Below are 72,089 nucleotides of genomic sequence, written 5' to 3'. Positions count from 1 at the left end.
TCCAGACCTAAACTAAGGTAATGACAATTGTGAAATGGATGTCCTTACCAAGGAATTACAAGGTTATACCACTTTCTCTCAGGATCCGAACGAAACAGCAGGGACATTTTTCACGTCTGGAACAACCACCATGACTGCTGTGTCTTTCCTGCCCAGCTGTCGTCCTGCACATGCGATACATGGGCTACGGGAATCCCCTTTTCCTGTTTGCAATCATTATTGATTCAAGTGTTTACTAGGGAGTCACTACATGCCAAACAATGGTGAATCCATTAGCTGGAACCAAGCATTAACCCTCTGTGTCATGGACCTTAAGCTAGAGGCGTAGACAGGAGACCCTTCAAACAAACACATGAACATGACATTGCAGAGCGATACGGCTCTAAAGACTCTGACTCGGGCAATAGAACGAGGTTGAGCTGGGGACTGGTCTCTTAGACGCGGTGATCAGAGTGAGCCTCCCTAAGAAACTGACATTTGAACTTAGATTTAAATGACATGACTCATCAAGTGCAGAGCTGGGGACTGTATCTGGCAGAGGCAACGGGAAGGGTCAAGAGCCCTCCAACCCCAGCAGCAGGGGGAAACCTGAGGGGCTGGAGGGGTGAAAAGAAAGCTGCTGGGTCTTGAACAGAGTGAGCAGAGGAATGGATGGCAGAGGTGAAGTTGGACTGGGCGGCCCGGGCCAGGTCAGGGGCTGGCAAGCTATGCCCTGGGGAACAATCCTCCTAGCTACCTGTTTTCAGTGAACTAATAACTTATTTTTACAGGTACCCACTTGCAATCTCTATGATGATGGGGACACTGACTGTTTTGTTTTATTGTTTCCAAGTTTCATTGCTCACTTTTAAAATTTATTTTTTAATTGGAGTATAACTGGGGACACTGACTTTGAAAATCAATTAATGCTATCTCACTCACAAACAAGAATTTTATTCTTGTAATGATTAGCTGAGTATTATAAAAATTATATGTGTATATTTTAATACAATAATAACCTTTTGCTATTTAATAAGAATAAATTTATTTTTTAACCTTTTGAAATTTGCCCAAGACTTGTCAAAATCTGTCTTCTCTCTTTTGATGAAAGTACCCAATAGTGTCCTCGATTTTGCATCTTGGTCCACACAGCCTACTATCTGTCTTTACAGGAAGTTTGTTAACTCCAAGGTCATGCCAACTACTGTGAGAATACACATTTCCTTTTAATCATCCCAAGTTTCTTTTTTCTAAATAATGTCTGCTCCTTTCTTCTCTTATAACAAATACATTTATTGAATGCCTATTTGTGATGTTAGTAGGAAATGATACACAGTGGGGAAAAAATAGCTTCTCAGATTATAGATAAAGTTGAAATACTGAGGTTGGTATTAATATTTCTACTTCTGTCTCAGTTTTCTCTTAGTCTCGCCAATCTAGTTTCTAAAACCACAATAGACACACCCCTTAGATATAACTGACATATAATATTGAATGAGTTTAAGGTGTACTGTTATATATATAATGTGAATTGGCCATCACAATAAGTTTGGTTAACATCCATCGCTTCACATAGTTACATTTTTTTATCCTCATATACACACAAAAAAAGTAGTTTAGAATTGTCACACGTTCTTCCATGAGAAACAGATTTACAAAGTCAAGACCAGCATTAAAACAGTTCTTATTTTCCGTGGGCCTTAGAATATCCTCTTAAAAAACTCTCTTTCCCAAAGTCACTTCTGTAGCTCCTCCTTCCCCTTCATTTGTGACACAACCACCTTCATGTATCACCACTTACACCCCAGATTCGAGTTCCCCTCACATCCTGCTGGGCTTTGCTCATAAACACATGTTTTGCTTGTGTGTGTGTGTGTGCATTTTGTGGCGCTGGTTCCGAGCGCCGAAGCCCGGAGCCTCCTCAGAAGCGTCTCTCCTTTCTTCCCTGTTGCTTTGCTCCCATTTTCAACTTCTTTCCCCCCTTCCCTCACTCGCCGCCTGGAGAATCTGTTTAGTTTCTTAGTTATCCATCCTGCATTTCCTTTGCCCAAATGAGCAGATCTGTGCATATTTGAGAGCCTTTTTTTTTCTTACTTGAATACACTACAGGTATTTTTCTGAACTGGGCTCTCGTTACTTCACAGCATTTTCTGGAAATCCCTTCAAATCAAACTGCAGAACTTGCCCTCCCTCTCCTTACAGTTGTACAACACTCCGTGTCTGTGGACGCACACCATTTGTTGACTCCTCTCCTATGGATGGACATTTAGGTTTTCTCCCAAAGTTTGAAATGACAGACAATGCTGTAATGGACAGCCTTGGGCAAATACATGTTCATCTTGTTGGGACTGCACCTTCAGAGCATACTTGCAGAAGAGGAACTGCGGGGTCAAAGGCACACGTGTGTGTAGTTTTGTCAGATTTTGCCCAATTCCCCATCAGAATCCCACAGCAATGTCTGAGAGCTCCTGTCTCCCACAAACTCACCAACAGATTGTACTGTTAAATTGGTGCCGCTGTGAAGGTGATGAATTCTCATTTTTCTCATCATGTGTGAGGAGGAGAGCATGGCAACCCACTCCAGAGTTTTTGCCTAGAGAATCTCACTGACAGCGGAGCCTCGTAGGCTACAGTCCACAGGGTCGCCAAGGGTTGGGCCCGACTGAGGCAACTGAGCCGCACAGTTTTGAGTGACTCATCCTTCACACCTTCCAGAGCAGTCTTTGTGGCCAGGCTTTGTAGCCTGTGGGAGCTCAGTCCCCAGACTAGGGATTGAACTCGGGCCCTGGAGTTGACAGTGTCCAGTCCTAAGCACTAGACCAAAGAACCCTGTCCCTGTTCTTTGAAATTTAAAAATATCAGCTTTTTGCCCCTTTGTGTCTCAATTTCTGGGAGATTTTAATCTACTGGAGACATTGTTGGGGTACATTTTATACATATTGTCTTATGGTTTTAGAGATCTTTTGATTTCATGTATGTTATTGTTGGGTCCCCTCCATGTAACTCCTTTCTATTACTATAGTACATTTATCACTCTTTTCTTGTCTTACTTTTGGATTTGAAGTCACAGTTGGAAGGCTTTCTCTCCAGTATGGCTGAAGTGGAATTTACCCATGTTTTCTTCAAGTACTTTCACAGTTTCACATTTTTCGTCTAGACCCCTGATCTATTTGGAGTGTTTTCTTATGGTGTGAAATATGGACCCAATTTTACAATTTTCCAGATGGCTACTCAGTTTTCCCAATATCATTTATTAAAAAGCCATTCTTTATCTCAGTGCTTTGAGATGCTACCTTCATTATATTCTAAATTTCCATAAAGATCTTGGACTATGCTAGGCTTTCTCTTCTGTTTCACTGGTCTGTGAGTGTTCAGTTGCTCAGTCATGTCTGCCCCCATGGACTGTAACCTCCAGGCTCCTCTGTCCATGGGATTCTGCCGGCAAGAGTACTAGAGTGGGCTTCCATTTCCTCCTTCAGGGGATCTTCCTGAGCCAGGGATCATGCCCATGTCTCTGGTGTCTCCTGCGCTGGCAGGTGGGTCTTCACCACTGTGCTACCTGGGAAGCCCCACTGACTGCTCTATCAGTCTGTCTATGTATCCCTCCCATGCTGATTTACTCATAGAAGCTGTGTAGTATGTGTTAATGGTTGCTAGGACTAGCCCTCATCAGAGCTTTTTACTTTTCAAAGTTTATTTTTTCCTGGCTCTACTTATATACTAGTTTTTCCATATGAACTTTAGTATCAGTTTACCTAGCTCCATAAAATCGTCCATAAATGAGAAACTTAGGTGCAAGTTCAGAAAGAAATAAAGATAGAGGAGGGAAGGGCAGCCTCCTCCCCAGGACTCTTATGTGCCAGACTGGAACATGGCTCATCTGCTCTAACAGACTCGTTACTGGGGACCTGCCATATGCCCAGGCATCACAGCAGCCAACGGGGATAGAATGGTGACCTTAGCAGGAAGAGTGACCTTTGCCACAGCAATGTGGCTAAAAAGTTGGGCATTGTGAAGCACAGTTTGGAAGTGGTCCTTTGTATACATGCTTTTCTTGCTACAAATTCCCAGGAAATAGGGAATTTTGAAATAACGTTATGAAGTCTGAAACAGAGCTTACAGTCTCCCCAGGCTGCAGAGCCATCATCTCCAAGTCATTCTTGACACTACCTCTTTCACTGCTGCTGCTGCTGCTGCTGCTGAGTCACTTCAGTCGTGTCTGACTCTGTGCAACCCCATGGACTGCAGCCTACCAGGCTCCTCCATCCTTGGGATTTTCCAGGCAAGAGTACTGGAGTGGGGTGCCATTGCCTTCTCCACCCTCTTTTCACTGCCAACATCTAATCCATCACTCTCCCTTGTGTATTTCACATCCACAATTGCTCTCAAGTCCAAGCACATCTCTCCAGCTCACTTTCATTCTTCTGATCCAGCCCTTCAGACCAGCATTACCATCATACACACCTGGACTAAGGCAAGTGTGCCCTAAACCCCCCCTCTCTCTCCATCTCTCACTCAGCATCTAGCAGCTGGAACAATCAAGATCTTTATAAACAGGGCTCAGATCATGTCTCTCCCCAGATTTTCCACCCTTCAGTGGCTTGTGACTGTTCCTGGGCAGATGTTCACATTCTTAGTTTTTTGTGTTTTTTTGACTTTTAATTTTATTTTTTAAATATAAATTTATTTATTTTAATTGGATGATGATTACTTTACAATATTGAGGTGGTTTTGCCATACACTGACATGAATCCACCATGGGTGTATATGTGTTCCCCATCCTGAACCCCCTCCCACCTCCCTCCCCATCCCATCCTTATGGGTCATCCCAGTGCACCAGCCCCAAGCACCCTGTATCATGCATCGAACCTGGACTGGTGATCTGTTTCATATATGATAATATACAGGTTTCAATGCCATTCTCCCAAACCATCCCATCCTTTCCCTCGCCCACAGAGTCCAAAAGCCTGTTCTATACATCTGTGTCTCTTTTGCTATCTTGCATATAGGGTTATCACTACCATCTTTCTAAATTCCACATATATGCATTAGTATACTGTATTGGTGTTTTCTTTCTGGCTTACTTCACTCTGTATAATAGGCTCCACTTTCATCTACCTCATTAGAACTGATTCAAATGGATTCTTCTTAATGGCTGAGTAATATTCCATTGTGTATTTGTACCACAGCTCTCTTATCCATTCATCTGCTGATGGACATCTAGGTTGCTTCCATGTCCTGGCTATTATAAACAGTGCTGCGATGAACATTGGGGTAAATGTGTCTCTTTCAGTTTTGGTTTCCTCAGTGTGTATGCCCAGAAATGACAACACAAAAATACAAAGGATCATAAGAGACTACTACCAGCAACTATATGCCAATAAAATGGACAACTTGGAAGAAATGGACAAATTTTTAGAAAAGCACAACTTTCCAAAACTGAACCAGGAGGAAATAGAGAATGTTAACAGACTCATCACAAGCACAGAAATTGAAACTGTAATCAGAAATCTTCCAGCAAACAAAAGACCGGGGCCAGACAGCTTCACAGCTGAATTCTACCAAAAATTTAGAGAAGAGCTAACACCTATCCTACTCAAACTCTTCCAGAAAATTGCAGAGGAAGGTAAACTTCCAAACTCATTCTACGAGGCCACCATCAACCTAATACCAAAACCTGACAAAGATGCCACAAAATAAGAAAACTATAGGCCAATATCATTGATAAACATAGATGCAAATGTCCTTAACAAAATTCTAGCAATCAGAATCCAACAACATATTAAAAAATCATACACCATGACCAAGTGGGCTTTATCCCAGGGATGCAAGGATTCTTCAATATCCACAAATCAATCAACATAATTCACCGCATTAACAAACTGAAAAATAAAAACCATATGATTATCTCAATAGATGCAGAGAAAGCCTTTGACAAAATTCAACATCCATTTATGATAAAAACCCTCCAGAAAGCAGGAATAGAAGGAACATACCTCAACATAATAAAAGCTATATATGACAAACCCACAGCAAACATTTTCCTCAGTGGTGAAAAATTGAAAGCATTTCCCCTAAAGTCAGGAACAAGACAAGGGTGCCCACTCTCACCACTACTATTCAACATAGTTTTGGAAGTTTTGGCCACAGCGATCAGAGCAGAAAAAGAAATAAAAGGTATCCAGATTGGAAAAGAAGAAGTAAAACTCTCACTGTTTGCAGATGACATGATCCTATACATAGAAAACCCTAAAGACTCCATCAGAAAATTACTAGAGCTAATCAATGAATATAGCAAAGTTGCAGGATATAAAATCAACACACAGAAATCCCTTGCATTCCTATACACTAACAATGAGAAAACAGAAAGAGAAATTAAGGAAACAATTCCGTTCACCATGGCAAGGAAAGGAATAAAATACTTAGGAATATATTGACCTAAATATATATAGAAAATTATAAAACACTGGTGAAAGAAATCAAAGAGGAAACAAATAGATGGAGAAATTTATGTGTTCATGGATCAGAAGAATCAATACAGTGAAAATGAGTATACTACCCAAAGCAATCTATAGATTCAATGCAATCCCTATCAAGCTACTAACAGTATTTTTCATAGAAGATCAAATTTCCAACATCCGCTGGATCATGGAAAAAGCAAGAGAGTCCCAGAAAAACATCTATTTCTGCTTTATTGACTATGCCAAAGCCTTTGACTGTGTGGATCACAATAAACTGAAAGAGATGGAAATACCAGACCACCTGACCTGCCTCTTAAGAAACCTGTATGCAGGTCAGGAAGGAACAGTTAGAACTGGACATGGAACAATAGACTGGTTCCAAATAGGAAAAGGAGTACATCAAGGCTGTATATTGTCACCCTGCTTATTTAACTTCTATGCAGAGTACATCATGAGAAACACTGGACTGGAACAAGCACAAGCTGGAATCAAGATTGCTGGAAGAAATATCAATAACCTCAGATATGCAGATGACACCACCCTTATGGCAGAAAGTGAAGAGGAACTAAAAAGCCTCTTGATGAAAGGGAAAGATGAGAGTGAAAAAGTTGGCTTAAAGCTCAACATTCAGAAAACAAAGATCATGGCATCTGGTCCCATCACTTCATGGGAAATAGATGGGGAAACAGTGGAAACAATGTCAGACTTTATTTTTTGGGGCTCCAAAATCACTGCAGATGGTGACTGCAGCCATGAAATTAAAAGACGCTTACTCCTTGGAAGGAAAGTTATGACCAACCTAGACAGCATATTCAAAAGCAGAGACATTACTTTGCCGACTAAGGTCCGTCTAGTCAAGGCTATGGTTTTTCCTGTGGTCATGTATGGATGTGAGAGTTGGACTGTGAAGAAAGCTGAGCGCTGAAGAATTGATGCTTTTGAACTGTGGTGTTGGAGAAGACTCTTGAGAGTCCCTTGAACTGCAAGGAGATCCAATCTGTCCATCCTAAAGGAAATCAGTCCTGAATATTCATTGGAAGGACTGATGCTGAAGGTGAAACTCCAGTCCTTTGGCCACCTCATGCGAAGAGTTGACTCATTGGAAAAGACTCTGATGCTGGGAGGGAGAAGGGGACGACCGAGGATGAGATGGCTGGATGGCATCACGGACTCGATGGACGTGATTTTGAGTGAATTCTGGGAGTTGGTGTTGAACAGGGAGGCCTGGCGTGCTGCGATTCATGGGGTCGCAAAGAGTCGGACACGACTGGGCGACTGAACTTAACTGATCACCTCCCTGGGTCTCTCCAGCTTTGAGAAAGTCCCCTGCTTCTCCCATGGGCTCTTCCCGTGTCAGTCACCTCCTCCAAACCCTGCCTTCTTGCCAAGTAGCCTCCTCGGGATCCCGCCATCAGGTTCAAACACTCTTCTTGGAGGAGCCTTTCCTGTACCCTCATCCTTCACAGGCCCCTGTTCTGCACTCGCTTTCAGCTGTGCTCTGCTCTCTCACATCACAACTCCACTATTAACTGATGGAAACAAAGCAGGAGACAACAAAGAAACAACTGAATCCCAAACTTGAAACTTTTTAACATTTGAGCACTACAGAGTCTGTGGTATTTTGGGTGAGGGCGTTGATGGGTAGTTGCTGCGGAAAATTGAATAAAGTTTACTTACTTGCAGATAGACTCATTTAGATTTATGAATTTCAAATGTTTACCTTTTTATATAGTCTTCTATAATTGCTGTGGTTTGGATTACAAGTTGCCATTTGAGATTTTTATTTCAAGCACTCAAACGACAAAAGGCGACCATTTCTTACATTATTTCCAACACCGCCAGGTGTTCTTCCATCATCAAATTGTTAAAGAAAACACACAAAACATATGCTTTCCATTGTTCCCTGCATAATCCGTAGCTATTAGAAGTGTGGGTTGCTTACAGTCTCAGCAGAAATGAGTGAGCATGAAATATTCATAAGCTTGGTGTTTGTGATTATTAAGTAATGGCCAATTCTGGTGAGTTTGTCACTTAAAAAAATACAGATATTTACTAAACAATAAATGGGAGAGCTCATATTACAGTAGAAGCTGAGACAGATTCCTCAGGAGGAATAGTGAAGATTTTTTAAAATAAAGGACAGAAAACTGTGGGAAATACAGATGCCTTTGGGATTCAGCACAAACAATGCATGTTATCTTCAAGGTCTTTAAAGGTATCTGTGTCATATTTATTTTAATTTCCAGTAGAGAAGTAACATTTAAGACTTTGGGGCTCTAGAGACTGTCCCATCTGGAGGTGAGTCGTCCTTACTAGTGCCTGTGATACTAGGCAAGTTACTAAAGTTTGCTTAGCTTCACTTTTCTTTTTCTAATCTAAAACGGCAACAGCAATAGACTGAGCCTCCTAGCGTGACTGTCCTCAGTAAGCTTGAGAACGGGTCTCATGTAATAAGCGTTTAAGGCATGTTAGGTATCATTTCAGTCTTATTGATTCTTGTGTCCAATACTTTCTCTTGCAAATCAGCATTCAACCTATGCAAGTGGAGACAAAGAGGAGTCCCTGAGTCAGATCCTGAGAGTGGGTCTAGAAAAAGCAGTGTATAGATCCGGATTCCGAGGAGCTGAATGTCAAAGACGACACCGCACCTTCATATCTTTCAGACTGTGTGTCTCCTTTCCTGATGTATAGATAAGGGTAATGCTTCTATACATTTAATGACATCTAGTAAATCAAAGTATTTTTTATATTGTATGTAATTCAAAAATGGCAGCTTTTGCTTGTTTAATTCACTTAACAAATAATTAGCGAGCCCTTGGACTTCATGGGGCCATGAATTTATTGCAAGAGTAGAGATACATGAAATGCCTATTTCTCTAAGTCCTATCCATTTCTCCTTTCAGTAAGAAGAAAATCAGCATTGGTGTTTAAAAAACAGCTATTACAACTTGATTAATTAATATTACAAATATGTACACAAAGCACACGTTCAAAGGTATGCAGTGAAGTATTGAAAGATTGAGACACTGCTTGAAATAGCAAAAAATAGGATAAATAAACCTAAGACATCATTAACAGTACACAAGATATGTCAATGGGATATATATCTGTTTAAAGGAATATTGGAGAAGGAAATGGCACTCCACTCCAGTATTCTTGCCTGGAGAATCCCATGGACGGAGGAGCCTGGTAGGCTACAGTCCACAGGGTCGCACAGAGTCGGACACAACTGAGCGACTTCACTTAAAGGAATATTATGCACCCCTTAAAAAGAATAAGGCACTCCCTAAGTGAGAGGCCGTGATTTCAGGCTGAGAGCCGATGCTGCAGAATGGGTTGAGGAATGGAGTCAGAGCTACTGTAAGGATGGTTGCAAGGATTAAAACTCAGAGTTGCGTCAGATTTATAAAGTCATCATACATGTGGGGGCACATGCTGTGTCATCACCGCCATCATTGCCATCATCACGGAAGTGCAATACTTCAAAGGTATACTATTAAATTAAAAAATCCAGGTGCATAATTACGTCTACACGCTACTATATGTGGAGAAGGGAATGGCAGCCCACTCTAGTGCTCCTGCCCGGAGAGTCCCAGGGACGGGGGAGCCTGCTGGGCTGCCGTCTATGGGGTTGCAGAGTCAGACACGGCTGAAGCGACTTGGCAACAGCAGTAGCAGCTACTATATGTGCATAAAAATATACATTAGAGAATGGGAAAATATGTTTTAGATAAACACATATTTCTGGAAAAATTTAGAAGAAATTCACCATGTTGTTGTCTCTAGAATACTGGGTGTGATGGGAGGGAAGGGGGGAGAGTGACTCCTAATGTGAAAAATAATCAAGTCCATTTGGAATATTTATCTTATACACATATCACCTCTTCAGAACTAACAATAAAACCAAGCTACATAAAATAAATAAATGTGTCAGTTCAGTTCATTCGCTCAGTCATGTGTGACTCTTTGCTACCCCATGGACTGCAGCACACCAGGCCCGCCTGTGCATCATCAACTCCCAGAGTTTACCCAAACCCATGTCCATGGAGTCAGTGATGCCATCCAATCATCTTATCCTCTGTCATCCCCTTCTCCTCCTGCCTTCAATCTTTCCCAGCATCAGGGTCTTTTCCAATGAGTTGGTTGCTTGCATCATGTGGCCAAAGCATTGGAGCTTCAGCTTCAGCATCAGTCCTTCCAATGAATATTCAGGACTGATTTCCTTTAGGATGGACAGATTGGATCTCCTTGCAGTTCAAGGGACTCTCAAGAGTCTTCTCCAACACCACAGGTCAAAAGCATCAATTCTTCGGCACTCAGCTTTCTTCACAGTCCAACTCACATCCATACATGACTACTGGAAAAACCATAGCCTTGACTAGACAGACCTTTGTTGGCAAAGTAATGTCTCTGCTTTTTAATATTCTGTCTAGGTGGGTCATAACTTTCCTTCCAAGGAGCAAGTGTCTTTTAATTTCATGGCTGTAGTCACCATCTGCAGTGATTTTAGAGCCCCAGAAATAAGTTCTCTCACTCTTTTCATGATTTCTCCATCCACTTGCCATGAAGTGATGGGACCGGATGCTATGATCTTAGTTTTCTGAATGTTGAGCTTTAAGCCAACTTTTTCACTCTCCTCTTTCACCCTCATCAAGAAGCTCTTTAGTTCCTCTTTGCTCTCTGCCATAGGGGTGTTGTCATCTGCATATCTGAGGTTACTGATATGTCTCCCCACAATCTTATGTATGTGTGTATATGTGTGCACATGTCTGTATGTGCATGCATCTGTGTTTGCATGTCTGTGCGTGTATGCATGCTATACAGGTATGTGCATTCATGCATACATGTGCTGTACATCTCTCTGTGTATGCATACTACACATGTATGTGTGTGTGCGTTCATGCATACATGTGCTATGTGTACGTGTGCATGCTATACATGTATGTGCATTCATGCATATGTGTTGTGTCTCTCTGTGTGTATGCATGCTATACATGTATGTGTTGTGTGTGCGTGTTGGTGCATATGTGTGTTGTATGTGTGTGTTCATGTCTGTGTGTACTGTATGTATGCATGTGTGTGCGCACTGTACATGTATGTGTGTTGCATGTGCTCGTGCATATGTGTGCTGTATGTACGTGTGCATGCGCATGTGTGTAATTGTTGTGTGCTGTCATCTCCATCCTCTAGGGTCCATTTTCATCGAAGTATGGCAAGACAAACTTCTGAGCACTGCCCAGTTCTTCAGTCAAACCTTGAATGCTTTTAGCAATTAAGCAGCTGGAATGACCGCGGCACTGCAGGGCCCAGAAGCCTGAGCACAGAGACCACCTCTGCTGTCCCACCCTCCCAGGGCCTTTCCCGGCACATGGGGCTGGGGAGGCCTTGAGCAGCCTAAGTCAGCGCAGCTGGAGTCAGCAAACTTACACATGGGATTTATCAAAAGGGTTGGCCTCTTGGAGGCCTCTGCAGCTGTCAAGCCAAAGGGAAGAGAAAGTTTAAAAGCAAAAGAGTTTGAACCACCCTCCCCACTCTCCTCCAACAGCACAGCAACTGATGTAAACTGTTTTCTCTAAGTAGCCCCAAAGTCACTTAAAGCATTAAATTCAGTCCTGGTGGGCGAAGCCTCAAGGCTTCAAGCTTTCGTGCCTGTGCTGTATGAACGTCCCTGGCGCCACGCAGCTCTCAGGAGGCGCTGCTGAGATTCCTAGGAGGACTGTGGGTGTGCAGGCGCTCCTGGCGCCGGGGATGTCAGGTCTGGGTCAGGAAGCTGGACATGCCTGTCTGTAGCTTTATCAGCAGGAAAGACGGTCTTGAGGGGCCAGGTTTGATGTCTTGCGGCCTCTCTCTACCTTCTCCTGAGAAGGAGGTGGGCCCTCCCTGGATTCTGCTTTTAGGGGCAACATACAGGCCCCTGAGGCAGCGCCGCGGCAGCGGCCCTTCCGGGACACACGTTCGAGGCCGCAAGCCAGCGAGCCGTGCGGGACGAACTTGTGCACTCGCTGCACCATCAGACCTGCACACACCCCATTTCCTCCCTGGGAGGATGCCGGGAGACAGCTCGGCTCTAACCATGCCTCTGCCTCTAACTAGCAATAGGCACACTGCCTGACCTCTGTAGGCCAAACTTTCTACTCTGTATATTGAGGATAAGTAAATTCATTCAAGCAACATCTGAGCTCTACTCTTTGCAGGACTTGTACTTTTGCAGATCATAAAGAAGCCTGAGCACAAAGGATTGTGGTGTGGAAAAGACTCAAGAGTCTCCTGGGCTGCAAGGAGATCCAACCAGTGCATCCTAAAGGAAATCAGTCCTGAATATTCATTGGAAGGACTGATGCTGAAGCTGAAACTCCAATACTTTGGCCACCTGATGGGAAGAGCTGACTCATTGGAAAAGACCCTGATGCTGGGAAAGATGGAAGGTAGGAGGAGAAGGGGATGACAGAGGATGAGATGGTTGGATGGCATCACCGATTCAATGGACATGATTCTGAGCAAACTCCTAGAGATAGAGGAAGACAGAGAAGCCTGGCATGCTGCAGTCTATGAGATCACAAAGGGTTGGACATGACTTGGCAACTGAACAGCAACAACTTTTGCAGAATCTCTAGGCAAGGTTATAGAGGTCCAAGAGAGAAGCTCTGTGAGGAAGGAAAACCAGGAAACGCCTACTAGTATCTTTCCAAGTCCTAATTTAGACTCCTTTGTAATAAAAGATTAACAGGAGAGAAACAATAGACACGGCTTTGATCCCTGATCCACGAAGATCCCACGTGCGGCAGCGAACCAGGCCCGTGTGCCCCAAGCATTGAGCCTGTGCTCCAAACACGGGAGCTGCAAGTCCTGAGCACAGGCGTCTGCAGCCAAGCTCCACAGCAAGAGAAGCCACCGCAATGAGGAGCCCACACCACACAAACCTCGAGAGCAGGCCCTGCTCGCGGCAGCTAGAGAAAAGTTCGGATAGCAACAAAGGCCCAGCACAGCCAAAAACAAGTGAAGTCATAAAAAAGAATCTATACCGAAGATTCACTTTTGGGTGACAAATTCTGCTCCCCTTCGCTCCATTGTAGGGGATCTTAAGGGACTTGTCCTTCTTGGGTAACTGATAATGATGGAACCCCCTCGCCCCCCGCCCCGACTATAGACAATGCTGGAATGCTCTTCTTAGAGTGAAGGCAGTTTGGAAGGATAACTGCCCACCTCCCGAATGTGATACGTGAGAACTGATCAGGAAAGTGCCGGTGAAGCTGTTGGCAGCGCCCGGCACAGACTAGGCCCTGGACGTAGCTCGATATGACTCATCTGAGTCCAGTTTTCCACTTTCCAGGGAAGCCACACGACCTGCTCCAATTCTCCCACTGTCTGCTTTCAGAAACCCTGGTCCCTCTCTTTCACAGCATCATCCCACTGGTGCCTTTTTTCAACTTGTCAGTTATTTGTCTCTGACCCTCCCAGGGAGCGTGAGATCCCTCAGGGCAGGGACGCTGGCTTTCTGCTGTTACTGTTCTCCATTCTCTTCCGAGGGCTTGTCCGGGGCCTGGGAAACACTCATATTTCTAATGAATAAAGAACCATACCAAAGAACACACTCTCTTTCATTTAGAGAATCTGACCAAGCATTTCTCTTCTGTACCTAAGCCGAGAGCTAAATTGGAGTCTAAACATCCAGACATCCAGCTTTACTCCATGGCGGCTCAGCAGGAGCCAATCGCAGGACAGGGATGTCACCGCGGCGGAACTCCTCGGGCAATGCTGACGTTTTCTCTGACCTGGAACTCTTGGCTGATCGTGCTAGGCTTCCTGGTTCAGTCTTCCTCTCTGTGTTGTTAACTATACTGTGAATACATTTAGGTCCGTGACTGGCTTCTGATGGCCTTAATAGGCTTCTAAGGGGTCTTGTAAAGGAAAAACTGTCACTCCGATTCTTTTGGCCCCACACCCCTCACACACTCTTTCATAACATCTACCTGGCAGGTGCACTGGCCCTACAATGCATTCAGCAATAATCGCCCCTGAAATCCCATGTACTGTTTCAGCACCTGGGAGGGACTTAGCTGAATGCCCATGTTAGCCTGAAGCTCAGAATGAAAAAGGAAAAAAAAAGAAACACCTGCTTCTGACATTTTTAACAGCATTTGTGCAAATCTGAGGGCATCCTCACCCTGTGCCGTGGGGGCGGGGCACAGCCCCTCTCGGCTGCCCGTGATCTGCACCTCCTCTCCTCTGTGAGTCAGTACCCTCCCTAAGGTTTACCCACATTCAATTCTTCTTGTCACTCCAAATGTAGTTTCATTTTGGATCTATGAGAGACCAAGGTCAAGTCAGAGAATAAAATCAGATTAACAGAGGGTCAAACATTCAGGACGACCAAGACCAGCATGAATGTGAAATCGTTGACAAAAGGGCAACCTTCAAAGGTCTATCTAAGCAGAAGGGAGAAAAATGCAGATGAGGCTGGGAAAAGGACGGGCTGACCGAACCGGAGACTTCTTAAGGGGCAGGCTGGCACACAGGAGGCATTCACAACAGTCTGGATGGCCAGCCATCCCAGTTTGCCTAGGATATATGATTTTCAGTGTTAAAATCAACAAAGCCCCAAGAAAACTGGGACAAATTTGGATGAGCAGAGCCTGACTTTGGAGAAGTCGGAAAGCCCAGGCTCATTCAACTAGCACCCCGCACTGACTGTAGTCACACCAACCCCGCTGGTTCAAAGCAGAAGCCTGCTCTGCGTCCCTGCGGACAGAGAGCTTGGAGACGGGGAGGGTGGCCGGGGAGGGTGGCCAGGGAGGAAAGATGTGTTCTGCTTTGACACATCCAGCACTTTCTTTCTCTCCTTTTATTCCTTTTCAAGCAAAGAGATATGGACCCAGACATCTGAGAGCTTTTAAAGCATAATTTCAAAGGCAGGGTTGCTTCTCTGAAAAGGCAGCTCAAGCATGTCCCGGAACTGTTCACGCCCAGCAAATGGACAAACCGCAGAAGGTGCCGCTGTATGCCAACTGTGCCATCCTGACTGTGCCATCCTGGGCTCAGAGATGTGAGGAGCAGGGCAGGGAACCAAACACACGGGGCTCAGAATAGAAACCCAGGCAGCTTCGGACACTGGGTTCTGGAGTGTCTTATTCTTGCAGTCAGGAAATATTTGGTCCACCAAAGACAGAGAAAAGCAGAAAAGCAAAGAAAGGAAGTCAGTGTCTAAAAGCTAAGGCTATAGTTGCCGCAGGAATAGTCCAGAAGGAAAAAAAAAAAGGAAAAAGCATCACGGTGTAGAAAAGAAATGGATCAGAGTTCAGAAATCCCTCTAGGGCATCAGCAAAAAGAAGCCAGAGACCCCTAGGCAGGAAGATAACACAGGCAGTAATGGCCCGAAGCTAAGAAAAAAAGCCCTGTGCTCAAGATCACAGTCACTAGGCGGTTAAAAAAAGAAAATCCCAGGATCAAATCCTGCAGATGGGCAGCTCGCTCCACTCCCGGAACTCAAAACAAAGAGGGTGCTGGACGGAGCTGGAGACCGCGGGCGGCTGTCTGGCCCAAGCGAGCAAGGTTTCCGGGGCTGCGCTGTCTCTGGCTCACCTCCAGCCCTTTGCTTATTTGATGTGTAATTGGATTTCAGCAGCAGAACCGGAGGAGCTAACCTGGACCTGCATCCAGGAACATCCCTGCCCACAACAAAGCCTAGCTGCGCTCCCCGGGCGTCAGTGAGCAGGCAGTCAGGGGCCACTTTCATAAAGAAACAAAGGGGGGAAACCTTCACATGCTTTCCTAGGAAATGACATATACAACCGAGAAGCAAGGCATGCATCCAGTTCGTGGCGATCGCAGGCATAGCTGGTGTGCAATTAAAACACCCTTTAAGAGGTCTTCCCTGGTGGCTCACTGGTTAAGAATCCACCTGCCAATGCAGGAGACGTGGGTTCGATTCCTGATCCAGGAAATTCCCACATGCTGTGGAGCAACTAAGCCGGTGGGTCACAGCCATTGAACCTGAGCTCTAGAGCCTGGGAGCTGCAAGTGCTGAATGCACGTGCTCACCTACTGGCGGCCGCGGGCCCCAGAGCTGGGTTCTACAACAAGAGAAGCCCCCAAGATCATCACGACGAGAGGCCCGGGCCCTGCAGCTGGAGAGCAGCTCCTGCTAGCCTCACCTAGAGAAAAGCCCACGCTTCAGTGAAGACACAGCACTGTCAAAGAAATAAATAAATATGATTATTTAAAAACGTGCTTTAAGATGTCTGATGTGACCTGATGAATACACGTATGCATCCTGTCTTGTGTGAGGCCACTTGCTTGTCTCGGAATACTCGGCCACGCCCACCTGCACCCTTCGCCATATACGGGCGTTGAGTACCTTCTGCATCCAGTGTACTGAACGCCTGCTTTAGACACCGTCTAATGCACGTGCGGAATACTTGCAACGTATGCTGGAGTATTAATACTCCAGGCACTAGGAAGAGCAGTGATCAAAGCAACAAAAATTTCTGCCTTCATGAAGCTTAAATTCTAATTGTTGAGATAGTTAAAAAAACACTTAAATATATAACAGACATTTTTATGACTACTTCAAGAAGAAAAGAATCAGTTCAGTTCACTCAGTCGTGTCCGACTCTTTGCAACCCCATGAATCCAAGCATGCCAGGCCTCCCTGTCCATCACCAACTCCCAGAGTTCACTCAGACTCACGTCCATCGAGTCAGTGATGCCATCCAGCCATCTCATCCTCGGTCATCCCCTTCTCCTCCTGCCCTCAATCCCTCCCAGCATCAGAGTCTTTTCCAATGAGTCAACTCTTCGCATGAGGTGGCCAAAGTACTGGAGTTTCAGCTTTAGCATCATTCCTTCCAAGGAAATCCCAGGGCTGATCTCCTTCAGAATGGACTGGGTGGATCTCCTTGCAGTCCAAGGGACTCTCAAGAGTCTTCTCCAACACCACAGTTCAAAAGCATCAATTCTTCGGTGCTCAGCCTTCCTCACAGTCCAACTCTCACATCCATACATGACCACAGGAAAAACCATAACCTTGACAGACGGACCTTTGTTGGCAAAGTAATGTCTCTGCTTTTGAATATGCTATCTAGGTTGGTCATAACTTTTCTTCTAAGGAGTAAGCATCTTTTAATTTCATGGCTGCAGTCACCATCTGCAGTGATTTTGGAGCCCAAAAAATAAAGTCTGACACTGTTTCCACTGTTTCCCCATCTATTTCCCATGAAGTGATGGGACCAGATGCCATGATCTTTGTTTTCTGAATGTTGAGCTTTAAGCCAACTTTTTCGCTCTCCTCTTTCACTTTCATCAAGAGGCTCTTTAGTTCCTCTTCCCTTTCTGCCATAAGGGTGGTGTCATCTGCATATCTGAGGTTATCGATATTTCTCCTGGCAATCTTGATTCCAGCTTGTGTTTCTTCCAGTCCAGCGTTTCTCATGATGTACTCTGCATAGAAGTTAAATAAGCAGGGTGACAATATACAGCCTTGACGTACTCCTTTTCCTATTTGGAACCAGTCTATTGTTCCATGTCCAGTTCTAACTGTTGCTTCCTGACCTGCATACAGGTTTCTCAAGAGGCAGGTCAGGTGGTCTGGTATTCCCATCTCTTGAAGAATTTTCCACAGTTTATTGTGATCCACACAGTCAAAGGCTTTGGCATAGTCAATAAAGCAGAAATAGATGTTTTTCTGGAACTCTCTTGCCTTTTCCATGATCCAGTGGATGTTGGCAATTTGATCTCTGGTTCCTCTGCCTTTTCTAAATCCAGCTTGAACATCTGGAATAAAGCAAAGTAAATGACTAGCTTGTGGAAGTCCATTTTAGACAGGTTGGCTCAGCACGGCCCCTCTGGGAGGGGCTGAGCCACGATCCACACACATGACACACCAAGACCTTCTCAAGCGGAGGACACGGTGAGGTCACAGCCCACAGCTCCTCATGTTGGAGGAAGGACAGGGAGGCCATGGAGGCCATGTAGAGGACAGAAGCTTGGACCAGAGGGCTGTTCTTGAGAAGTGCTTAGATGAGTAAGATACACTTGCTTCCCCGGTGACTCAGTGGTGAAGAATCCACATACCAATGCAGGAGACAAAGGAGATACAGTTTGACCCCCGGGTCGGGAAGATCCCCGGAGGGGAGGAGGAGGAAATGGCAACGCACCCCAGTGTTCTTGCCTGGGAAATCCATGGACAGAGGCGCTTGGTGGGCTACTCATGGGATCACAAAGTCAGACACGACTGAGTGCGTGCACACACACACACACACACACACACACACACATTTTGAAGGTAACGTTGTCCGGGCGAGAATTTCTAACACAGAAAACACATACACCAGCTTTCTCTTCTCATGCAGACATTTGTGACAGATTCTCCAAGTTGGGTCTGTAGGCAATTAACAAAAAGTGAACTTGATGCTTAAAGGAGAAAGCAGAGAACTGCCCCATGGCCTTACGCCTCTACTATTTAGTGTATCCCTGTATTCCTCCTTCCATTCAGTCAATTTACAAGCATTTGAAAGTGAAAGTGAAAGCTTTAGTTGCTCAGTCATGCCCGGCTCTTTGCGAACACAAGGACTGTGTAGCCCACCAGGCTCCTCTGTCCAGGGGACTCTGCACACAAGAATATGGACTGGGTTGCCATTCCCTTCCCAGGGGATCTTCCCGACCCAGGGTTCGACCCTGGGTCTCCTGCATTGCAGGCTGGTTCTTAAACCATCTGAGCCAATTTATTTATCATCTGATACCTCTCCAGCATTGGACTGGACGTCTGGGGAGAAAAATGAAGATGGTACACTCTCTCTATTCAAGGGCAAAATCTTGCTGATGAAGACAGATGATCATAAAGCAGTATGGCAAGTGTCTTCATTATAGTTGATGCTGAATGCTCCACGGGATTTGAGGAGCAAAGGCTGGCCTGGGAACTGTTCCCCAGGAAGTGAGACATGGAATCAAATGATATCAGTTAAAGCATGAGGAGTGCCTACCAAAAAAGTCAGGGAGGGAAGCAAAGCTGGGGAGGGAGTGCTAGGCAGCAGGGAGCCTGGTTAGAGGCACAGGTGGTGGGGTCAGGAGACTCAGAAGGCACGTGAACAGCTGGGAGCTGCGGGAGTGGTGTTCCATGCTCCACTGACACCTGCAACCCCTGCTAAAGATGCAGGTTTCAGACCCTCCCTGGGAGATGCTGGTTCAGCAGGTGCCTGGTGGGAAGTGGGTGCATGGACCTACCAGAGGAATTGTGATTCCTAGTAACTTTGAGGCCTGCAATGCAGAAGACCCCAGTTTAATTCCCAGGTCATAAAGATCTCCTGGAGAAGGGATAGGCTACTCACTCCAGTATTCTTCGTTTCCCAGGTGGTTCAGCTGGTAAAGAATCCGCCTGCAATGCGGGAGATCTGGGTTCGATCCCTGGGTCAGGAAGATTCCTGGAGGAGAGCAACCCACTCCAGTATTCCTGCCTGGAGAATCCCATGGGCAGAGGAGCCCATGGCCTGCAGTCCATGCGGTCACGAAGTCAGACACGACTGAGGCGCTGGGCACAGCGCATTGCAGAGGACAGACAGTCAGTGGAGGGGAGATGGGGCGGAGAGCTGGACAGGGCCAGAAGGCTCACCCGAGAAGCGCACGCGTGGACAATGTGTGTGTCCTTAGTATGGAAGCAATTAGGGTCCGGGACAGTTTCTGAGGCGGACGCCTCAGCCTGTTACACAGAGTGAAGTAAGTCAGGGAGAGAAATACCATAAACTAACGCATATACACGGACTCTAGAAACATGGTACCGATGGGCTTACTGGCAGGGCAGGAAGAGGCAGAGATACAGAGTGGACTTGCGGGCGCAGCAGGGGAAGGAGAGGGTGGGACGAGTTGAGAGAGCAGCGCTGAAATGCAGCGCTGCTGTTCCTGTCTAGCTGCTCCGTCGTGCCCGACTCTCCGCACCCCCATGGACTGTGGCCCGCCAGGCTCCTCCGTCCATGGATTTCCCAGGCAAGAATACTGAAGGGCGCTGCCATCTCCTTCTCCAGGGGATCTTCCCGAACCAGGGATCGAACCTGCGTCTCCTGCCTTGGGAGGAGAGTCTTTAGCACCGAGCCCCAGGGAAGCCCAGTGTACACATCAGCGCGTGGGAAACAGGAGCCGGACGGAGCTGCCGCAGGGCGCACGGGCTCAGCCTGCTCGGTAAGAACCCGGATGTGGGTTGGGGGCCGGGGAGGCTCCGGGGCCGGGGAGGCTCCGGGGCCGGGGAGGCTCCGGAGGCGGGGGCCCTGCGTACTTTCGCGGAGTCTCCTCACTGTACATACAGGCAGCAAGGAAAGGAAAGAAAGAGGAGGGAGAAATGGCGAGTAGAGGGAGCAGAGAGATTAGGGGACCGATGAAAAGATGATTGCACTTTATTTTGGAAAGTAAGACAATAACTCCCCTCGCACACACGGTACCATTTTCTATTATTTCATAGAAAAAAGAAAATTTGAAATTTAAAAAATGCTAAAGTCATGATCTCACACACAAAAAAGAAGAATATTGCATTAGTTTTTGGTTGTTGCCATAAAAATGTCCATGACTTTGGTGGCTTAATGTAACTCAGCTTTATTATCAAATAATTCTGCAGATCAGAGATCAGACATGGGTCTCACTGGGATGAAGATGATGTTGGCAGGGCCGCCTTCCTTTCCGCAAGCTCTACCGTGAGGCCTGCTTCCTCACCTTCCCAGCTTCCAGAGGCTCCTTACACCCACCGGCTCGTGGGCCCTCCTCACCCTCAAGCGGGAGAGATGGATCGAGTCTTTTCTACATCACATCTCTGACTGCTTCGGTCAATTGCCTCCCTTTGGCCAAAAGTGAGAGAGATTTTTCACTTCTAACAATTCAGCTGATTACACTGGACTCGCCTGGATAATCCAGGCCAATTTCCTGGTCTTGGTGTCGGTTTTTAAAATATATCTATTAATTAGAGGATAACCGGTTTGCACGCCGTGAATCAGCTGTAAGGATACACATGCCCGCTCCCTCTCGGGCCTCCCTCCCACCCCCGCCCATCCCCGGCTGGAGGCTGCCACAGAGTACGGAGCTGAGCTCGCGGAGGGAAACAGCAGCTGCGTACACACCGGGCGTCCCGGTCAGTGCCGCTCTCGGTCCGTCCCAGCCCCTCCTTCCCCGGCTGTGTCTGCAGGTCCGTCTCTACGTCAGTGTTTCTATTCCTGCCCTGCGAATAAGTCCGCCAGTGCCATTTTTCTAGATCCCATGTTTATCCGTTAATGGACATGCTTGTTTTCCTCCTTCTGAGTGACCTCACTCTGGGTGACAGACTCTAGGTCCATCCACCTCACCACAGCTGACTCAGCTTTGTTTTTATGGCTGAGTGTCTTTAATTCCATTCCATCTGCAAAGTCCTTTTTGCCATCTAAGTATCACAGTCACTGAGCTCTGGGGATTATGAAGTGGGCGCCTACAGGAGGGCATTATTCTGCAGACGACAGATATGTTAAATTGGAAAAAATCCAGCTTTTGAGAGCCTCCTTCCACTGTTCCTAGTATCCTGAGCTCATTCTGGACCATCAGGGGCCCTTTAGGAAGGAACTCTCATTGGTCTATAGGGGCAATCACCATCCATTGAAGGATTTTATGCTTGGGAGTCAGAGTCACAGCTGTTTCACTGGGAAGAGGATTCCACAAGCATCAAGTTAACGCCGATGCTATGCAGTCAGTAACCAAAAAGGGACAACCCATATCTTTTTTAAAAAAAATTCCCAATTAAAATGGACATATTCTGTGGCAGCCTGGATGAGAGGGAAAAGAATGGATACATGAATATGTATGGCTGAGGCACTCTGCTGTCCTCTTGAAACTATCACATTGCTAATTGACTATATTCTGATACAAAATAAAATGTGTAAAAATTGGACATATTCCTTCAGTGTTATTTTATACTCAGTATAAGCTGAAGTCCTTAAGAAAGAAGGCTTTGTACAGTTATGCCCCAGACTTAGTGGCTGAAACTTCGCCTTAGGCAGTATACGGACTTCATTAGTAATGCACGGGGACGCTGTGAGGAGGCATCCTGTCTGTAGCTCTGCCCTTTCTCTCGAGCATCCCTTTGTGAGTTTGCGTCGACACAGACAAATAAACCCAGTTAGCACAAAAGCTGGTCTGTGCAAGTATATTAGTCACTTCTCCCAAAGAATTTCTTTTAAGTAGCATCTCACTGCATAATAAATGAATCTAAAGGGAGCGAAGGAAGTTCATTTAGAGGCGAGAAGGAGTGCACAGCAACACACGACAACATTTAATAGCTGAGAGAAATGACTGAGCTCAGCGCAAAGTCGGCTGCCGCTCAATCACCCCAGGATCTGCAAGTTTCGTTCTGCTCCTTTGCGACGGGTGAAGCTTAATAAAGTGTATTTACACTCACGGTTTCCTCAGACTCTGGTTCTGAGTCACTTTCCTCCAACTCTGTATTTTCTCTTAGTTGTGACAAGGCCGCCGCGCAAGCCCAAAGTGATGGACAGCAGCTGGTCACCCGGGCTGCTGACCAACAGCGAGCTGTTTGGATTGAGTCCAGAGGAGAAGAGCAGGAAGGTAGACGGTCTGGGTTCTCTGGTTCCCGGGGGCTTTCTCGAGTTCATCTTTTCGATGAATTACACTAGTCTTCCTTGTCTCTACATACAGTGATCTACGGAAAAACTTTTCTCCTCTTGGGACATTTAACTTTTTAAAGCAAAATATACAAAGAGTATAAAGAAGAAACAGATCCCTCATAGCACGACTACTGAGAATTGACTGCTTTAATATGTTGTCCTCTCTGTGTTCAAGACCTTTCTGAGAAGTGACAGGGCTCCAGTTCCACGAGGCCCCATAAGCACGCTCCATGGGTCTCTCTCACTGAACGCAGCTGAAAACCTGGAGGACACACGCAGTGGCCACTTAAGGACCTGAAGAGTGTGCGGTGCTGGTGGACGGTGCACGCAGCCGTGAGTGGACTGAAAGCACCAGTGTCGCGTGCAGATCATCAGCAGGTTCATACACACAGAAGACCATATAAACACATATGCACGCATTTGCCCTCGGGTGTGTCTGGGACTTGTAATACCAGACCCCAAAGCCTGGAAGCGAGTTTTGGCCTCCGCCTCCAAAAGAGGACTTCAAGGCAAAGGTCCGGCTTGAGGGCAGGAACAGCGTCTCAACATTCAGAAGCAGACTGCCCTCCCTGACACGGTGGTCTTTTCTTCCCTTTGTATGAAAAGTGTTTTAAATTGAAGTGTAGTTGGTACACAATGTTGCGCTGCTTTCCAGTGTAAAGCAGTGATTCAATTATATACATACACATATATACGTGTGTGCGTGTATCTACACACACACACCCACACACACACACAGCCACACACACACACACACACACACACGTATTCCTTTCCTTTATGGCTGAGCGTAGGATACTGACTCTAACTCCTGGTGCTGCACAGTAGGGCCATGCCATTTATTCCATATATAGTGCTTTGTATCTACTAATCCCAAACTCCTAACTTAACCCTTTCCCCTTTGGCAACCGAAGTTTGTTTGCTAAGTCAGTGAGTCTGTTTCTGTTTTGTAAATAAGTTCACTTGTTTTCCCTACTTTCTGATTGGAACTGTGCCATTAGACTCTCCTAAACCTCCAGCTTGCCAATTGCAGCTCTTGGATTACTGAAACTCTCAGCCCCCATAATCACAGGAGCCAATTCCTTATAATATACATACATGCTACTGGTTCTGTTCTCCAGAGAACACTGACTAAACACTATGTAATTCTATTTAAAAGGCAAAAATACAAAGCCATAGTGACAAAGAACAGATCCGTAGCTAAAAGGGCTTAGGGATAGAATGAGGCAGGTTCTTGTATTACATCTCTTTGGAGTCTCCTGGGCTACAAGGAGATCCAACCAGTCCATCCTAAAGGAGATCAGTCCTCAATACTCACTGGAAGGACTGATGCTGAAGCCGAAACTCCAATACTTTGGCCACCTGATGCAAAGAATGGACTCGTTGGAAAAGAGCCCAATGCTGGAAAGATTGAGGGCGGGAGGAGAAGGGGACGGCAGAGGGTGAGATGGCTGGATGGCCGCACTGACTTGATGGACATGAGTCTGAGTAAACTCCACAATGGTGTGATCACTCACCTAGAGCCAGACATCCTGGAATGTGAAGTCAAGTGGGCCTCAGGAAGCATGGCTTTGAACAAAGCTAGTAGGGTGATAGAATTCCAGTTGAGTTACTTCAAATCCTGAAAGATGATGCTGTGAAATTGCTGCACTCAATATGACTGCAAATTTGGAAAACTCAGCAGAGGCCACAGGACTGGAAAGGTCTGTTTTCATTCCAATTCCAAAGAAAGGCAATGCCAAAGAATGCTCAAACTACCGCACAATTGCACTCATCTCACACACTAGCAAAGTAAAGCTCAAAATTCTCCAAGCCAGGCTTCAACAGTATGGGAACCATGAAATTTAAGATGTTCAAGCTGGATTTAGAAAAGGCAGAGGAACCAGAGATCAAATTGCCAACATCCGCTGGATCATGGAAAAAGTGAGAGAGTCCCAGAAAAACATCTACTTCTGCTTAATTGACTATGCCAAAGCCTTTGACTGTGTGGATCACAACAAACTGGAAAATTCTGAAAGAGATGGGAATACCAGACCACCTGACCTCCATCCTGAGAAATCTGTTGCAGGTCAAGAAGCAATAGTTAGAACTGGACATGGAACAACAGACTGGTTCTAAATCAGGAAAGGAGTATGTCAAGGCTGTATATTGTCACCCTGCTTATTTAACTTCTATGTAGAGTACATCATGAGAAATGTTGGGCTGGATGAAGCACAAGCTGGAATCAAGATTGCCAGGAGAAATATCAATAATCTCAGATATGCAGATGACACCACCCTTATGGCAGAAAGTGAAGAAAAACTAAAGAGCTTCTTGATGAAAGTGAAAGAGGAGAGTGAAAAAGTTGCTTAAAGCTCAACATTCAGAAAACGAAGATCATGGCATCCAGTTCATGACAAACAGATAGGGAAACAATGGAAGCAGTGAGAGACTTTATTTTGGGGGGCTCCAAAATTACTGCAGATGGTGACTGCAGCCATGAAATTAAAAGACGCTTGCTCCTTAGAAGAAACGTTATGACCAACCTAGATAGCATATTCAAAAGCAGCGACATTACTTTGCCAACAAAGGTCCGTCTAGTCAAAGCTATGGTTTTTCCTGTGGTCATGTATGGATGTGAGAGTTGGACCATCAATAAAGCTGAGTGCCAAAGAGCTGATGCTTTTGAACTGTGGTGTTGGAGAAGGCTCTTGAGAGCCCCTTGGACTGCAAGGGGATCCAACCAGTCCATCCTAAAGGAGATCAGTCCTGAATATTCATTGGAAGGACTGATGCTGAAGGTGAAACTCCAATATTTTGGCCACCTGATGCGAAGAGCTGACTCATTTGAAATGACCGTGATGCTGGGAAAGAGTGAAGGCAGGAAGAGAGGGGGCGACAGAGGATGAGATGGCTGGATGCTATCATGACTGTGGACAGGAGTTTGAGCAAGGTTCAGGAGTTGGAGATGCACAGGGAGGTCTTGTGTGTTGCCGTCCATGGGGTCACGTAGAGTGGGACCCGACTGAGACAGTGACCTGACTGACAGATCCACATATATATCGACACTCACAGAACTGTGCACTAGAGAAAAACAGCTTCACAGTATTTCAAAAGCAAGCTGTCTCGGGCTTCCCTGGAGCCACACTGGATAAGACAGCTCCCGCCAGTGCGGGGAACACAGGCTGGACGCCTGGCCTGGCAAGAGCCGCAGGCCTCAGGGCCGCTAAGGCCGTGTGCACAGCTGCCGCGCCTGCCCGCCCTGGGGCGTGTGCTCCCCAGCGAGAGAAGCCGCCGCGGCGCAGCCAGCACATCACAGCGCGGAGGAGCCCCGCTCCCCGCAGCAAGAGGAAGCCCGCATGCAGCCACGAAGACCCAGCCCCGCCAAGCAAGTACGTGGAGGCGAACTCCCACGCGCCGCGCTGCGTCAACTCAAGCACGCTCCAGAATGACGTGATGCATGCTGACTACGTGCCAATAAAACTGAGGCAAAACTTCCCAAAAAAGTGTCAGGGTCCATTTTTGCTAAAACAATGTTGTAAAAGCTCATTGAATAAAGAGAAAAACATTAAGCTTTACATTGGCTCCGAGTCCAACCACAGAAAACAGCACAAGCAGCTCTGTCTAAGGGACTTCCCAGGCGGCGCTGGTGGGAGGGAACCCGCCTGCCAGTGCAGGGGACACAGAGACACGGGTCCATCCCTGGGTCCGGGAGACCCCCGGAGGAGGGCATGGCAGCCCACCCCAGTATCCTAGCCTGGAGAACCCCACGGACAGAGGAGCCTGGCGGGCTGCAGTCCACGGGGCCGCAGAGTCAGATAAGACTGTGACGACTATGCATGCGCACACACAACCTTGCCTAAACGTCATCCCAGGGGTCTTCCCGCAAATCTGCAAGGATAAATGCGCGAGTGGACAGATACGGAGAGAGAGAAGAGAGAAAAAGACACATACTCTGGGGAAATGTTATTTTACAGGGGACTTTAACCAATACAATATTGTAAAGTAATTTGCCTCCAATTAAAATAAATAAATTTAAGTTAAAAAAATTAAATATTTTGTTAAATTTAACATAAACTGAAAAGATAAATAAAAATTATTAAAAGGCAAATAAGTGATTCTGCTCCAAAAAAGCATCTTCCCAATATCCCTAAAATTTAGAGAGAATATAAGTAATATTAAAAGTCAGGAGGCATTTTTTTAACCTACAGTTTTCCTTTTGATTTACTCAGTTGAATGAATAAGAAACTGTCACTCTTTCTTCAGTGCTTTCTGCTACCTTGTTATTCATTACTGTAGCTTTGCTTTTCCAGGTTCACTATCTATACACCCTAAACATTCCTTCTGTAGTTGCTTATCAGTGATGTGGTACTTATATCTGAGTAAACACACGCGTTTATATATATGTGTAATCACACGCACGTATAGAAATGTTCATGTTGAGTATGTGCGCGCGAATGTGTGCACACTCAGCACTCGCCACCAATCAGTCCTTTGCCTGCCTTCTGTTTGAAGTTTGCTATTTACATTGTCTGGACGATCAAGACGAGTTTTCCCCCCGCCCCCGCAAGGAGGAATTCATAGGCATTTCTGACTGAGAAGGCCGGCCGCTGTCTTTACGCTCAGATCACTTCTTAATTGTGTATTCTTACTTGAAATCTTCCTTCAAAGCTCGTTCACATCTCAGTTTTCTTCCCAACAATCTACATCGCCGGCTCCACTATACTTTGCCCGCTTGCTAATGCCACAGTCTTCCCTCCAGTCCAAGACCGACGGATTCTGAAGCAAACATTCTCTAACGGGAGAGCTTCCTCATGATCCTTTTAGACCAGTATCCTGTTATGATGGCGCACGACATCATTCGCCGGACAGACGTCACTGTGCGTGTACTACACGTCACACCATAACCATCAGGCTCATAAAGACGAAAATGGTCTTGGCCATGTCCGTGAGACATCGCCTCCCAAAGAGGACGAGGCCAAAAGGAAAGTATATGGTAAAGAGCACTTCCTTCTTTCATGGCCGAGTAATACTGCGTTGCATACGTGCGCTACACTTTCTCTATCCGTCCCTCTGTCAACGGGCGTTTGCGTTGCTTTCAGGTCCCACTATTGGAAATGGTGCCGCAAAGCACACGGGGAAGAAATTAGGAGATTGGGATTAACACACACACATTACTATGCATAAAACGTAACTAACGAGGACCTACTGTGTCGTATGAGGAACTCTCTTCAGCATTCTGTAGTAACATCTATAGGAAAAGAATCTGAGAAAGAATGGAGACCTATATATATGTATATACAGACAGATACACACACATATGTGTGTTAGTCGCTCAGTCGTGCCTGACTCTTTGCGACCCCATGGACTGCAATCCACCAGGTTCCTCTGTCCATGAGATTTTCCAGGCAAGGATACTGGAGTGGGTTGCCATTTCCTTCTCCAGGGGATCTTCCCGACCCAGGGATCGAACCCGGGTCTCCTGCACTGTAGGCAAATTCTTTACCGACTGAGCTACAAGGGAAGCCCCAATATATGTATACATAGACAGATACACACACATATAGACATATATAAATATATGATTCACTTTGCTGTATACCTGAAACTAACACCACATTGAACCAACTAAACTCCAATAAAAATTTTTAAAAAAGGAAAGCATTTTAAAGTAATTCCCGCCCCCCCCCAAAAAAGAGCCTGTAACAGAGATTTCTGCTGAAGTTTGGAAGAAAAGTGTTGAGCCTCAAGTCCATTTGTCTTACCTTTTACTATTCAACCTGAAAAAAAGAAAAAAAAAAAAAGACTGGGTAGGCTCAGAAAGTTATAAGGCCAACCAAGCAAACCAAACACCCTGGAAAGGGTTTCCCGACCTCCATGTGTGTGTGAGTTCCTCAGTCGTGTCCAACTCTTTGCAACCTCACGGACACCAGCCAGCCAGGCTCTTCCATCCATGGGATTTCCCAGGCAAGAACACTGGAGTGGGTTGCCATTTCCCTCTTCAAGGGATCTTCCCGACCTGGGGACTGAACCCTGGTCTCCCGCTTTGCAGGCAGACTCTTCACCATGTGAGCCGCCAGGGAAGCCCTGTGCCGCTGAGCTCTCGGGACGGTGACTGGGTTCTTCATAAGGAGGCTGCTCCGAGCATTGCAAGCTGTGCGGCCGCCTCCTTGGCTGCAGCTCACTGGATCCCAGTGACGCCCTTTCCTCTCGCTGCAACGATCAGAAATGCCTCCAGCACTGGGCGCTGTCACCTACGGACGCAAAATCTCCACCAGTCCAGAACCACTGCCCTAAATCAGCCCTCCTTTTGAATCGCTTGTTTTATTTTGTTCTGTTAATTGCCTTACAAAGTGGAGACATCTGGTGGTGAGTTCTTTTTATCTTTCTGAGTCACTTACTCATATCTCATTATTCCTTGGAAATGTTATGAGGGAAAGATTAATGCATTTATTATCTTTAAGCATCCACTCTGCTGTCACTCTGAGAAATGACATTGTTCTAAGCTGAGAGTAAAGGGGTCCAAATTTTCTGGTTATCAGTTATGCTGTTCAGCATATCGCCAGCACTAATGTCATATCGAGAGCTATATGTATGTTTCGGATATCCTTATCCAGTTTCTCTGGTTAAATGCAATACAGTTGATGTTTTGATGGATATGCCTCAGGGAGTTTATCTGTCCAAAATGTGGTGCAAGTATGTGGCTGTCCTGGCACACAGTGGGTTAATGCCCAACAAACAAACCAAATCCATGCATCTGCATTCTTGACACTGACAAAATAATTATGATAAAATATAGCCTCCAGGGTTTCATCCTGAAACATGTGGATTGAAACGAGAAAGACAAAACAAAATTGCTAACTGTTTAAATGAACAACATTTTGACAAATTGAAGCATTCAAAAATCGCATGTTTTAAAGGATGTATTATTTTAACTTCTTTTTTTTTCTTACAGAAGTATTCAAATTCTTTGTGATCATTTACAACTAGGCATATAAATCTGTAAGTGTATCAGCCTAGAAGTCACAAAAAAGTGAGACAGTGAAATAATCTACATTTCTAAACTGCAGTTTCAGGAGAAACTACAGAAGAATTTCAGAGTGAATTTACTTTAAAGGCCATCAAGAGCACTGTTCCATGCACTTTACAAATACTGGTTCATTCAGTGCTCATGTGAGCTCTCTGAAGTCACCTTTGCTTCTGTCCCATGTCCTAAATGAGGGCAGAGGGGACAGAGAGATGAACATCATCTTCAGGGTCACACGGCCAGTGACCAGCTTACCCAGGGCCAGGCAGTCAGGCAGGGCCCAGGCGGGTCTCTGCTACTAATCACTAAGTCTTCCAGGCTATCTCTCAGCAAAAAAAGAGTTAAAATCCACACATCACTAATAAATTAACTGGAAATTATCATCTATACCTCTATCTATATCATCTGTACCTCCGTCTATCTCGGGAAAGCTGTGAAAGGTCATTCTGCTTCAAGGGGGTGATCATGAGTTCTCTGCAAGCACCCATAAGCTTATGGCTTTCTCTGGGGATACACGCCCAGGAGTGAGATTTCTGGGTCACGTGGAAGTTCTATTTTTAGCCGTTTAGGGAAGCTCCATGCTGTTCTCCATAGTGGCTGCACTAAAATCTACATTCCCGCCAACAGCATGATACACGCACCCCAGTGTTTGCTGCAGCCCTGTGCACAGCAGCCAGCATTAGGAGGCAGCCTCACATCCATCAGTAGAGGGACGGACAGAGAAGATGTGGAATAGGTGGGCAATGGAACATCACTTGGCCGTCAAAAGGAGCAGAACGTCGCCGCTCGCAGAGACATGGGTGCACCCAGAGACTCATGCAGAGTGAAGTGGGTTAGGGCAAGAAAAGCAGAGACTGTATATAATGCACATCCGTGGGATCCAGGGGGAAACGGCATAGACGAGCCGAGCCGCAAAGCAGAAATAGAGACACAGACAGAGGGAACAAGTCCATGGATGCCGAGGAGGGCGGACTAGTAGGCATGTATACAGCACACGCGGAGAAGGCATGGCGCCCACTCCAGTGCTCTCGCCTGCAAAATCCCATGGACGGAGGAGCCTGGAAGGCTGCAGTGCATGGGGTCGCTGAGGGTCGGACACAACTGAGCAACTTCACTTTCACTTTTCACTTTTCACTTTCCTGCATTGGAGAAGGAAATGGCAACCCACTCCAGTGTTCTTGCCTGGAGAATCCCAGGGACGGCGGAGCCTGGTGGGCTGCCGTCTATGGGGTTGCACAGAGCTGGACACGACTGAAGCGACTTAGCAGCAGCATACACCACATATCCACTGCCATGAATCACACCGGAGCTAGCGAGAACCGACCGCGTAGCACAGGCGACTCTACTCGACACTGGGTAATGACCTAGGGGGGAGTGAGGAGTAGGAGCCAGAAAAGAGAGGAGATAGATAGCTATCTGATTCACCTTGCTATGCAGCAGAAGCTAACACAACATTGTAAAGCAACTGTATCCCAGTAATAACTAATTAATTAAAAAATAAAGTACATGCCCATGGAAGTCCTTCTGCCAATGAGGTTGATACTGCACCTGAGACTGAGGGAAAGATAAGCATCTCCCAAGCTTTACCAAAAAGTCAGTGAATGTCATGGGTCTTCCACGCTTAGCTCTCTTATAATTTTGTGCAGACAAATCATACACATAAATGTATCGGACCCCTGCAGTATCTTACGGTGACTAAACAGCTATAAATAAAAGACAACAAATGCCAGCAGATTTAATTTCATTGCACAGATGATGTATTAAGACCCAGGCTAGTATGATTGTTTTTAAATTAACTGCTTATTTGAGATCCTTGTAGATTTGCACAGGGTTGTAAGAATAATACACAGATCTCCTGTGCTCTTTCCCCAGTTTTTCCAGGGACTACATCTTACAGAAGTGTATAGATCATCCTCGACTTCAGCTTTGCTAAGTCACTCCAGTCGTGCCTGACCCTGCGACCCCATGGACTGTAACCTGCCAGGCTCCTCCATCCATGGAATTCTCCAGGCAAGAATACTGAGGCAGGTTGCCATTTCCTCCTCCAGGGCATCTTCCCGATTCAGGGACTGAACACGCTTTACAATGGTGCAAACCAGTGCACACCTGTGAGAAGCTGTACTTCAATTTCGGATGCCCATCTCCTGCTGGGCTCCCTGCATGTGGGACCACGCCCTCTTGCGAGCCAGCAGAAGTGGGCTGCAGCTTTCAGGCAGCCAAGGGGTCGCAAGGTCAAACACCTGGATGTTTCCATCCATTCTGGTTTTCACTTTCAGTACAGTATTCAATGAATGACTTGGATAGTCAACATTTTATTATAAAATAGGCCTTATGTTGGATGATTTTGCCCAACTCTAGGCTAATGTAAGTGTTCTGAGCACGTTTAAGGTAGGTGAGACTACGCTATGATTTTGGTAGGTCAGATGTGTTCAATGGTTTTTCCACTTATGGACATGTACTTTCAACTCGTGGCGGGTTTATCGGGACGTAACTCCCATCGTACGCTGAGGACAATCATCACAGCGTCTCAGTCAGGATGCTGGAGTGGGAACAGGTAAGATCTGGAACAGGTTCCCACGCCCAGGATAACTCCTGCTGCTCTCACAGCCACAGCCCCTTCCTTCCCAGACCGTCTATGCCTCCTGGAAGCCACTGGCCTGCCTTCTATTTCTATGACTTTGCTGTTCGTTCCAAGACTAATACGTAATTGAAATCACACAATACATCCCATTAGTACCGGCATTTTGCACTCGTCACCTTTCTCTGAAAGTTCATCTAGGTGGCATGTGTGCCAACAGCCATTCCTTCTTACTGTTGAGTGGCGGTTTTCCATGGATGTTCCACAGTTTACTTAACTGTTCACCCAGTTAAGGACATCTGGGCTTCTGTTTGGGGCTGCTATGAATAAAGATGCTATAAATGTTTACTTGTGGGTTCCTGTGTGAACATAGATTTTTTTTTTTCTTTTTACTGGGATAAATAATCAGAGGTGCAACTGCTGGGCTGTATGGTGGTCAAATATTTAATTATTTAAGAAATCCCCACAGCAACATACGATTCATCCAGTTTCTCGGCATCTTTGCCAGCTTTTGCTCTTGTCACTGTTGTCTTTTTTCTTTCTTTTTTAAATTTTAGCCATCACACTGTGTGCGTAGTGACAGCACACTGTGGTTTTCAACTTGGGTTTCATGGCTAATAATATAGAAATCCTTTACACGTGATTCTCTGCTCTTCATCTATCCTCTTTGGTAAAATGTCTCCCTATGTCTTTTGTCCCTTTTCTAAATAGATTTTTTTAATGTTGAATTTTGAATACTCATTATATTCTTCAACTTCCATCAGTCACAGAGTTTGCAAATGTTTTCTTCCAGTCTGGCGCTTGGCTTTTCATCCTCTAACAGAGACTTTTCAAGAACAAAAGCTTTTTTAAATTTAGGTGAGGTCCAGTGTACTGATTTTCCTTTTATGGACTGTGTCTTCAGTGTGAAGTCTAACATGTTTTTGCCTAGTTCTATATCCTGAAGACTTCTCTTTTTTTCCTGAGAGTTTTATGGTTTCAAGTTTTACGTTTACAACTAGGATCTGTTTTGAGTTAATTTCTGTATAAGGTATGTGGCTTGAGTGGAAGTTTATTTTTGTTTATTTTTTTTTTGCCTGTGGATATTCAATTACTCCAGCATCATGCATTAAAAGGCTATTTTTCTTCACTGAATTGGCTTTGTACTTTTGTTCAGAATCACTTGGGAATATGTAAGTGCTGGAATCTATTCTGTTACATTGATCAGTCTCTCTATTCTGCTCTATGATCTATTTTCTATATTTTTGCCAATCCCGCTACAGCCTCGATTGCTATAGCTATATAATAACTCTTAGAATCAGGTAGGCTGATTCATTTCACCTTCCTTTCCGAAGGGTCTTTTAGCTATTCTAATGCCTTTGCCTTTCCATACAAATTAGAATGATTTTGTCTCCGTTTACAGAAAATCTTGCCGAGACTCTGATAGGAATCCGATTGGGCCTGTGTAAGAGCCTAGAGGGCGCTCACTGCCTCAGCCGGGCCTCCCAGCACGCTTGCGCCGTGGGACGCTTCAGCCTCATCTCCAACTGTTATCATCAGCGTCTTGTCGTTTGCAGTCTACATGTCCTAAACCCGTTGTCTTATGTTTACACTGTTTTTTTTTTCAGCAACCATAACGGCATGCTACTATAAATTTCAGTGCGCACATGCTCGCTGCTAGCATAACAGTGACTTTTTTCATGCATTTATCATGCACCCTCTGCCCTCACCAAACCCACTTATTCTAGAAGGCTCCTCTTTTTTCCTAGATATGTTGTGATTTTTAACATAGACAGTCCTATTATTTGGAAAGTTTGATTAAGCAGATATCACTGGGAGTCAGAGACGTGACATCATCTGTGTTCTGAAGATGGAAAAGTCAAATGATAGAAAGACCTGGATATTTAACAGCAATGCTGACTTCCAGGACATTCTGGTATCTACCTTTTTTCTAGACTTCTTATATTGTGAGACAATAACATGGGTTTAATTTAGAAGCCATTTTATTTCCAAGCAGAATCTTCATACCTTATATATTTACATATACATTAGGTTTGAGAAACATATACATGTTTCACACACATGTACATGTTTGTGAAATTAGACCCATATATGTAGAGGCATGGCCTCTGAACACTGATTAAGTCAAGGTTTCAAACTGTATGGACTGTTGAAGGGAGGAGAAGGAAGGGGAAGTGGAGACAGAGCCCAGTACTGAGCTCTCACCGTGTTCTTAGCGTCATGCCAATGCCTTTAAAAATAAACGTTTAAAATCTTAGAACAGCTTTAGATTTACAGAAACTTTTCAGAGAATACAGAGGGTTCCACGCACCCCACATCCATTTCCCTCTGTTGTTAATATCTCACATTATTATGGTACATTTGTCACAGCTAATGAACCAATGTTGCTACATTTATTACTAAGCGCATTCTATTTATTTGGATTTGGACCTAAGTATCTAATTTAGATCCTCCTCCCTCCATCCTTTCTTTCTTTGTGTCAGGATCCCATCCAGACACCGTGTGGCAATGACTCCCGCGTCCCTTGTTTCTGATGCTCACGAGAGTTTCACAGCGTAGCTTAGTCGGTAAAGCATCTGCCTGCCATGCAGGAGACCAGAGTTCAACTCCTGGGTCGGGAAGTTCCCCTGGCTAAGGGAAGGGCTACGCACTTCAGCATTCTTGTCTGGAGAAGTCCATGGACAGAGGAGCCTGGCGGGCCACAGTTCATGGCATCGCGAGAGTCGGACACGATCTAGCACCATCTTCCTTCCTTTCCTTTCATGAGGCGTTTTGTAGAATATCCTCAGCCTGGGCTTGTGTGCTGTTGCTCATGTGCTTGCACTGGGTTTACAGACACGGAGAGAAGACCACAGAGGGCAAGTGTCCTCCTTATCCTGGCCCATTACGGGGACACGTTACTTAGTTATCTACGTTATCCCTGCTGGCTGATGACCTGTTTGTCAGCTCCTTCAAGGCCCTGCTTTCTGTGCTGCGTCCTCCGCAAAGAAGTCACTGTCGACAGTCCCTGGGGAGAGGGGCAGTGAGCGCGCTCCGCCTCCCTGGTGGGGATCGGGTGGGGGGAAACGGGCAGTGATCGCGCTCTGCCTCCCTGGTGGGGATCAGAGGGGGGCACCTCCATACATTACTTGGAACTCTTTTGTGCACGTGCCAAATGCTTTAACGTCAGTGTCTCTCTCCATCATCACCACGGCTACTGCCCCCATGCAGCGCGGGAGAGGACACAGGCACTGATGGGCTGAGCTGCTCATCCACAGTCAGAGACCAAGCAGGACCCACTTCCCTGCGTGGGACCCCAGGTCGCGTTCTATCACAGCTCTGTGCCTGAGTGACTTGTCCCATGGAGCACTTTGTTTGGTTCGTTACCTCTGTCCACTTGTCTGATTTCTATCAGATGCAGAATGTCCCACTCCTGAAAATAGCAGGGACTGTGGTTACTGTGTATCTCCTTAATCTAAGGCTGGCATTTCTGTCATGTCATTTGAGCTCCTCAGGACTTTGCATATCCCTTTATGATATTAGCTCAGAAGGAAGTGGCAACCCACTCCAGTACTCTTGCCTGGCAAATCCCATGGATGGAGGAGCCTGGCAGGCTACAGTCCATGGGGTCTCAAAGAGTCGGACACGACTGAGCAACTTCACATTTCTCTGGAAGCATCTAGCTATACGGTCTGGTGTTTTAGTGACTGAGGGCAGGATAACGGTTTGGTTGTCGTGCGTTTAAGCTAGGGGGCTAACTATGGCAGTGACGACCACAGCTCTGTTGAGCTGCCTGATGCTGACTTTTCAAACGTCCTGGGTTTAATTGGCAGGAAATATCCATCGTCTATTTCACACACTAGTGCGCCCCCCAGATGAGTGACGCATTTCTTTCAACAAGATGTCCAACCCGTGCCTACAAGTTCCTATTTCTTTTCTTAATTAATTTTTATTGGAGTATAGTTGCTTTATAATGTTGCCTTACTGTCTCCTGTACAGCAAAGTGAGTCAGCTATATGAATACATATATCCATTCATTTTTAGATTTTTTTCCCATTCAGGTCATTACAGAGTAAGTTCCCATTTCTTTTGGCAAGGAGTCAGAACTTTCCCCTTCACTCCCAGGCTTGTCCTACTCACCTGGCATTCTGCCGCACTCTCATAGACATCAATCCTTACACACCATTAGCGTTCACATTGAGGTACACGACCTCTTAAATGGAAAATGGAGAAGCTGTCGATAAATAGTGTAGGAGTCATATCACTATGGCTAAAGGGACAGGAAATGTCGATCTTGGTGTGAAATATGAGTAATCTTCTAAATTTATGATCATATCAAGGGCTCATCTGTTTTAAGACCCTGAGTACAACTCTTATTTGATGATCATTGAAGGCTATTGTATACACAACACTCTGTGTAAAGCATTATTTTACCTTTCAAAGGCTTGAAAGCCTCTTTTTATTTGCGCACACACAATAGCCCTGTAAAAGTGAGCACTGAGGGTTAGCAAGAGCTTCTGAACCCTGAATGAACATCCAGATCACCTTCAGAGTTCAAAATGCTCTGTTGGCCTTACTTACCAAGAGTTTGATTTCACAGAACTTTTGCATATGCAGTTTCTTTCTGGGCATGGTCTCCCCCCTTTTGCCTAATTAATTTGCTCCTCTTCTGCCTCATCCTTGACCCCCCCCAGTTCACCTTTCACTTCCTCCAGGAATCTGCCCTCTTAATAAGCTGGTGGATACTATTATAAACTCTCCACTGAATATTTATTTCTTTTCCTTATAGTGATTACTTCTGTTTGTCTGCCCTAATATCCTCTCAAGGACATTTAAATTCTGCTCCGATTCCTAGCATAGCATCCGGTACATCCAGGTGCTTCATAAATGCGTGTGCAAGAAGCAGGCTGAAGCCAAGACGTGGAGGCACCTAAGTGTCTATGGAAGGAATGGATGAAGAAGACATGGTGCATACAAGGGAATATCACTCCGCCACTGAAGTGAATGGAGTGGTGCCATCTGCAGCAACGTGGGCGGGCCCAGGGGTTGGCAAGTGGAGCGAACTAAGCCAGAGAAGGAGACTTATTGTGTGACATCTGTTCTATGCAGAATAGACAAAGAAAGGACACAAGTGAATTACGAAATAGAAACAGACTCGGAGAGCAGACTTTCGGTCGTTGGGAGGGAGAGAATCGGGGAGAGGAGGAACGAAGGGGTTTGGCATCGAGATGCACCCGCTGCTCTATTTTAAATGAATCACCGAGGACTTAGTGTACAGCGCGGGGAACTCTGCTCGACGTTATGGGGCAGCCTGGACGGGAGGGGAGTTGCAGGGGCTGGGGGAATGAATGCATGTATATGTGTGGCTGAGACCCTTACTGTCCACATGAAGCTATCGCAACACTGTTAAGCAGCAATGCCCCGATACAAAATCTTTTTTTTAATAAAGAAATAGGCTGAATGTATGAATGGGTAAATAACACATCTGAGACTGTTGTGCCCAAGTCGCGAAATCTCCCAATGACCACCAGGGAGCCGATAACCGATGCAAAAGCAAGAGAGTTTTTATTACCAAGCTCCAGCTGGGGCTCCCACCAGTACCGATGCAGCAGCTATAGGGAGGAGCCCCGAGCTCTGGGTTTCATTGTTTATATAGGGTATTCTCGCGTGCAAAATTTGAAAAATGGGAGTTTCCGGGTTGGGAGACGTCTAGCTGGTTACCTTCTGTGGAAGGGTTAGGTGTTGGCTTCTGATTGGTTCCCATTTCTCGGGCTGGCCATGGGTTCTGATTGGTCCCAGGGTGGTGGGGTGAGGTTAAGGGATTTCCAAAAACCTCGTTTCTGGGAATTTTTACAAAATGGAGTCTTCTTTAACAAAATGGAGTAGCTTAGGTCCTTCAAGACAGGGTTCCAGCAGCTATTTTTTTAAAAAAGCTCCACATAGGGGATTCTGAGTTGAGATTCTGTACACTGTGTCTCCACTGAACAGATGAGAGAATAATGTGCTAAAGGAAGACAGGCTTCCCAGGCGGCTCAGCAGTGAAGAATCTGCCTGCCAATGCAGGAGGTGCAAGAGATGTAGCTGTGCTCCCTGGGTCAGGAAGATCCCCTGGAGGAGGGCACGGCAGCCCACTCCAGTACTCTTGCCTGGAGAATCCCCGTGGACAGGGGAGCCTGGCAGGATGCAGTCCATGGGGTCACAGGAGTCAGCCATGACCAAGCACGCAGGCACGGGCAGACAAGTTTGGGTGTAAGTTTCAGTCAGAGGGAGGCAGAGGAGGGGATGGAGCTCAGCGCCAGCTCCCTCTCCTGGGATTTATCGCCGGATTGTCCTTGTTCTCGATTCCGTCTTTTGCAACGTGAGCCAGTCTTCACATCCTGTGCTTCTTTCCTACTGCGCCGAGCCGGGGGGAGACCCTCCTCTGTGTTCTTGGGAATCCTTCACCTGCACCTCACGTGTCACATTACATCAGGTAGATGAGCTTATCTAGAAACAGTCCTGAACAGCCAGGTACCGGAGAACGCAGCCCACGCGCTGCCCATCCTAGGTCCCTACACCCAGAACAGTGCCCTAGGCAATGTTTCCTGGGTGGATGGATAGACAAATGGACGCAGGGATGGACAAATACAGCAAGTTGCAAAACTAAAAAAAAGCACTTTATTATAAGTGTTTTGAACCTCTTTAGTACTCATTTATTTTCTCTGAGAATAGAAATTTAATGGAAAAAACTCAAGCAAAAACATATGAATTCACCCTCTCTGCTCAACAGCACACTCATGTGTCCAGTGGTCTATCAATCTTTAATTTCCATCAGATCAATTAAGAATGTACAACACCTTAGCAAAGGCAGGACGGCCATGTGAAGGCTCTTTGCCAGAGAGGGAGGTCTGGGATGGTTCTTCCCCAGTCAGAATATGCTGTTCCTATTACAACCAGAGCCACTTCGATCTGAGTTTTAGAGGTCACGGCTAGGCATAGAGAACCACTGAAAGGGCCGTGTGGCTTTCACTATCCAAGGCTGCCATGAGGTTGGATTGAGGTCTATTTCAGGTGAGCAGGTGAACACTTTCTTGGAGGGTTTCTCAGAACCCTGCCCAGTGGCCCCACATGCCTCAGCTGTGGTCTGGAATGGGTAACCAGGGGGCTTAGTGCTGAGCTGCCCCAGTCGTGGCTGACTCTTTGTGACCCCAGAGGCTGAAGTCCGCAAGGCTCCTCTGTCCATGGAGTTTTCCAGGCAAGAATACTGGAGTGTCGCCATTTCCTCCTCCAGGGGATCTTCCCCATCCAGGGATTGAACCCTTATCTCTTGCATCTCCTGCATTGGCAGGCAGATTCTTCATCACTGAGACACTCGGGAAACCCAGGAAACAAGGATAGTTTGCATTCAAAGAGCACTGAAGGACGTGATCTCAGTTAATCCTCCCGACAGAACCACAAGGCGGCGTTACACTCTGTGCCACTGCACTGCAGAGAAGCTGTCGTGGTTCTGAGAACTTAAAGCTCCTCCCCATGGTCGTCAGCCGGAAGAGGTGGTGCTGGGCTTAAATGGAGCCACCTGATTCCCAAGCCTGCCTGACCTTAGCCACAAGGTGAAGCTGACTTTCTGAATATTTGACCAATAAATTAGCAACTAAAAATTTAAGGAAAAATAAAAGAGACCCACATTACATCAGACACATAGAGAATATTAAATATTCTTTACATTTGAGTAATCCAGTAAGTACCTGGTGAATGGCACATGAAGTAACAAAAGACAGGGCTAAACCCAAGTCCACTATTTTTTGAGGTCCACAGATTTCTGTTTTCAATGTAGCCTTCATACGAGAATAGCCCTGAGATACTTATTTCTCCCATGCATACCGAATTGACCCCATCAACTGATCTGCTGACGCAATAGTTAAATCAGATCTGCCTCTAACCCAGATCATGAGTGATATTCTGAATGTTTCCTTCCCTCGACAAATCAACTCCTGCTGCAGTTCCCAGGGCTGAAATACTGTGTCAGGCTGACACAGCCATAAAGGCAGCAGCTGCCACATTTATAGACCAGCAAAGAGGGCCAGTGTTCCAATTATCAGTGAGCCAAAGAAGCCATCCCAGTAAAAAAGACATAGTGAAAGGCGGCTGAGGAAGGGAAAGTGAGGGGAGCGTGGCTGAGCTACGGGGTGAACACCCCAGTGCTTCGCCCCCTTTTGGCTGAATGAAGCAGAGTAAGCATCTTCAAGCAGCTGGGCTCTCAGACCAAGTGACTGCCTTTGGGACGCATGTAGTTCACAGAGTCGTGCTTCTGAATCTTTGAGGATAAGCACCATAGACAAGCACTTTCCCTCCTTTCTTTCTCCTTAGAAACTGTGACAAGAATTTAAGAATCTTTATTGGCTAACACTTTGGTCCTTCGACCCAAATCCTTTGACTGAATCTTTCCTTTGTGGCAACTCTGGAAAAGACACCATGGAAGAGAATGTGGCCCTTCCTTGGCCTAAACTTCAAGACTAAGTGTGCACCCTAGAGAGCCCTTCAAAGTGCCTTATTAATCAAGCCCTGCTACACTCACTAAATGCTTTCTGAACCTGTTGACATTGGAGGTAACGTTACTTTCTTGAAGGGCCGAGTTCCATAAATGTAATATTTTTATGTAACAAGGTATTTGGGTTTGCCCATTTTAGCAGAAAATACTTTTCAGGCTTCAAGGGATATTCCCTGAGATTCAGTGAACAATTTATTCCAAGACTCCCCTCTGAATACTCCACCTCCCCCATTCACAGCCTGCTTGAATCTTTAGAAAGTCCCTCTTTTTCACAAAGACATCATAGCTGGTTCTCTCACCAAGTGGGAGTTGGAGGGGCCATCACTTTCATTTAATGTGAAAGAGCCTCATGAACAGTCACAGGATCAGGGATAAAGGTCTTCAGAAAATAGTAAGAGAGTAGAAAAAATGTAAGAGAAAGAATATTGGGAAGATAGGAGGAGAGAAGTAATATCTATCAGCTAGGATCACGCTAAGAAACTAACATAGAAAAAGTTAACAGTAGTTTGCAAAACGTGGACTTAACTCTCACACCAGTTTCTGGGAATCGGCACTGCAGGATTCTTCCCGTGGTGCGTGGTCTCAGGGCCTCAGGCTCCTAATCTTGCTGTTCGTTGACTCTCTTAAGCCATGGGTCTTTCCACGTTTTACCATCTTTCCCATGGTCCTTTCTGCTGCATGTTTGCTTCAGTTACACTTGTCAATCATGCAGCAAGAGGGACTAAAAGGTTCTCTCCCATGTGATTCCCTTTGAGAAGATGTCTTCCAAAATTGTACTGCTGTCTTTTTATATCTCATTCGACAGTCTTATGCCACCAAAAGCACTGGTGACTGCAGCCATGAAATTAAAAGATGCTTGCTCCCTGGAAGAAAAGCTATGACAAACCTAGATGACATATTAAAAAGCAGAGACATTGCTTTGCTGAAAAAGGTCCATACAGTCAAAGCTATGTTTCTTTCAGTAGTCATGTACAGATGTTCAAGTTAAACTATAAAGACTGTTGAGCACCAAAGAACTGATGCTTTTGATTTGTGGTGCTGGAGAAGATTCTGGACAGTCCCTTGGACAAGGAAATCAAACCAGTCTATCCTAAAGGAAATCAACCCAGAATATTCATTGGAAGGACTCATGCTGAAGCTCCAATACTTGGTCAACTGTTGCAAAGAGCTGATTAATTGGAAAAGACCCTGATGCTGGGAAAGACTGAAGGCAAGAAGAGAAGGGGTGACAGAGGATGAGATGGTTGGATGGCATCATTGACTCAAACACATGAGTTTGTGCAAACCCTGGGAGATAGTGAAGAACGGGGAAGCCTGGCGTGATGCAGTTCATGGGCTTGCAAAGAGTCAGACATGACCTAGCAACTGAACAGCGACAGAGGTGCTCCAGGAAGCTCCAGCAGAATCTGGGGTGTGTAAACACTCGAGCAGGGCATGAATCCTGTTGATACCTTGGGGATCTATTCCTGGGGAGAACAGACTATTTTAGAAGCATCTAGCAGAGAGTGAAAGAGAGAGGGAGAGAGGCTGCCTCAGTGAAAGTGCAGGGTGTCGATATTTTACCCAACCTGTGGAGCAGGGAAGGGAACAGCACAGACTAAGCTAACATGAGAAAAGGCTCAGAGAGGAAGAGAGAGAAACTGCCTTTGGGCTACGTCCTGATTCCATCATCTGCTTGATCCCAGGTGTCTTCCTGCCCTAAGTTCCTTGGAATATCCCTGTGGCCACATAGGGAAGCCTCCTTTCAGCTTCAGATAGCTGAAAGCATTTTCATTGCTTGAGTTCGGAAACCTGCAATCTATGCAGCCCTTGCGGTCTTAGAGGTGGTGCCCATTCCCTTTGCGAGGCTAAGGAAAACGACTCTAGCACACGGAGCTCTGCCCCACGGTGCGAGGCAGCTGCAGGGGAGGGGAGTGTGGGCGAAACGGGTGCAGGCGCACGTGCGGCTGAGCCCCTCTGCTGCCTGAAACACTGTCAGTCAGCCGCACTCCTACATACAATAAAAAGTTAAGCCAAATCTCGCCCTCTGAACTCAGAGAATGGGTGGCTCAGCTCACTCTCGTGAGGAGCGAAAGGGGGTGGAATTGTGGAAAGCCTCATCTCACCCTTTGTGCAATCTGCCAGAATGTTCTGGTTTTCATCCTTGGAGAAATATCAGAGACTGGGCCTCAGACAGATTCCATCAAGAAGGGCCTGGCAAGGATAATTCCTCGATTTTCTGTCTGAGCTGGATAAATGGTGACAATCACTTAAGTTTTATCAATTTTTTCAAAAATCGTAATTAGAATTTAAGTTTACAGTAACTCAATAGAGAAGAGAAATTTAAGTATGATAATCTAACTTCGAACATGTCCCTTATTGCATATTCCTTTGCACAGGAACTGTACTAATTATTACTAATTTAATGTCGTTAGACTTAACTTGATGAGGCTGCTTAATGATAAGCATGTGCATATGTGCTAATTCAGTGCTGACTCTTTCTGAGTCAGGCTCCTCTGTCCCTGGGATTCTCCAGGAAAGCAGACTGGAATGGGTTGCCATTTTGTCCTCCAGGGCTCTTCCCAACCCAGGGAGCAAACCCGCGTGTCTTATGTCTCCTGTGTTGGGAGATGGGGTTTTTACCTCTAGTACCACCTGGGAAGCCAGCTGTCAGAATAGTAAGTCATTCTGCTGCTGCTGCTGCCGCTAAGTCACTTCAGTCGTGTCTGACTCTGTGCGACCCCATAGATGGCAGCCCACCAGGCTCCCCTGTCCCTGGGATTCTCCACTCCAGTACTCTGGCCTGGAAAATCCCATGGACGGAGAAGCCTGGTGAGCTGCAGTCCATGGGGTCGCACAGAGTCAGACAGACTGAGTAAGTCATTCAGTAGGTGCCTAATAGTTAATTTTTTTTGTATTATATGATTTTTGAATCAAGACACTTGACATGAAGTACATTATCAATGGAGCATAGCAATTATGTAAAAATTCTAATAAACTAAACCACTAGATAAAGGTAGATTAAAATATTCATTTTACTGTGGCTTAATTTGCATTTACTACCAGATAATGAAAATCCAGTGAAGACCAGGCTTCCTGGCTAGTCCAGGGGTTAGAATCCACCTCGCGAAGCAGGAGACACTCATTCAACCCCCGATCTGGGCGGATCCCACGTGCTGTGCAGCAGCTGGGCCCAGGCCCGTGACTCCTGAGCCCCTGCACCTCACCCCCGGACTCCACAACAAGAGAAGCCCCTTCCAGGAGAAGCCTGCACACCTCACATGGCGGAGCCCTCGCCTGCCTCATCTAGAGAAAAGCCTGCACAGGATCTGAGACCCAGCCCAGCTGAAGAAGGAAGAAATGAATGAAGTTTAAAAATGTCCAGTGAAGACCTAAACATGATGTGTCTACAAGGAAATCCGTGATAACATTTGTCCCTGTTCCTCAACCAGTAAATTTCTGGCTCTAATCCAAAATGCTTATACTTCTAGCACATAGATTATCATTATAAAAGGTAAACCTGAACAAGAGTGTTAATAGACATCTTTATGATGGACATTAAACATTTCTTATTTACTCTTGAGAAGCCATGCAAATATGTACAGAATATATTTTGTATATTCAATATTTATGGCAATTTGCAGAGTCTGATGTTTATTCATGTTATCATTTACAAAACTCATGCGTTCAGCTAATATTTGAGGCCCCTCTGGCCAGGAATACCAAGGAGAATAAGACAAGCCTGTAGCCACCAAAGGCACATTATCCACGGAAAAGTCAAGTATAAAACCTAGTGAGTGCTAAAGTGGTAAAGACACTGTGATAAACTCTGCTCGTGGCTGATGTAGAAGCAGCAGGGCCCATTTATTCTGTTTTGCTCAGAGATAAAGCTGGGGCCAACGCTGGATGACCTGGTCCTTCAGGAGTGATTTCTGGTTTGGTGACAATAGGCCTGACTTGGAAAGCACACGCAGACGACTCTCATTCTGGAGTCTCTGTGCCATCAAGAGAAGAGGGCATTTCCCCAGGAAGAGCAGGATTCAACTGAAGAAAATTATTGTTCAGTGAACCGTTGCTCAAACTGGACCCACAGTCTTGCAGTTGGGATAGACGCTCTTCAGTGTTAGACAGAGAGTTTCTTACACAAAGAGAGAGAGAGAAAAAAAAAAACAACTTTGGCATGGTGAGTATTCTCTGTATGAACCCAGCGGGGGAATCTATTTTAAACTTTCTTTGTACAACTGAAAAAACCCAGTAAGATTTGTCCACTGGAAATATGTGCAAGTTGACAAGGAATAAAGGTTAATCATTATTCAAGTACCCATTGAATGAAACTACAACGTGGGACTTCCCTGGTGGCTCAGTGGGAAAGAATCCCTGCCCATACAGGGGACATGGATTCGATCTTCCCATGGGAAGATCCCACACGCTGCAGAGTAACCAAGCCAACACGCCACAGCTACTGAGCTGTGCTCCAGAGCCCAGGCAGCACAGCTCCCGAGCCCACACGCCACAAGGCTGTGCCCGGCAGCACAGTTCCCGAGCCCACGCGCCGCAAGGCTGTGCCCGGCAGCACAGCTCCTGAGCCCACACGCGCACAGCTCCCGAGCCCACGGGCAGCAAGACTGTGCCCCAGGAGCCCGCGCTCTGCAGCGAGAGAAGCCAGCGCAAGGGGGAGGCCACACAGCACAGCCAAGGAGTCGGCCCTGCTCACAGCAGCTAAAGAAAAGCCTCATGGCAGTGAAGGCTCAGCCCAGTCAAAATAAACTACATAAAATAAACACAGTGTTTTACCAACGAAAATACAAACTGCAATTTTGGCGTCGAGTTTGTACTTAGGCTTCCCTCGTAACCCAGACTCTTCTCTACACCCAGACCCAGCAGCCATTCAGGTTCAGGGCGACAGCACTCTCTCTTCCGAGCCTGTCCTGATTTTCCAAGGAAGATGTCCCCATACCTTACCACTGACATTTTGATAAAGTGATATTCTACTATTAATTTATAATTAATAAATTCTCTCAACAATAAGCATGTTTACTGGGCAACTACCACATTCTAGTTTAAAGGAGATGGTGGTGACCGATACAGGCAGTGTTGTAGCTTTCATGGAGCTGCCCTTTAGGCCTCCAGTACGTGATTTAACAATGAAATAAACCAGGTAACTCAGTGCATTGTGACAAGCGCAGCAAGGCAAGTAAACAGAGTCACGTGACAGCGGATGGGGCTGGAGAACGGGGTCAGGGTTGAGGCGACTCTATCAAAGGGGAGTCGAGAACGGCCTTGCTGCGACGGTAAACGGATCACGGATCGCTCACACGGATCCGAGGTCCCCACTGAAGCGTGAGGGTTTCATATCCCGAATCACCCAGCACAGAACCTGGTCGACAGAAGCGCGTCACCAGTAACTGCTGAGACGGCCCCTGCGGGACGGCCCATTCTCTCGGCGGGTGAGAGCAGAGCTGCGGCCGCTTCGGGCCGGGCATCGCTCCCCTTAGAGGGACCGTACAGTCACTTATGGATTTGTGTTGGGTGGGGGGGGAGGTTTGAGAGACACAGAGTCATGACACGTCTCTGCCCCTCTGAGCTCTCAACAAACCGAAAGGTAAAGAGTCAGACAGATGGAAATCAGGGTTTCAGCCTCTTCCCCAGGCTTTTACAGTAACGGGCTCTATTTCGGAGAGTCAGTCTTCAGCCACACTCAAGCTCTGCAGTGGTCAAGAATTTTCAGATGCTGGGAGAAACTGTAGGAATACCATAGGCCTAGGTGGCTGGGGAGGACCATTAACGTGTTGTGTTTTTTTTTAATCACAGCAATCAAACTCTAGCTCAACCGAGTGTTAAGTCCTCGTCGCAGAGCTTAAAAACTGTATTTCCTCATTCCCACATTTCATTCACAGCCTCATTTCCATTATAAGCTCAAGTGTCTCCACCCAGGGCTGCTGCCTGAACACGCCTGTGCTTTCAGCCTTGCCCAGGTTAATTTGACTTCACATCTTTCTCTTTCTTAACTGCTGAAGAAACTGGAACATCATCAAGGCTTCTGACACATTCCCCTTCTGAAATACTCCCTAATCTCTAATACCTGTCTCCTGCGCCCAGCCTTCCTAATGCACCGCTGCCTGCCCGCCTCCCGCACTGAACGTACTTCCCTGAGACACTTGTCCTTTCAGCGAATGCTCAGCTGGTATCTACTGCTTCTTCATAATGGAAGGGCTATCACTGTCTCCAATATGCTCCTCAGAATCTTGCTAGGGGCTTCCCTGGTGGCTCAGTGATAAAGAGTCTGCCTGCAACGCGGGAGACACGGGTCCAGTCCCTGATCCAGGAAGATCCTTCGTGCCTGGAGTAACGAAGACCCCTGCGCCGCAACTATTGAGCTTGCTCTCTAGAGCCAGGAGCTGCGACCGCCAAGCCCATGCGCTGCAGCTATCGGAGCCCGCAGGCCCAGCGCTCGTGGTCTGCGACAAGAGAAGCCAGCGCATTGAGAAACCCACGCGGCACAACTAGAGAGGAGCCTCCACTCACCACGAGAGGAAACATCCGCACAGCAAACACGGCCCAGCACCGAGCAAATAAATAGATAACATTCTTTAAAAAAATCTATTTAGACTTGGGCCTTCCTGTCATTCAGATCCAGCAACGCTTCTTCAGGGACGCCTTTCCTTGACCATCCAACTGAAGGTAAAACGCCTCAGCAGGCCATCATGCTGCCCGTCTTACTGCCTTCCTTGCACTTTCTGGGCTTCCCTGAGAGCTCAGTTGGTAAAGAATCTGCCTGCAACGCAGGAGACTCCAGTTCAATTCCTGGGTCAGGAAGATCCCTTGGAGAAGGGATAGGCTACCCACTCCAGTATTCCTGGGCTTCACTTGTGGCTCAGCTGATAAAGAATTCGCCTGCAATGCAGGAGACCTGGGTTTGATCCCTGGGTTGGGAAGATATCCTGGAGAAGGGAAAGGCTACCCACTCTAGTATTCTGCCCTGGAGAATTCCATGGACTGTGCAGCCCATGTGGTCACAAAGAGTCAGACACGACTGAGAGACTTGTACTTTGACACTTTCACTTGCATTTACTAGCTTCTGAAAAGTACTCATTAATTCATATGCCAATCTCCCGCAAACTTCATAAGAGCCAAACTTTTTGCCTTGTTCACTGTGTCGTCCCCAGCACGAGAATAATTCCTGTCACATAGTCACTACTTGGTAGAGAACTGTGAATAAATATAGGAAACTCGGACACATCTTTTTATCCCATGCTGATAGGATAGAAGAGAATTATTAGAGTTTGTTGACTGACTGAATGAATGACTTCTTTGTAAGAAGACAAAAATACTGCAGCAAGACTTAGCACTGGCTGGATGGGATGCATAAACGATGGGGATTTCAGGGTCAAATGTTTGCCTTTGGTGATAAAAGAAGCCTAGAAAACAAGTCAGGCAGGCTCACTTCCCCATGAGCCACGCATCTCCACTCAGGCATTTCTGCAAACCCATAGTCTTTTTATATAAAATCCACTATTGAACAACTGTCAATGTCTCAAATCTAAAACCCTGTGACAGAATTTAGAGTGAATTTGTATCTGGCATCAGAAAATAAAATAGAGGAAGCTGTTAAGGAAACTGACATTTCCATCATCGATTTTTTTGTTGTTGCTGCTGTTGTTAGCTGTGCTTAGTGTAAGGTCTTCTGCAGATTCTATTAAATCTAACAGTTTTATCTTTTCTCAGGTATTTATTTGTTCTCCAAATAAGAATGAGGCAGAATACAAAGTAAGGGCTGGTGAAAACACTCTCTGTTTCTGGATCTTCACTCTCTGGACGCAGCTCATCTCTCCTTGCGCCATCTATCAGAGCCTTTTCTGAGATACAGTCATTGCTTCACTGCTAGAGCGGTCCTTCATTTTGGTTGAACAACTGTAACATACTTTTTACAATCCCTCTCCCTTATCTGTGCCTTGCCCAAATAAGAGGTTTCTAAAAGGAAAATCCATGTGGCCACTGGCTACGTCAGAAGGACACAACAGTGATGCTGAACAGCAAAAGATCCTAGAAGGGAAAGCTGTTGGTTGACGAACTATTTAAAAGACGCTGGATATGGTTGTAAATGGAATGAGTCTGAAACAAGATACAGTCAGTAGAAATTATTTCACTGAGGGACCACTAAATTGATTCATTAAAAAACACCTAAATATCTACCTTCTTTCTTTTTTTCATGATTTTTGTCAGTCGGTATGCTGGGAGTTGTGGTCTATCTGAGGAGGGTTTTGAAATGGAATAGGAGAAGGGAGGGGAAAATGGAAAGGGGAAACGCTGGAATGAACTTTACATTTACTGATCTGAGTTCTCCACCCTGAGATCCTACAATCACTGACACCCTAGTGGCCATGAGCACAGCTAGTGTCCAGATCGTGGTTTCTAAATTCCGTTTCTCTATTGAAAGGAACCAGGACTCATCAGAGACACGGCAGATCCCTAGGTCCACGTCAGGAAAATAACAAGATAGCCTGCAGCACTTTGCTGTACCAGAAATCTAAAAAAGTCTCAAAAAATAATGAGGACACATGAAAAAGATGTGTAGGCAGCTTGAAGGGGCTCCCCACTGGCTAAAATGAAGGAAATTTAGAGCCTAAAAATTAGTGAAGATGTAAGAGACAGTTGTTGTTTGGCCATTAAGTTGTGTCTAACGCTTTGCAGCCCCGTAAACTGCAGCACGCCAGCATTCCCTGTCCTTCACTATCCCCCGGAGTCTACTCAGACTCACGTCCAGTGAGTCAGTGATGCCATCCAACCATTATAACTCATTCAATTAAACTGGAATCGGTGAGTCCACACTAACATAAACAAATAGTTGTATGAATCAAACGAAGGGTTCCATACAATAAAGTGCAAATTAATAACTATAAAAGAAATGATGTCATTAGAAAATCTCCATTCCATAGTAATAATCATACTAATAATTCAAGCAAGCCATATTAGCGGTGTTAAAACCAGTGGTAAAAGTGAGAAGAATGGGATTTTAATTAGCCTCAAATTACCTCTCTACAAAACATTATTAATTATAAGGGGGAGGAGGGTTAGTTTTTAGAGACAACAGTGCCAGGCAGGTGTCACCTTAATCAAGTAACCAGACTTCGCACCAGTAATGAAACACATCCGGCTCACAAGCCAGGAGAATAAAACACCACGTCTGTGATAATCTGGTGAGAAAAAGAAGAAATGCATACCCTAGTCAAATCACAAAGAAATACTAGGGAAACCACGTTCCACAAAATAACCGACTGTTAGCACTGAAAATTAACGTCCACAGAAGATCAGGGGCGTGCCTCAGACTAGAGGAGATCAGAGAGCTGACAACGGGTGTCATGCAAACTTGGATTAGCATCTTGTGAGGACATCAACGGGGAGATTAGAAACTGGGAAGACGCCCCTCGGCAAAGGATGCATGGGGCTCTATGCCCTGTTCTCTCAACTTCTCTGTAAATTTGAATTTGCTTCTGTACCTTTCATATGGATCTCTAGTTTCTCCTGATGTTCTGATCCCATATGCAACACACAGGTACTGGATTGATGATGATCAGCCATCAATGTCATAGTTCTAGTCTAAGGGAATGCATCGTACTTGTTACTGTGTCTTGCCCAGCACGCTTCTCACTTCTCATCTTGCATTACTGCATTTTACCCGCCCTGTCCCCTTTCCAGGCCACTCCTCACGTAACAGGCCTTGGCAGGTGTGGCTCCTTGGCTCGGAGTGTCCCCCTCCCTGGCTTCCACACGGTTTGTCCTCGTCGTTCAGTTCCCTGTGTCCTCAGATCACAGGTCACCTCCTCAAGGTCTCCTCTCACCACCCTGTCTGTTGAAGACAACCCCAACCACTTTCTATACTATCACCTCCCCTATGGCTCTCATGGAGATCATAACTAGTCAAGCGCTGGCTTGCTCACTCACTATCCTGTGCCTTCTGTGAGGACAGCACTGCTGTCTTTCTCGGTTACAGCTCTGCCTCCGGAGCTTAGCACAAGCCTCGATGGTCAGGGGAGGCCCGATAAACGCTTGCTGAGCGGATCGAGTCTGCGCCTTCCTGCTTGGGACCCGATGTTGCTTTTGTGCATTCGTTTAATCAACTCTCCACCTCCAGTACCTAACTTCATGCTCGGCGCCGGACAGTTGAAAGAATGAATGAAGAGAAAAATGAAAGAGGTGGGGCTCAGAAGAAGAGGCAGAGTTTAAGGTGGAGACGTCATGGCGCGATTATGATTTTAGTCAATTAAGAACTCAAAATTTGCGTGATCAGTCGTGTCCTACTCTTTGTGACCCGATGGACTGTGGCCCACCAGGCTCCTCTGTCCATGGGATTTCCCAGGCAAGACATACTGGAAGGAGTTGCGATTTCCTCCTCTAGGGGATCTTCCTGACCCAGGGATTGAAGCTTCGTCTCTTGTGTCTCCTGCTTTGCAGGCAGATTCTTTACCCCTTGTGCCACCCGGGAAGCCCATTTTGAGACAAATTTTAGGGTAAATGTTGCCTCATATATTTCCTCAAATTATCCCCTATGAGTGATATATAACACCCTATTGAAAGAGAAAGAATGATGTGAAAATGTTCCCCATTTTTCAGTTACCTTAAAGTTCAGACATACAAAAATATCTTAACTTTAAAGTTCTGAAAACAGCATTCTCTTTTTTCAAATTAGGCCAGGATGTCTAACACATCTGACCGAAAAAGCTGAGAATGTTATTCTTTATTTTGTTCTGTTCTTCTACAATGAAGAGTATGTTCCCAGGGCTTAACAGCACATTTTTTTACCAAAGAAATAGAAGTAATTTTGTAAAGTATAAAAAAAATCTAGATTGATTTCTTATCCAGAATTCAAAATATTCATTCGCTTTAGAAAAAAATGTCAGAAGACATGTCTAGTAGACAAAGCAGTCACTCAACAATTACTCACTGAGAACGTGGCAGTCGAAGACACCACGTAGCTGGCTTCGGGTATGGGAGTGGCAGGGCAACGTGCCTTGAGTTTCTGCCTCCAGGTTCTGAGTGTGTGGATGTGTGTGGGTGTGTGTGGGGGGTGTGTGTGTGTGTGTGTGTGTGTGTGTGGGTGGGTGTGGGTGTGGGTGTGGGTGTGTGTGTGTGTGCTTAGTTTGTTTGAAATGGGTTCCTTATCACTGACATTTCGAAAACATCATAAGACAGCCTGGATTATCACTTGGTTTCCATAGACTATGGTGGGGATGTCATCCTGTGACAAATAAAGTTTTCTGACATTTTCCCAGTGAGTTTTTTCCTAGAAGCTAAGGTTCACAACTGCAGAGTGAAAAGGTCTTAAGTCCAACATCGTGGGGTTAGACTTGGTCGCCTGAGCTGGCGTTGGGAGATCCCGCTGCCCAAGGTGGGCACAGTGAGAAGGAGCATCATAATCACCCCCCAGCCCCGCCTGTGTCTCTACAGCCCTTTCGGTCTTGGTCTCGTCCAGTCCTCATAGCATTTGGGAGACGAGGTAGAACAGAAGGGTGGCACGAAAGGTGCGACTTTCGCTCAAGTTTACCCGCTGTGTGAGAAGGGTTTCCTGGACTCTAACACAGCTGATCAGTCTACAGGCGGGACACAGCTACTGTGGCACTCCCATTGTACAGATTAGGAAACTGAGGCACAAACAAGTCGACATCCAAGCTGGTAAGTGGTGCAACTGGGTTAGCAGGTGTGCAGTGGCTGTTAAAAGGCCTATATGAGGGATTTCCTGGTGGTCTGGTGGCTAAGACAAATGCGGGGGGCCCAGGTTCAATCCCTGGTCAGGAAACTAGATCCCACACGCAGCAACTAAGAGCTGGTGCAGCCAAATAAAAATGAAAAAAAGGTCTTAAATGATTCATATGGGCCTTATATATACATTTATATATGAACATTTAAGACATACATAAATCATTTAAGCATCTTGTTGTTTCATTTTTTAACATTTTTAGTTGGAGGATTACAATGTTGTGTTGGTTTCTGCCATACATCATATTTAAGCAACTTTTTAAACATCACATCCAGAGACCGGTGCCCCAAATCTCTTTCCCCCTTGCTGCAATTTCTAACAATTGTAAAGGTGAAATAATAACTCATTTAACCCTCCAACCTGGTCCTGAATGTAGTAACAACCTGACCCCATTGTTTGTATGGCTCTTTCGTCATCTGCTACAATCTCCTACTTTTCACAAATAACTTACAAAGCTGAAAGAAGAAGCTTGGCTTCTGTTAGTGGAAGGAGGTTGTACGAGCTTAAAACTGAGGCACTGCAGATGGATCGGACACAGAGGAGGGCTTGAGTTTGCAGGGAGCATGCTCCAGCAAGGGTGCTGAGCCTGCATCAGTTCCTGAGATGTGCAACCTGTTCACTCCAGCAACAGGGATATCCTTAGCGTGTGGATCTGGGTTTTTATGTAAAAGCTGGGGCGTGCACTTTCTTTGCAACTAATGCTGCAGTGATCACGGTGTCAGGACACAGTGATTTTCTTTTATCCACACCAGCTGTTCCCTACGAGGGGCCAGCGTGGGGAGTCAGCACTTATCTACTTTTATGGCATCACGGACTCGATGGACGTGAGCCTGAGTGAACCCCGGGAGTTGGTGATGGGCAGGGAGGCCCGGCGTGCTGCGATTCATGGGGTCACAAAGAGTCGGACATGACTGAGTGACTGAACTGAACCGAACTGATACCTTTTAATTACTTACAATTTCATATCAGTTTCAGTTGCACTACATAGTGATTTAATATTTTTAAATTTAAACTTTTTACTCTTTATTGAGGTTTAGTGGATTGACAATGCTGTGACTGTTTCGGGGGACGCTGAGGGGACTCAGCTACACATGTGCGTGTATTCGTTGTCTCCCAAACACCCCTTTGTCCATAAAAAGTTAGGCTGTTGGCTGTGCTCCCTGAGCCGCAGAGAACAACCTTGTATCTCCTTTGTTTTGTTCCCAGTAGTCTGTCCCTCTCAGCCCTTGCCCCCACCTTGCCCCTCCGCTTGCTGATAAATAGGAGTTTGCTAGCGTTTTGAATTAGAAGTCAGGGTACCCTGGAATCCTGACCTGCAGTGACCACACAGCTCTCCACATCCTTGACTGTCAGTGTCTCCACCTGTAAAATGAGTAGTTCAAATGCTGCTGTTTCCTGAGACCTCTTTGTGGTTATGGGGAAGGTCTTGACTCACCTGAGATCACAAATGCACTCAAGTGTCCAACTCTAAGTGTACTTGCGATTTCCATTATCATTGCTATAGTACTATTTTCAAAAATTCATAACAAAGAATGAGCTTGCATATTTAACTTTTATATTAAATATATTTGCACATGTATACTAAGTTAAGTGTGCCAAATAGCATATATATACTTATATTATACTTATATGCACTTATATTATATTGCATAATATTACATATGATATTTTGGACATTTGAGTTTTTTTATTTTATTTTTAACTGGGGTTTCCCTGGTGGTTAAGAGGGTAAAGCCTCTGCCTGCAGTGCAGGAGACCCAGGTTCGATCCCTGGGTAAGGAAGATCCCCTGGAGAAGGGAATGGCAATCCACTCCAGTATTCTTGCCTAGAGAATTCCGTGGACAGAGGAGCCTGGCGGGCTACAGGCCATGGGTCCATGGAGTTGCAAAGAGTCAGATGTGACTGAGCAGCTAACACGCTTTAATTGGAGGATAATTAATTGCCACACGGTGCTGGTTTCTGCCACACATCAACATGAACCAGCCACAGGTGTACACACATTCCCTCCCCTGAACCTCCTTCCCACCGCCTACCCCATCCCCCGCCTCTGAGCTGTAGAGCACCAGCTTTGGGCTCCCTGAGTCATAGGGCGAATCCCCACCGGCTGTCTGCTCTGCGTATGCTGACACGTGTATTTCCGCGCTGCTCTCTCCTAATGGGAGCTTGTTGCTGCTGAAATGATCGTTTCAAACGCTACACCAGGAACCTCTCTCTGTGCTCAGCTTTCCAACCTCAAGTAGCATGTTGCTTTACTTATCTTATAATAAATTGATATTACCCTGACTCAACATATTATTTATAAGAACTTTACCAGAATTAAATTCTTAATGAAGCATTTTTACTGTTTTCTTATGAGCTAATTTTCTACATGTGTTTGAAATATGGTTATGATTTTGTTCATTTAGTGGAACTTAATGATTAAGGGTAGTTTTACAAGTTAGAAGTTAGAAGGAGCACCCAAAAAACCCTGGGGCTAGTGCGTGAACTGACGATTACGTAAGTGACCAGTCAGGCTGCATTTTCAGCCTCTCCTCCCTTCTTAGATGCTTTCTTTCTTTTCTTGCCGGCTTCGGGGTGCAGGTGGTGAGCTGGCAGAACGTGTGCTCTGATGAAGGATCCTGTGCACTGGCGTCTGGGATTTAAAACCCTGCACCACAACAGAGAAGTCCCCAGCCAGATGGCCGCACGCTCGCATGAGGGGTTTAAAGAAAAAAGGAAAGCGAAAGTGTTGGTCACTCAGTCCTGTCTGACTTCTTGCAACCCCATGGACTGTTGCCCACCAGGCTCCTCTGTCCATGGAATTCTCCAGGCAAGAATACTGGAGTGGGTAGCAATTCCCTTCTCCAGGGGATCTTCTTGACCCAGGGATCGAACCTGGATCTCCCACACTGCAGACACTCTTTACCCTCTGAGCCACCAGGGAAGCTTTATTAAAGACGTACCATCTAAAACAGTGTGATAAACGCTCCACTTTCAGTCTTTGGAGAAACAGATATGCTTCAGCTTTCGAGAACTTCAGATTCAAATTTGTTGTCCTGATCTTTCTTAATATAACAAAGGTGGGAAAAAATGGAAAGAGACTGCCTGTGAAAGAAGGTAAAGAAGCAGATTTGGAAACACATTTGTCAGAAGAATAAGCATTACCTTTCTTAAAATGATTTCTTGAAATTGGAAGAACAAGGGAATTAATTGCCTAAGTATATACACCTTTAAAAGACTGACTGAAAGGTAATATTGCTAGGAAGTGCCCATGTAACCACCACCTGGTGCCAGGTGACGCCATAGCAACAGGGATTCAGTCCGAGAAGCAGAACTCCAGACTGCGTGCACGTGGATTTAGTAAGGACAAGGAAGCCTGGCGTGCTGCAGCGCATGGGGTCGCAAAGAGCTGGGCATGACTGAGTGACTGAACTGAACCGAATTAGCGATAAGCAATTGTGGAAGCTGAGTGCTTAGCTGCTCTAAGCCTGTTATCCCCATTTCTGCTGCTGGAGCTGACACCTGTCGGACAGGGACTTGGGTGTGGTACGGGGGAAGCTGATGTAAAGTGGACGGGACTGAGAACGACCTGGATGGACAGGAGCCCGCGTCAGTTCTGTTGCTTCTGACCGTAAAGCACGGTGCTCTCCAGAACTGGGCCTTTCATCACGAAGCTGAACTCACCGCTGGCCCAGGGGTGAGAGCAGCTCATTAGCTGACCTGGCTGGGGTCTCAGGCCAAGGAGCGAGCCAGCAGATGAGTAGCCACCGTGCAGGGGGGGCCACCCAAGGGCCGCGGCTTCACAACACCCTCCTGACCTCACACGGGGGGCTCTCTGTCGTGACCGCATGCCTGCACAGAGGAGATTCCAAGAGATGAGGCTCCAGGGGCCACGTCAGCATGCACAAAGCCAGCACCTACTGCCTACGTTTTGTACGGGAAATTTCCTAAGCAGTTCAAGCATTTAAATCACCTTGTGATAAAGCACACATTTCTTCATCGTGCGTCTACTTTGTTTCCTCCAACCTCAAAACGATCTCATCTCTGCTCAGATCACTCAGCTGGAATAACAATTAAAGTCCATGAAAGACTGAGGGCAGGAGGAGAAGGCAGCAACAGAGGATGAGTTGGTCGGATGGTATCGCCGACCAACGGACATGAGTTTGAGCAAACTCTGAAACAGTGAGGGACAGGGAAGCCTGGCTCGCGGCAGGTCTTGAGGTGGCAAAGCGTTAGACACAACTTAGCAGCTGAACAACAACAACAAAATTGTATTACCAGGCGGCGTCAGCTCTCTAGGTGCAGCTGTACAACAGAGGCAAAGCTCACCGATACACTCGCATTAAACGCCTTTGAGCTCTCACCCACTGACCTGGGGAAGCCCACTCTCCACCTCTCCAAGTCTCACTCGCAGGATCTAACAGCTTTGGCGTGCTGACGGTCATCAGAGAAAGCGGGGGAGTGCATTCTCCACTGCTGCTGCTGCTGCTGAGTGTCACTGTTCCCAGCTGGGAGGACCAGCACTCATCAGACGTAAGAGGTCACACAGGGGACCTCCTCCCAGGCTCATGGTGCCCGAGCAACAAGTGTACCTCACCTGTCATATGACCCGACATAGAGACTGGGGGTTGGTGTTGAGTCTGGGGTGGTAGCACTAATTCCTCCTTCCATTACAGCTCTCTCCCTTGAGGGATTTGTGTGCCCCAGTCGTAACTCCAGGTCCTCCAGACATCACTTAAAAACATGGACACTCAATGGGAAGGAATCTGGATCATTACCCTTTCATTCCCAGCAGGCCTCTGAGCTCCATATGCAAACATGTCCACTTTTTCACCAAACCAGAAGGTGGGAAAAAAAAGAAACTTTAGGTGGCTTAGTGGTAAAGAATCAGCCTGCCAAGCAGGAGACACAAGTTCAATCCCTGGGTTGGGAAGATCCCCTTGGAGAAGGAAATGGCAACCCCTCCAGTCCTCTTGACTTCCCTGGTGGCTCAGATGGTAAAAGCGTCTGCCTACCATGTGGGAGACCTGGGTTCGATGCCCAGGTCGGGAAGATCCCCTGGAGAAGGAAATGGCAACCCCTCCAGTACTCTTGCCTGGAGAATCCCATGGATGGAGAAACCTGGCAGGCTACAGTCCATAGGGTCACAAAGAGTGGAACACGACTTAGTAAGTAAACAGCAAACAGCAATGTCCCAGGATAAATGGACAACACTGTTTCTAGAATTGGAAAGAAGCGAGCAATTTTTATGTGTCAGCTCTCTTATTTAAATACATACTTAGAAATTAAAGTTCTACCTCACTGGGCATCATGCTGCAAATGATGCTACAAAAAGAAAAAAGGCATCGCTTGAAAAGGTTATTTCGTTAGTAATTCTGGCTGAGTGTTTTGTAGTTAAGGTTTACTGCAAGCAAGAAAGACTGCAGTGGGTTGAAAATTACTCATTGCATGCAGGAATTATAAAACACCTTTCTGTTAGCACATATATAACATGCCCTCACCTATCCTTATCAAATCTGGGCACTGCCAGAGATATCTAAATTTAGCATGACAAACACAGATGGAGAGAAACATCACTGCCCCTCCCCCACCCCAAGCTCTCAGGGTGTGAGCCATGATTCGTTATGGGGGAAATTAAGGGTCATAAACAAATCGGTAGCAGAAAACAAGCTTGTGCTAAAGATTCAAAGGAAGGAAGAAAGGGGGGAGGGAGGGAATGGGGGAGGGAGGAAGAAAGTTATCAGACTACTACTCCACTGTCCCAAGGAAAGACATAAAGGAACTTTGTAGAATTAGAATTCAGATGATATGGAGAAGGCAGACACTGAATGAAGAAAATTGAAATACCGTGTTCCCTTGGAAAATTCTTACCTATTTGGGGAGCTATTTTTATCATACACAGGATTAAAATGGCATCAGGGATAGTAGAGAAGACAGAAAAATCTGGTTTGTTATTTCAGGGCTTTTATTTTAAAATGTGTCCACTCGGTGGACAGAAAAGGGGAGATTAGTTAGAGAAGTTACTACAGTTTCCCCTCACTGCTTATTTTTCCAGATAGTGTGCAGACTGCAAGGCAATCTTTTTTGCATTTAAAATTTTCCTCTTTTTGAGAAAATCATAATTTGTAAAGTTCTTATCCAATTCCATGCTTATTTTCTTTTGTTTTGGAAAAAAATATTTGTAGCAACTTAATATCTTCACAATTAGTGTAGACAATGCTGCTACAGCTTATTACTAACTGTACTTTTCCTATTACTTATGATACTTGTTAGTAGTTTCACTCACTACCTTTGGGATTATTGAGGGATGTTTCCTTCACTCCCAAATATGATGCTGCACTGTGTGTGTATCACCACTGGCAATTCAAGAAGAAAAAAATGATTCAGGCAAACATTAAAAGTGGTTTTAATATAGTGGAAGCATAATTAAGTGGTTATGACTGTACCTCACACATATCTGTGGAAATTTCTTTGGAATTGTAAATGAATTTAAGAGGAAGCTTATATTCTCTTGTTGATTTAAATAAAATTTATATAACTAATAAATCATAGCTCTTCAAATTATAATTCTTCAGTAATCTTTGGGTCTTGAGACTGTGATAATCTACACTATAATGGTTATGAAAGACAGTAATTTTTATTAAGTTTGGAGAAATCAATAGAGTGATTAACCAGTGACAGTGGGAGAAGAATCAAATCAAAATTATGACCCAAGCTAATTTTTCACTGATAAGTTTAGGAACTGTAGCCAAAAATAGCAAATTGTTGGGAGGCAGGGAGACTTTCCTTCTCCACAGTCCAATCTACCAGCTTTCAGTTCAGTTCAGTTCAGTTACTCGGCCATATCCGACTTTTTGCGACCCCATGGACTGCAGCACGCCAGGCTTCCCTATCTTTCACCAACTCCCAGAGCTTGCTCAAACTCGTGTTCATTGAGTCCGTGATACCATCCAACCATCTCATCCTCTGTCATCCCCTTCTCCTCCTGCCCTCAATCTTTCCCACCATCAGGATCTTTTCCAGTGAGTCAGTTCTTCATATCAGGTGGCCAAAGTATTGGAGTTTCAGCTTCAGCATCAGTTCTTCCAATCAACACCCAGGACTGATTTCCTTTAGGATGGACTGGTTGGATCTCCTTGCTGTCCAAGAGACTCTCAAGATCTTCTCCAACACCACAGTTCAAAAGCATCAGTTCACCTTGCTTATAGTTTCCTTTGTTGTGCAGAAGCTTTTAATTTTAATTAGATCCCATTTGTTTATTTTTGCTTTTATTTCCAGAATTCTGGGAGGTGGATCATAGAGGATCCTGCTGTGATTTATGTCTGAGAGTGTTTTGCCTATATTCTCCTCGTTTGCCTATATTCTCCTCTCCTCTCACCCCTATAAGCAAGGTGAAAAGACAGCCTTCTGAATGGGAGAAAATAATAGCAAATGAAGCAACTGACAAACAACTAATCTCAAAAATATACAAGCAACTTATGCAGCTCAATTCCAGAAAAATAAACGACCCAATCAAAAAATGGGCCAAAGAACTAAATAGACATTTCTCCAAAGAAGACATACGGATGGCTAACAAACACATGAAAAGATGCTCAACATCACTCATTATCAGAGAAATGCAAATCAAAACCACAATGAGGTACCACTTCACACCAGTCAGAATGGCTGCGATCCAAAAATCTGCAAGCAACAAATGCTGGAGAGGGTGTGGAGAAAAGGGAACCCTCCTACACTGTTGGTGGGAATGCAAACTAGTACAGCCACTATGGAGAACAGTGTGGAGATTCCTTAAAAAATTGCAAATAGAACTACCTTATGACCCAGCAATCCCACTGCTGGGTATACACACCGAGGAAACCAGAATTGAAAGAGACACATGTACCCCAATGTTCATCGCAGCACTGTTTATAATAGCCAGGACATGGAAACAACCTAGATGTCCATCAGCAGATGAATGGATAAGGAAGCTTTGGTACATATACACGATGGAGTATTACTCAGCCGTTAAAAAGAATTCATTTGAATCAGTTCTGATGAGATGGATGAAACTGGAGCCGATTATACAGAGTGAAGTAAGCCAGAAAGAAAAACACCAATACAGTATACTAACACATATATATGGAATTTAGAAAGATGGCAATGACGACCCTGTATGCAAGACAGGAAAAAAGACACAGCTGTGTATAATGGACTTTTGGACTCAGAGAGAGAGGGAGAGGGCGGGATGATTTGGGAGAATGGCATTCTATCATGTATACTATCATGTAAGAATTGAATCGCCAGTCTATGTCTGACGCAGGATACAGCATGATTGGGGCTGGTGCATGGGGATCACCCACAGAGATGTTATGGGGAGGGAGGTGGGAGGGGGTTTCATGTTTGGGAACACATGTAAGAATTAAAGATTTTAAAATTTAATAAAAAAATAAAAAAAAAAAAAAGCATCAGTTCTTCGGCACTCAGCCTTCTTTATAGTCCAACTCTCACATCCATACATGACTACTGAGAAAACCATAGCTTTGACTAGACGGACCTATGTTGGCCGTCTAGTCAAAGTAATGTCTCTACCAACTTAGGTATTAAAGAATTTATTTATTTTCTTTGTATTTTCCATTAGAAACTGGTCATAGTAGGGAGAATACTCTTGCCTGGAAAATCGCATGGGTGGAGGAGCCTGGTAGGCTGCAGTCCATGGGGTCTCAAAGAGTCGGACACGACAAAGCGGCTTCACTTTCACTTTCCACTTTCATGCATTGGAGAAGGAAATGGCAACCCACTCCAGTGTTCTTGCCTGGAGAATCCCAGGGACGGGGGAGCCTGGTGGGCTGCCGTCTATGGGGTCGCACAGAGTCGGACATGACTGAAGCGCTTAGCAGCAGCAGCAGCAGGAAGAATATTTGATTTTGAACATTTGCACATCAACAAAATTCACAAAGTCCATTCATTTAACCCATTCAGTAAATATTAAGAACGTGTGTTGCACTGGACACTGTGTCAAAGGAAGCAAGGCAGACAGGGAGCTCACCCTCATGGTGTCGGCCCGGTCAGTGGTGAAGACAGACATGCAGGCGGGCAGGCGCGATATTCTGGAGAGATGGTGAGTGTAGACGGAGCAAGCATAGCGTGTCATGGCATCACTGCGGAGGAGCGCCCAACCAGGTCAGGGGCCAAGAAAAGCTTCCACGAGGAAGAACCATCTATACTGAGACTTAAAGGGAGACGGAAGGTGCCTAGGATAACATATTCCAGACACAAGGACTAGCCAGAGACAAAAGAAAGCAAGATACACCAGAAAAAGCGAAAGGAATTTAGACCCAGAGCTTCTGCAGCGGGAGTGGAGAGTGTTGAGGAATTAAGCCAGTGAGGCCCATGGCGGTCAGAACACACACGCACAAAGCTGGTAAGTCTTGTAATGGAGTTTTGGGCTTTACTGAAGTGTTTAAGCAATAATAAGAAGAAAAGAAATTGACATTTATGTAGCATTTACAGAGTATGTTTTTCACCCAGTTAATCCCATAATAACCCCATAAGTTTATCCTTATTTTACAAAAAAGAAAATGGATGCATAGAGAGCTTATGTGACTTTACCAAGGTCATACATGACGCAGCCAGAATCAAGCCCGGGCCACACACCCTGCAGTACCGCGGCAGGAGCAGGGAGCGGCATGTTCCGATCTTCATTGCTAGGTCTTTACCACCTGTGACTTCCCTGGCTCAGCTGGTAAAGAACCCACCTGCCAATGTCAGAGACACAGGAGACATACATTCAATCCCTGGGTTGGGAAGATCCCTGGAGGAGGAAATGGTGACCTACTCCAATATTTTACCTAGAAAATCCTATGGACAGAGGAGCCTGGCGGGGCTACAGTCTATGGGGTCGCAAAGAGTCGGACACGACTGAGACACAGCACACTCCTATCCAGTATGCAGTCTGGGTTGAGGGAGCAGACAGTGAAAAATAGGAGCCCCTCTAGAAAACCAGTGGGTTGATCCCTGAAAACAGATGCCAGAGGCTGAACAGCATGAGCGGCAGAAAGGATGGGTGAGAAACACAGGGACTGCGACCCAGTGAGTCCTGGCGGCTGACTGGCTGCATGAAGCAGAGAGTGATCTAAGGTGGGCTCCGGCGCTGGCCGCCAGACGGCTGCTTCCCTCCCGTGGAAAGTGGAGCACAGGATGCGAGACTGCTCCTTCCCTCCTTCCTTATTTGCTTTTCACCCCTTCTTTATCACGTTTGGGCCTCCCCGATAGCTCAGTTGGTGAAGAACCCACCTGCGATGCGGGAGGCCCCCAGTCCAACTCCTGGTTGGGAAGATCCCCTGGAGAAGGGATAGACTACCCACTCCAGAATTCTGGGGCTTTCCTTGTGTCTCAGCTGGTGAAGAATCTGCCTGCAATGCAGGAGACCTCGGATAGGCCACCTGCGGCAGTTTTCCAGCCTGGAGAATTCCATGGACTACAGAGGAACCAGAGATCGAATTGCCAACATCTGCTGGATCATGGAAAAAGCAAGAGTTCCAGAAAACACATCTATTTCTGCTTTATTGACTATGCCAAAGCCTTTGACTGTGTGGATCACAATAAACTGTGGAAAACTCTGAAAGAGATGGGAATACCAGACCACCTGACCTGCCTCTTGAGAAATCTGTATACAGGCCAGGAAGCAACAGTTAGAACTGGACATGGACCAACAGACTGGTTCCAAATAGGAAAAGGAGTACATCAAGGCTGTATATTGTCACCCTGCTTATTTAACTTATATGCAGAGTTCAGTTCAGTTCAGTTCAGTCGCTCAGTCATGTCCAACACTTTGCGACCCCATGAATCGCAGTATTGCCAGGCCTCCCTGTCCATCACCATCTCCTGGAGTTCACTCAGACTCACATCCATCGAGTCGGTGATGCCATCCAGCCATCTCATCCACGGTTGTCCCCTTCTCCTCCTGCCCCCAATCCCTCCCAGCATCAGTCTTTTCCAATGAGTCAACTCTTCACATGAGGTGTCCAAAGTACTGGAGCTTCAGCTTTAGCATCATTCCTTCCAAAGAAATCCCAGGGCTGATCTCCTTCAGAATGGACAGGTTGGATCTCCTTGCAATCCAAGGCACCCACGAGAGTCTTCTCCAACACCACAGTTCAAAAGCATCAGTTCTTCGTCTCTCAGCCTTCTTCACAGTCCAACTCTCACATCCATACATGACCACAGGAAAAACCATAGCCTTGACTAGACGGACCTTAGTCGGCAAAGTAATGTCTCTGCTTTTGAATATGCTATCTAGGTTGGTCATAACTTTTCTTCCAAGGAGTAAGCGTCTTTTAACTTCATGGCTGCAGTCACCATCTGCAGTGATTCTAGAGCCCCCAAAAATAAAATCTGAGACTGTTTCCACTGTTTCCCAATCTATTTCTCATGAAGTGATGGGACCAGATGCCATAATCTTCATTTTTTGAGTGTTGAGCTTTAAGCCAACTTTTTCACTCTCCTCTTTCACTTTCATCAAGAGGCTTTTTAGTTCCTCTTCACTTTCTGCCATAAGGGTGGTGTCATCTGCATATCTGAGGTTATTGATATTTCTCCCAGCAATCTTGATTCCAGCTTATTTCTTCCAGCCCAGCTGGAAGATGTACTCATGATGTACTCTGCATAGAAGTTAAATAAGCAAGGTGACAATATACAGCCTTGACGTACTCCTTTTCCTGTTTGGAACCAGTCTGTTGTTCCATGTCCAGTTCTAACTGGCTTCCTGACCTGCATACATATTTCTCAAGAGGCAAGTTAGGTGGTCTGGTATTCCCATCTCTTTCAGAATTTTCCATAATTTATTGTGATCCACACAGTCAAAGGCTTTGGCGTAGTCAATAAAGCAGACATTGATGTTTTTCTGGAACTCTCTTGCCTTTTCCATGATCCAGTGGATGTTGGCAATTTGATCTCTGGTTCCTCTGCCTTTTCTAAAACCAGCTTGAATATCAGGGAGTTCATGGTTCACGTATTGCTGAAGCCTGGCTTGGAGAATTTTGAGCATTACTTTTCTAGCATGTGAGATGAGTGCAATTCTGCAGAAGTTTGAGCATTCTTTGGCATTGCCTTTCTTTGGAATTGGAAAGAAAACTGACCTTTTCCAGTCCTGTGGCCACTGCTGTTTTCCAAATTTGCTGGCATATTGAGTGCAGCACTTTTAAAGCATCATCTTCAGGATTTGAAACAGCTCAACTGGAATTCCATCACCTCCACTAGCTTTGTTCGTAGTGATGCTTTCTAAGGCCCACTTGACTTCACATTCCAAGATGTCTGGCTCTAGATTAGTGATCACATCATCATGATTATCTGGGTTGTGAAGATCTTCTTTGTACAGTTCTTCCATGTATTCTTGCCACCTCTTCTTAATATCTTCTGCTTCTGTTAGGTCCATACCATTTCTGTCCTTTAACGAGCCCATCTTTGCATTAAATGTTCCCTTGGTATCTCTAATTTTCTTGAAGAGATCTCGTCTTTACCATTCTGTTCTTTTCCTCTATTTCTTTGCATTGATAGCTGAAGAAGGCTTTCTTATCTCTCCTTGCTACTCTTTGGAACTCTGCATTCAGATGCTTATATCTTTCCTTTTCTCCTTTGCTTTTCACCTCTCTTCTTTTCACAGCTATTTGTAAGGCCTCCCCAGACAGCCATTTTGCTTGTTCGCATTTCTTTTCCATGGGGATGGTCTTGATCCCTGTCTCCTGTACAATGTCACAAACCTCATTCCATAGTTCATCAGGCACTCTATCTATCAGATCTAGTCCCTTAAATCTATTTCTCACTTCTACTGTGTAATCATAAGGGATTTGATTTAGGTCATACCTGTATGGTCTAGCAGTTTTCCCTGTTTTCTTCAATTTAAGTCTGAATTTGTTAATAAGGAGTTCATGATCTGAGCTACAGTCAGCTCGTGGTCTTGTTTTTGTTGATGGTATAGAGCTTCTCCATCTTTTGCTGCACAGAATATAATCAATCTGATTCCAGTGTTGACCATCTGGTGATGTCCATGTGTAGAGTCTTCTCTTGTGTTGTTGGAAGAGGGTGTTTGCTATGACCAGTGCATTTTCTTGGCAAAACTCTATTAGTCTTTGCCCTGTTTCATTCCATATTTCAAGGCTAAATTTGCCTGTTACTCCAGGTGTTTCTTGACTTCCTACTTTTGCATTCCAGTCCCCTATAATGAAAAGGACATGTTTTTTGGGTGTTAGTTATAAAAGGTCTTGTAGGTCTTCATAAAACCATTCAACTTCAGTTTCTTCAGCGTTACTGGTTGGGGCATAGACTTGGATTACTGTGATATTGAATGGTTTGCCTTGGAGAGGAACAGAGATCGTTCTGTCGTTTTTGAGATTGCATCCAAGTACTGCATTTCAGACTCTTTTGTTGACCGTCATGGCTACTCCATTTCTTCTGAGGGATTCCTGCCCACAGTAGTAGATATAATGGTCATCTGAGTTAAATTCACCCATTCCAGTCCATTTTAGTTTGCTGACTCCTAGAATGTTGACGTTCGCCCTTCCCATCTCTTGTTTGATCACTTCCAATTTGCCTTGATTCGTGGACCTGACGTTCCAGGTTCCTATGCAATATTGCTCTTTACAGCATCGGATCTTACTTCTATCACCAGTCACATCCACAACTGGGTATAGTTTTTGCTTTGGCTCCATCCCTTCATTCTTTCTGGAGTTATTTCTCCACTGATCTCCAGTAGCATATTGAGCATCTAATCATCTGGGGAGTTCCTCTTTTGGTATCCTATCATTTTTGCCTTTTCATACTGTTCATGGGTTCTCAAGGCAAGAATACTGACATGGCTTGCCATTCCCTTCTCCAGTAGATATGCAGAGTACATCATGAGAAACGCTGGGCTGGAAGAAACACAAGCTGGTATCAAGATTGCCAGGAGAAATATCAATAACCTCAGATATGCAGATGGCACCACCCTTATGGCAGAAAGTGAAGAGGAACTAAAAAGCCTCTTGATGAAAGTGAAAGAGGAGAGTGAAAAAGTTGGCTTAAAGCTCAACATTCGGAAAACGAAGATCATGGCATTGGATCCCATCACTTCATGGGAAATAGATGGGGAAACAGTGGAAACAGTCTCAGACTTTATTTTTTGGGCTCCAAAATCACTGTAGATGGTGACTGCAGCCATGAAATTAAAAGATGCTTACTCCTTGGCAGAAAAGTTATGACCAACCTAGATAGCATATTCAAAAGCAGAGACATTACTTTGACGACCAAGGTCCGTCTAGTCAAGGCTATGGTTTTTCCTGTGGTCATGTATGGATGTGAGAGTTGGACTGTGAAGAAGGCTGAGCACCAAAGAATTGATGCTTTTGAACTGTGGTGTTGGAAAAGACTCTTGAGAGTCCCTTGGACTGCAAGGAGATCCAACCAGTCCAATCTGAAGGAGATCAGCCCTAGGATTTCTTTGGAAGGAATGATGCTAAAGCTGAAGCTCCAGTACTTTGGCCACCTCATGCGAAAAGTTGACTCACTGGAAAAGACTCTGATGCTGGGAGGGATTGGGGGCAGGAGGAGAAGGGGACGACCGAGGATGAGATGGCTGGATGGTATCACTGAATCGATGGATGTGAGTTTGGGTGAACTCCGGAGTTGGTGATGGACAGGGAGGCCTGGCGTGCTGTGGTTCATGGGGTCGCAAAGAGTTGGACACGACTGAGCGACTGAACTGAACTGAACTGATAGTCCATAGGGCCACGAGGAGTTGGACATGACTGAGTGGCTTTCCCTTTCACTTTATCACGTTTGTGATGTTTATTTTACAGAGAGGTGACTGAGTCTGTCTTTGGATTTGCTGAATTCTAAGTGCCAGTGAAAGTCCTAAGTGAAGAACTAGCTGAACTCAAGAATTTGGAGCACAATGAAGACCTAGGAGCTGGAAAGTGAGAAACAAAATCAAGCAAGCAGACAGGATGTCTGGCCCGTGGCTGTGAAGGAGACCACCTACAGAAAGCAGACAGAGACACAGGGCCAAGACTGGGCTCTTGATGTTCAAGCACCCAGTGTGAAATACTAGAGCGTGGCGCTGAATTCCATTATTAGCAGCTTCTGTCTTATCAGCAGGAGCTTTCAACTCATGGAACGGAAGCTGAGTGGACAGAGCTGGGGAGGGGGGAACCACGGAGGGTAAACAGGACCCGACAACTTTGGCTCCTGAGGGTACATGTTATTTTTCCCTTCCCTATTTAAGAACAAATTTCTGTGAGGAAGAATCAAAGGTTAACAGGTTAATATTCAGTAATTCGTAAGCTTATAAGAAAAGAACAAAGAAGTGAGTTTTGAGGAAATCCTTCAAATGACTAAATGTTCACACACAAGGGATATGGCGTCGAAACTGGATCAGGTTTAAACCCCAATTTCAGGGACTTCCCTGGTGGTGCAGCGGTTTACACTCCATGCTTCCACTCAGGGGGCGTGGGTTTGATCCCTGGTTGGGGAGCTAAGATTTCAAACACTCTGAGGCACGGCCAAAAAAAAAAATAAATGCCCAGTGTACCTCGTAGCATCTGAGTGATTTTGTACAGATAATATCACCCTGCCTGCTCAGCCACGTCCGACTCTGTGACCCCGTGGACTGTAGCCCACCAGGCTCCTCTGCCCATGGTACTTCTCAGTGAAGAATACCGGAGTGGGTTGCCGTTTCCTACTCCAGGGATTTTCCCAACCTAGAGACAGAACTTGCGTCTCCTCTGTCTCCTTCTTTGGCACGCAGAGTCTTTACCACTGAGCCACCCAGGAAAGCCTTAACATCACCTCCCTGAGCCACAGTTGTCTGAGACAATGGCGGTACTTCCACTGCCAGTGAAAAGATGGTGAGGCCGTGCACGTGGAATGCTCACTAATGACGAACTGTTTGCTTTTCTTCTCTTTTCCCCTTTCCAGTGCTACCAACATTCTATCAATTCTGCCTTTCCTGATATTCAATAGAGTTTAATCATCATTTGGGAAAAAGAAAACAGGTTTTGCCCTCTCAGGAATGCCTTACAGGTTTACTGAGGGTCATAACTTGAACCTGGAAAATTGATAACTTGCAATTGTTTGACTTCATAAAGAAAAAGCATCATTTTTAAGGCTTCATGTGTTGAAGTCTGAGGGAAAAGTGGCTTCATCCTCTGTGATGGAGGCAGGCCTGCGGGGAAGCATCACTCACTGGCTCAGATTATTCATCCAAACAATGCGCTCTCCAAGGTTAGACTTGGGTGCTGACATCTTCACAAGAAGGGAGGGGAACGCACTCAGGGACTTTTATGTAACGTCTCCCCATGATCTGATTTTGAGTGCTTAAATGTACCAGTCTATTTAAGGTACAAGAGAAGGAAACAAAGGAATCTGGCATTGTAAGAAAGTTTTTTGCCACAATGATATGACATTTGTTAACAGTCTCTTATTTAGAGAGTCAAAACACAGGCCCTTCTGAATCGATAAACCTAACTCTGCTTTTCAAAGAGTCAAGAACACAACTCTCTTTCCATGCCCACGGACCTTGGCAAACAAAAATCTATATATACTTGATAATACTCCTAAGTCTGATTAGCTCATTTAGTTCGGAGTTAAGTTACTAACCACTTAGACAGGTAGATAAGCAGATACTGAGAACTGACTCAGAGTCATGAATTCAGCCTCTATAAAGCTTGAGGGCCTCTGTTTCCACATTCAAAATGAGAGGTGGAGAAGGTAATATTCCAAGTTAACAGGGTTACTGGTCAATGAAACACCGAAGTTATCACATGTCACTTACTGTGACTGGGATAAAGCATTAATAAAAACATTTTGGCACATTTAAGGGTAAACTTGATGTTACCATGGAAATTAATTTAGGTAAAATAACTCGTGGGGCTTCCCTGGTGCCTCAGACAGTAAAGAATCTGCCTGCCACACTGGAGACGTGGGTTCAGTCCCTGGGTCGGGAAGATCCCCTGGAGGAAGGCAGGCAACCCACTCCAATGTTCTTGCCTGGAGAATCCTGTGGACAGAGGAGCCTGGCGGGGGGTCACAGAGAGTCGGACACACAGAGCAGCTAACACACGCATGCAGAGTAACTCTTTCTATGTGTGTCATGTTTCTGGGTAAATATTTACGTAAAACATTTTGTTAAGATGTGTCTATTAGCGTTTCTATTCAGTGTGCCATATTAGAAATGTTTTATTTCACTTTCCTTAGAGAATATAGGATAAACAGCATGAACTTCCCCAGCAGCTTGTTCTATACTTTCATGGTGAAAACAGATGAAAAGAATAACTAACCCTGAGTGTAAAGCTTTCCCTTTTAACAGCATATGTGAACTCTAAAGCCAGCTGAAATCTAGGATTAACTATAGAATGTGAATATTACTCTTACCTCCTTTATGGACAACACTGAATTTTAGCAGGGTCTATAAAAGTGTCTTATTTGGGATTAAATAACAATGTTTTATGACACTTTTGTATTTATTTTTTAGATGCAAATTTACACAGACTGAAATGAACACATGTTAAGTGCATAATTCTAACTGAGGGGCTCAGAACCCAGTTCCAACATATGAGTGTGGGGAAGTTTTCTATCTTCAAAAATTGTTAGGCATCAGCTGAGTGTCCTACAATTCAACTCAATTCTGACACTCTCTAGCAGGAGAGAGCATCAAATCCCCCAAGTTAGGAGCCCAGTTCCGTAGGATTGCCCCCTCCAGCCCAACTTCAGGCACCAACAGCAAGTCCAAGTGCTTCTGACCCACCAGCTACAGACAGGAAATTCCAACGACCCCACCATGGGTTTGATTAATTTGCTGGAGAGCCTCACAGAACTGAGAGAGACATTTTACTTACTAGATTACTGAGTTGTTATAAAAGGACATAACTCAGGAACAGCCAAATGGAAGAGATAGACAGGCCAAGGTATGTGGATATTTTGGGGACATATCCATGCTGTGGTACCTATCACTTTGTTCATTTCATTGCTAAGCAACAAGCCATTAAATGGTTGTACCACATAAAAATGTTTTCTTATGAGTAAAGTGGTTATGAACATTCTTGAATACTCATTATGTGAACATTTTATTCTGGGATAAATACCTGAAAGTGGGGTTAGGGTCACAGAATTGGTGACTGATCTACTTTATAACAAAGTGCCAACCGTTTTCGAACCAGTTACATAATTTAACGCTCCCTCCAGTAACATAAGAGGATCTCAGTTGCTGTGTACATTTGCCAGCTTCTGGTGATGGTCAGATGGCTTGTTTATTTACTTTAGCCATTTAAAAGATCACTGGTGTCTCATTGTGGGTTTTAATTTGTATTTCCCTGATGGTTAATAGTATTGAGCATTTTTTCGTGCACATATTGGCGAAAATCCCTGGCTGCAGTTATTACTGGTTTGTTTGCTTCTTTATCATTGTTTCAGTGTTTCTTCATTTCCTCTGAACATATTCTCCTTATGGCATCCAAGGAGATGCATGTTAATTTTCTTAAAAATGTCTAGTGAGAAGTCAAATTTATCAAATTTTTGCTTGGATAGTGTTTCTGTGTCCTAAGAAATATTTGCCTAATCTAAGGTCTAAAGACATATTCTAACATTTTTAGCTTTTGTTCCTATGTTTCAGTCTAAGTTTGTCCTCATTCAAATTTTACATTATGAGTGAGGTCGACAATGAAATTCATCTTTTGTCCCATATATATATATATGCAATTATTCACTTGTTGAGCAGACTTTTTTCCCCCATCGAAACATTTTAGTATGTTTCTCCCCCAAGAAACAAAAATCAATTGACTATGTACAGGTATGTGTCTATTCTGAGCTCTCTACTCAGATCCATAGACTCACTTACCTATGTCTGTGCCAATGCCACGCTACCTTGATAAATGCAGAATAACGGCAAGTCTTAGAGAGATGGGAAGGTCTGTTATTTAAAATGAATATTGTTTCCAACGTTTAAAAGTGTTGTTTCAAAATAGGTCAAAGCCTAGATCTTCTACATTTCTATATAAATTTTAGAATCTCTTTCCCAAATTAACAAAATCATCCACTGGGATTACAATTAGGTTTGCATTGATTTCATAGATGCATTTAGCAATTAGCAATATGGAGTCTTACCAAAAAAAAATAGCTATATTTCTTAATTTAGTTCCCCTTAATTTTTTCTCAGCAACATTTTGTAGTTTTTAGTACAAGTTTCTTGTACATTTTTCATAAAATGTATCCCTAAT

This window comes from Capricornis sumatraensis, chromosome 15, assembly GCF_032405125.1.
Source record: "Capricornis sumatraensis isolate serow.1 chromosome 15, serow.2, whole genome shotgun sequence".
In the NCBI taxonomy this organism is placed as follows: Eukaryota; Metazoa; Chordata; class Mammalia; order Artiodactyla; family Bovidae; genus Capricornis; species Capricornis sumatraensis.
The sequence above is the reverse complement of the archived record's forward strand: the minus strand, read 5'-3'. Positions refer to the sequence as shown.